A 72,089-nucleotide genomic window follows, 5' to 3' on the forward strand; every position below is an offset into this window, starting at 1 on the left:
CATGTAAGCGATATCACATTTGACCTTTTTGACAGCAAGTTTGCAGTCCTCCGACCATACAAACTACACACCCTTCTTGAGCAAAAGTCCACACTAGCAACATTGTTATGAATTTTGAGTAATACTCTGATAACCCAAGAAAAGATTTCACTTGATCTTTGTTAGTTGGAGCTGGAGCTTGAAATATAGCTTCAGCAAAATCTATCTTGGGGTTAATTCCTGCACAGGAAATGGAATGACCCAAATAGGAAACAGATTCAACTCTGAATTTACACTTTTCACTCTTTAAAGTGAGCTTGTGTTCTTGTAACCTGGACAGTACTTTGAACAATACTTCATCATGGCTGGCTCTGTCTTTACCATGCACAAGTATATCAGCTTGGTAAAATAAAACAGAATTTATGCCAGACAAAACTTCCTTCATCAACCTCTGGAAGCATGTAGCAGCAGATGCCAAACCAAAAGGCATTCTGATGAATCCGTAACCTCCTAGAGGGGTTACAAATGAAGTTCATGTTCTTGATTCCTCATGTAGCATGACTTGATGGTACGCATATGAGAAGTCCATTACGTTAAAAGCACGTGCACCACTTAATTTCCCCAAAGCTTCATTAATATTGGGTAAAGTTAGCCACTCGATCCAAATGCAATTGTTTAAACTTCTTAAGTCAACACACATTCTGATTTTGCTGCCTTTGTCTTTGGGCGTTAAAACGATCGGAGCCAACCATTCGGATGGATCTATCTCCTCAATGATCCCAATTTCAAGTAGTCTGTTGAGATCTTCCTGTAGGAGTCCTACCATGAGATTTGGCAACTTCCCAACCTTGTGGACCACGGGTTGTGCTTTCGCTTTATGGATTATTTTGTGTTTAAAACCACTAAGAAGTCCCAATTTGTCACTGAAAACGCCATGAAATTTTCAGTGATATTTCTGTATAATCCCAAGATGCGCGATTAGCATTACTTGCTCATGCGCATTGGGATTTAAGAATCCCCAAATCTCTTTGATGGCGCCAAATGCCTCTTTTGGCAACATACACTTTTACCACTGTCTCCCTTTAAATATAATGGTTTGGACACAGTAACCCACCAGATCAATGCTTTTTCCACCATAAGAAACAGGGTTGATATCTGGTGGTAACAGTTTCATGTTATCACCGCCAAATATGCTTTCCCAAAAGGTATCACTCAGAGTATAAGGCGAACCTGAGTCAGCTGCTGGAATAGCTGCTTTCAATGTAAACATCACATTTAGGCATAATAACATTACCATTGTCAACATCTTGCATATCATGTACAGCTCCACTTTCGATTGCAGTAATGTGATGAATAGATTGTTGTGCATACAATGTTTCATCTTCTACAAGGTTTACCTTTGCATTTCTGCACAAGCGTGCATAATGCCCCTTTTTCCCACAATTCCTACAGTACATACTTCTCGCAAAACAATTAGAAAAATTAGGCCCAGGGTTTTGACTACCACATCTAGGGCATCTCTGTTTAATATCCTTATTAAAACGATTATTTCCTTTTTGTTTGTCGTTCTTCCCTAGAGCTTTTTCATGTTTTCCTGCTATCTTACAAATTGTTAAAGATAAATCACCCAAATCAACACCCTCTGAATCACAACTCTTCAAACTAACCACATTCACATGAGGTAAGTCAGTGCTGTGCATTTCTTTAACTCAATAAGTAGTTTGTCAATGTTTTCTACAATGCTGATCGCTTCTTTCAAATTAGGATTTTTAGGCAATAGCTTCTCTTGAATCCTAGTGTAATTCGTACAACATACCAATTGATTGCGAATGAGCGAGTCTGTCAATTGTTCAAACTCACATGTTTGAGCTAATGAGCTAAGAACTTAAGGGCCGCCACATAATTGCTGACCTTTTCACCTTTGGCTTGTGTCCACATGAAAAACGTACGTCTCTCCATAACTACATTTAGGCGTGGTCTGAAAAGAGTTTGAAGAAGCAGGACACTCATTTCGTATAGGTCACCAAGCTCCCCAGCACCTCTCCCAATTGGTATTGGTTCTAAGCTGTCATAAATGTTTATACCTTCAATACCAAGATTGTGAAGTAAAACAGCTTGTTTCCTTGCATCTGAGAACTTTTCACTCACTGTGGCTATAAGATACTTGTCAAATAAAGGTTTCCATTTTTTCCATGGGGGAAGTGGTGTGTCACGTTCCGCAGGAAATTGAGGCGGTGGACTCATTCCACTGGACGCCAACATGCTTAAAAGCAAACTCAAACAACAAACTAACACAAGTAGAAATAAAAAAATCCAAAAATGTATCTAAAGTAATAATCTAACACAATAATTTAAAATAATGAACTAACAAAAAAAAATGATCGATGCACCGGATTATTTCTTGTCAACCTGAGTAAATCCAACTAGAATCAATTCCTTCCTGTATGTTGTACTAAGTAATGAGGAGTCTATACTTGTAATAGTCTTGATGACAACTCCTCTCCCTTTATGTATTTTTCTTCTCAGTTAAAAAACAAGTTGTGCCAGAAAAAACAAATAAATTGAACCTGTAATAGTACCGCCAGTCACTGTAAAGGAGTTCATTTGCCAGTTAACATCAATTCTTGCGTATCAGACCAGCACCGGTCACTTCTCCCTCCTGCTGTCTAATGCACTCTTCGCCCTAGTTCTTTTCCTATTGATGACATCAAAGCGTCACACTGTGGTTCGTCTACATATGATGATCAGCCACGCTCTGCGAGTCTGCTTGCGCTTAGAACACCTCCGATTCTCTTCGCGCTTGGTTCTAACGCCGCTCAATACTTGAACAATGCTGGCCCCACGCGACAACACGTCAGGACAAACTGCCATAAAAAAAACAGGTACAATCATACTTTGCTTTTTCCTTTGATGGCTGACAAGAACGTGAATATAAATTCCTATAACTCTCCCCACATTAATACGGTTTGGAAATCAATACTGTAGCTATCCGCGCATCCAGAGTTTCGTTTTATGAAATTGCTGCAACACTGACCTTTCACCGTGTAGTGATCTTTCACCACTTCTGCACTCTGGGTACTAGGGTGGGTGCCTTCATTCGTCACTAGTATTGTAAGGAATGACGACACGTGAGGTAGGCTAAACACATGAATTTATTAACACCCAGTGGAGGAGAGACCAACAGCCAGCATCCTTTCACATCGTTCTCCACAAGCCTCTCTTCCAAAGTTCTGGTGATGCACCCAACATTCTACAAGAGCATCACCAGTTAAAGGAGAAACTACAACAAACTGTAACTCTGGTTCCCCAGATGATCCCTGCCCGCCTCAGTTTCTTAAAATGATTGCTCTCAGTGTAAACCCTATCCTGATTTGGAACGCCTCTCTGAAATCTGGCATATTACCCGCCATATGGAAACAGGCGAACCTACTGCCGCTGCTCAAGAATCCCAACGCGGACCAGGAGGTGCTTTGCAATTTTAGACCCATCTCATAACCATGAGCACCCGCGAAAATCTTAGAAAAGATGGATCATAGCCAACTATTGTCCAATGCAGAAGCTAATGGTTTGCTGCACAACACTTGGTCTGGCTTCCATGCAGGTTATAGCATGGAGACCGCTGTACTGGAATTGTATGAAATGGTTAGAAAGACGCTGGATGGCGGTGCCTCCACTACGGTAGTGATGCTTGATCTTTCATCAACATTCGACACAGTAGCTCACTCGGCCTTGTTGAATAGACTGAGCCATTTTGACTGCAGGGAACGGTGTTATCTTGGCTACGATCTTTTTTGGAAAATCGATTCCAGCGGGTCTTCCTTCGTCCTTTTTCATCTTCACCCAAACCGTTGGTTTATGAGGTGCCACAGGGTTCAGTTCTCAGCCTGCTGCTTTTCAATCTATACATGACCCCTTTGGCCACCCGCATTGAATCCTGGGGAGTCAACGTTGTCTCATATGCGGATGACACGCAGCTTGTGTTTTCATTTAGAGAGCATTCAGAAGCAGCTTTTCTTAATTTCAAAGAGAATCTAAAAGATATCTCAAAATGGATGAACAGAAACTTTTTTAGTCAGTTGCGTCTACTCCTTCCAGTCTTTGGTGGCCCACTGAATTGAATCCTCCACCAATTGCGTCTTCTTCAGCTAGAAAGCTACTAATTATGTTTGATTCCGATCTCTCTTTTGAGGTTCAAATATAGAATATTTCTTCATCTTGTTTTGTTAAGCTAAAATCGGTCAAAAAGCTATTGGGTTTTCTTCCAGGAGACCCGAAAGATCCTAATCCATCCGTTGGTGACTTCGCATTTGGATTACGCAAATAGCTTATATCTAGGGCTTCCAGCTTCTCTGATACATAGACCACAAATAATAAAGAATGCAGCAGCCAGGCTCTTCCGACAGGTCCCACTTCGTCATCACATCTGTCCTCATTTGAGGCAACTCCATTGGCTTGCGGTTTTTAAGATGGTCTAGTTAAAAGCTTTGACATTTGCTCTTAGAGCCTTAAGTGGCAGAGGACCAAAATATCTCAGGAATAGGCTTAGCCTGTACCATCAGGAGAGAGCCCCGAGTTCTAACCACCTGCGTCTCCTTCACATGACAAAGTTCGACGTGGTGGCAGGTAATTTTCGGAACAGATGGCCAAGCTTTGGAACTAACTATCTTCACATGGCTGAGTCTGAACAGGGCTTCAGGAAAGATCTTAAAACGTGGTTCTTCAATCAAGTTTAGATAGGGTTGGCCGGGTCTATTCCACGTGGAGAGGTGTGGTGCAGTGGCCAGGGCAGCTGCCTTCGGAGCGAAGGGTTCACGGTTCGATCCCCGGCTCCGGCGGCAGCTCAGCTCAGCACCATGTGACTCTGGGCAATAGCTTACTTGATTTCCATGACAGCCCCCAGCACCTTGAGACCCGTAAGGGTGAGTAGTTCGCGCTATACAAATACGGATTTACATTACTCAGCCTGCTTTGAGAACCGAGACGCCTCAGTCGAGGTAGCTGCGCGCTGTACAAATGTGTCTGATTATTTGAGCCTTCCGGCCTCGCCTCTGGAGAACGTTCGGGGATGACAAATCTTTTGTCTTTAGATTATACTTGCTTTGTAACGGTTGTGGGTTTTTCTATGTACAGCGCTCCGATACCCTTGGGTCATGTTACCCTCTTTATAAAACTATTTAAATAGAATACATAAAAAAGACAATGAAGTTGTATATTATGCAAAATACCTTTATAACTACTCCTAGCAGCTTCAATGATATACATGAGAAAACCTATTGTGTCCTCACCCACAGAGCATGTGAGAGCCAATGGGAAGTGAGAGAGCCTCTCTTCGTCACTCCTGTTAATCACATAAGTCTTGCTCTTTTTACTTTCCCTTGAGTATATTTCCTCCCCCTTTTTAGCACGTCTTCAGAGTACACCCTTTAGTTCACACATGCCTTAACCCTTTCTTCACAGTCGCTGTTAAGCAGTGGCATAACAAAAGCCCATCAGCCTCTCGGGTGCGGTGGAGCCTGGAGCTCTAGGGGCCTCCTCTGGCACTGGCAGGTCCTTCGCCTGAGAGCTCCAGACTGGGTCTGGAAAGCAAGAATCCCCCTCAAGTTTTGTTACGCCACTGTGTTAAAGTACTTTCTGCAAGGCTTCTTAGGCTTTGATATTGGATTATTCATTCTTCCCTCGTGCTCCAGTGACTCCCCCCTCCACCTATTTCCCTTTCTCTTCTGTTTCTGCTTTTATATTAAAAATATTTCCTTTCCTGGAGATTGAGTCACTCTTGAACCAGTTTCCATGATGGTGACGGTTTCTATGTTTGTTACCACCTCATTCAATAATGCACAAAGTTCTAGCCCATGCGCAGGCCATGGTAGTAGGCATGTCCTTCCTTCAGACTGGCCTAGACGTAGCTTTTTGCTGCTTTCTCCTAAGCAGGTCACCGCACACAAACCTCCCTCGGCTATCGGGAGACCCTCCTCCAGTCTTTCACAACCTAGTGGAGCACATATTCCTCCTATGCCACCGCCTACTTCAACTTACCCTGCCCCATAATGCCTAATTATCTGTAGGTCATGACGCTGGTGGAATGGCAGCTATTGGCGGTCTCTTGTCTGACCCTATAATTAGAGGACAGCTCCCAAGGGAACTGGATCTGAAGGAAAGAATCACGAGGCGCCTCTGTAAAAAATAGCATATGGAACAGGTACTCTAGGCTGGTAAACACAGGCTGAACAACCTTCAAAAGAGGTATTGACCCTTTATCGCAAAACAACATGAATAACTTGCTTCCATTCAGGAAGATAAATCTGTCCCCATCCTTTCATGATGCTTTGTAATTTGGGGTTATCAAGTTGCATTAAACAAAAAGTGGAAGCACAGGGATGTCATCAATTTCATCAGTGAGAGTATTAGTGCACTACCCAAGCCACAAGTCTGATTTTTGAAGAATCTGTACCATATTGTTACTCAGATGTGCAGGCTACGCACATGTGGACAATACAGAGGTAAAACTTGCATCACTCATAAAAATAAAAAGGAAACAGTCAGACAGGTCAGGAAATCACACTTTATAGTTGTACATATTTCGGCCGAGCTCACCATCCGCCTTCTCAAAGTTCCTACTGCAAACTGAGTGCATGGAGTAGGCAATCAAGCAAGATGCAACAACCACCTATCCTCTCAGATCCACCACTTTCCTTTAACCTTGAGGTCCACTCGAGTGGTTGCAAAGTCTGTGTGCGTCTAAAACTGCACCTCTGACACTTGAAGCCTACAACCGGATAACGCACACCCTATTTCCAGAGAGTTTGACACCCTCCGGACCTTAAGGATTCAAGGGTCAGGATAATAAGGTCACTAAACATAAATTCTCATCAACCATGAGCGCCAAGATCAAGCTTCACCACCAGAAATGGTGCGCACTACTCGTCCAGCACCACGTGCAGATCACTGGAATGCTATTGTATAAGTTCTAATGCCCTATGTCTCACCCAGAGGCCCTTTATCACTTCATCGTGGATCTACAGTAAAGCCTGGGATTAAAAATGTCTGTTTCTCACTGGTAAGCATGTGTAGAAACGTGTTGACACCGTACCACCATTCTCTCACTAGAACATTCTAGCACTGATTCTTGCTAGCAATTTGAAGTCTAGGGTACAGCTCTTTCTTGGGAAAAAGTTCCAGCTGTCAATGACCAATGTGTTTTTTGCTGAAACATGTACTGGAATAAAAAGAAATCTATATTAATTTCATCCACCTTCTGGATTACTGAACACTCCCAATTAAGAAGTCCCTGCCTCCCCACCCAAATCAACTTGAAGCGTCTGTAGCTTCTTTCGCCGTGTGCACATCAGAAGAACTAGGACCATCTCAACAGAATGCTTTGATGTAGCCATCACACTCTGTTCTCCAAGACCATCATCCAAGGTCAATGTGCTGCACTGAGTCAAATAAAGATTGATTTGGGGACACTGGAAAAATTCCTAGAAGTCTGTCCAAGCAGTAAACCAAATTATAACACTGTCATCCACGAGAATTACGTCCCCCAGTCTTACAAGGACTAGTTTTGATCCTGCCCAGTGATGGAGGTCATCCAGATCAGTGACTGTGCCTGCAGAATGAGCTGCAGTGTCTGTTGCCTCTCCAGGTAGCAGAGCCAGGGTCTTGTCCAGTGAGTACTGGGACTGCAGTCTAGGTGTTCTCTCCAGGCAGCAGAGCTATGGTTTCACTTCTTCACCTTCACCACCAGTTTGAGACGAATATCACACAGGAAGATGTTCATAAGCTCATCACCAGCTTCCTGTGCTATCTTGCTGATTAGCTGACCTCCTTGACCAATCAGCATCTTCTGTTGACAACATAAAACAAAGATACTTACATACTAGCATAAACTACATTAAGCAACAAAATGGTTGCATGCTGCAATACTGGAAGGGCCTATAAAGCCATACTACTGAAGAGCAGAGTTTGCTGCCTGTCAATACACTGCCAAGAAGCGGAAGTACTGTGAAACGTTCAGTGAACAGAATGGAACCCACATGGCTCTTTAACTAAGGTGAGCTCTGCTTGAATGAGTGAGTAGCACATAATACAGACATACAAGGGAGAGATCTGCTCTGCGGAATGAGAAAAATCGATGCAGAAGGTAGAAATCTGCTTGGTGTGAGCAATGGTGTGAAACGTGCAGTTGCAATATTAGGGCAGCTGGCATCTCAGTCAGTGAGTGTAGTATTGGAAAAAGCGCAGGTTTAGTGATAGGAAAGCTCATCTTGATAGCCTGTTGTGTATGTGACAATGAGGCGCTAACACCATTAGGAGCTCACTAATACTGCGGCTTTAGACCTTAGGCTGTGGCCCTAGAAAGAAGGAGCTGTGTGTTGTTGAGCGTGGTTCCAATAAGGAGTTAATACTGGAAAGAGCAAGGCATAGTATTGATAGATTTAGTACCAACGATGAGGTAGTGACAGAGATAATGAAGTTTTGTGTCACGGAGTACGAGACTTACTACGATACATTCATAGAAAGAGTTCAGCACAGTGTTGGTGAATATAGCATTCATGTAGCTGTCACACTAGAGAGCACTCAACAGGGTTCTACTGAGAATGGGGTCCAATAGCTTTGGTGCACTGGGAAGAGCTCTGTTTAGTGTAGGTAAGTTTAGAAACCAAGATACTGTATCACTGGATAGTTCGGCTTGTTTGTGATGTATGGGTGGGCTCATGTACCAGTGTTAAGAGCTCGCCTTTGTATCGGAGTGCGAGACCACAAATTCTGAGGTCCCATTTACAAAATGATGATGTGATGCCATTTCTGTGAGAATAAAGATTTCACTACTTGTTTTTTGTTGACCCATTAAGCTGTCATGTCTGAATTAAAAGACCTGTCAACAGGTACACTCACCGCATGGCTATCTTTTTGTACCAAAAGCTTCTGCAAGATAACCAACTCCCCTCCTGCACCTTCTTCCCAGAGTTCAATAGACTACAAGAAAATGAAAGAAAAACGGTGGCTATGTAAAGTTAGAAAGTTCCATTTCACAGCACCTTTAAAAACAGTCACAGGCCAACTCTGCCTCTCCAGTTCATCAGACCTTTTGACATGCTTCCTCTGGATAAACATCAATATATTTTTAAACTTGTCCAAAGGGGTTTAGGCCACACCCTGGGCATTTCTGAGTACACATATGCTTGCTCTGTGAAAAGCATGAACAGGCTTGCCTCATCGCTTTAAATATTTCTCAACTTATTTGGACATCTGCACTCACCTTACTTGCTCTCACAGTTTTTTTTCCTACGGTGCATGTATTCAGTGATGGCCATTATGGCTCGTGGGTGGTGTGGCGGGGGCAGGTTGTCGCGGGGATGGGGTGCTTCAGTGAGCACAATTAAAAAAAATAAAAAAACTTACCTGGCACCGGTCCTGCGTCTCTGCTCCTGCTCTCCTCTGAATAGGAAGCGCAGCCAAGCCCCTCTGACCTATCACAACGCTGCAATGTAGTGTTGATTGGTTTGAGCGGCGCTCAGCCAGGAGCTGGAGGGGTGGACATGTTCTCTATGCAGGCTGTAATGCAGCCTGCATGGAGAAGGGTAAAGTGCGCATGACTGGTTTGGGCATCCTGGGAGGAGCGAACCGTTCGTCATTGCGCAATTAGGAGTGGGCAAGACACTCCTCCTCTGCTCTGCTCCCAGAGCACAGCAGCCCCGCCCGCAAAGCAGCAAGAAGAATAAAATGATAATAACGCACATTTATTAACATTTTATGTTTTGTGCTTTGCACTGCTCAAAAGCAGAGGGTCGATTCTCCTTCGCCCTAGTGGAGGAGCCACCACTGCATATATTACTTTTTATGTCTGTTTTTCCTTCTCCAAATCTTCCTCACCTTGTAAAGAAAGACCATACCATGTTCCGATTATTTTTTTCCTACCCACTGACACTATGATCATACTTGCTTTATATACACTTTTGCACCTGATATCATTGCTCATATATGTAGGAGTGCAAATCCCAGGACAGCTTTATATAACTGCAAATGAAAACATCTACTCTCTAGGTAATTTTAACTTTACTTATACAAGCGTTATCTGTTCTCTCTGGGCAGTTGCAAGATTCCTAGTACAGGCCTCGTTTGCGCTTTCGAGGTGTTTCTGAAATCACCTGTACATGCCCTGCCTGCGATCTCTGGGTTTTCAAAATTCTCAATACAATCACTGGAACCACTGTTTCTCAACCTGCCTGTAAAGGACCTCCCAAATCTTTTGTAACTTTCCCATCTTTGGTGCGCTACTTACCTGAGCATTCCAAACTCACATGTACTGGCCCTGCTTATTCTCTAATGCATTTCTAAGCTCACTAGCACGGTCTTTGGCTGCTCTCTCTGTACTTTTGAGTTCACATGCATAGCATTTAGCTGTTCACTTTGGATATTTCTGAACTAGCTTGCTCATGCTATGCCCAACCTCTGTTTTTTTAAGCTAACCTGTAATGGCCATTTTCACCCTGTAGCCCTGTTAATGCTTACTAGTTCTGTCTTTGCTTACTCGCATTGTTTAAAGCAGGCTCACACAAAATGGTTGTCTCTGCTCTCAGCTATATGTTTCTGAGCTCATCTGTATAGAAACACCTTCGGCCCTTAATTCTTGAGATCATCAGTTCAGGTCTTACCTGCTCGCACTTGTCCTTTCTTGCATCACAGGCCTTCCCCAATCTCCCTCTGAGTTTGCAAGCTCACTTACAATAATACTAACAATACATCATTTTTGTAAGGTATTGCTCCATTTCAAATACCACAAATTTATTACACAATTAAAACTTTACTTCCTATTGTCTGCTTCTATAATATTAATTAAAAGATACATTTACATTGGCGACTGGGGAGACCTTCCGTTATCTGCAAGTCTGTCATGCACTCCAGGCGACCATTCCTAGGGGAGAGGTACTTCCAGAGTCTTCGCCATTGGAAGACAGATTGTTAGACGAGCATATGAGCTGAGAGGAAATCTACCTTACCTATAAAAATTAATAAACAACTCCCCATACACGCTCTTCCACTTGTGCCACTGCTGGGAAGTGGCCTAGGCGATATGGCAGATGAAGACTGGCCAGAGGCTATGGCCTCCCCAGGGAAGTAGCAATCAAAGCAATGTATTGATTGGTGCAGTTAAAATACTCCATATATCCCATTTGTCCTGCACCACCATGGTAAAGATGGGCAGAGCAATTGAATCAATTTGATATACTTTTTCTATGACATCTGGGAATGCCCAGTGGTTCAAAACTACTAGAAGTCTGTGATAACGTGTATGAGCCGAGTATGTGGGAGCACTTTTACACCTTCAGCAAAGTGATGTCTTCTCAACATCTGGGATGCCACAGATATGAATCGTATGGCACAAACCTGGGTGACCCTGGGCATGATAATGGCCAAACGAAATATAGCCCATCAATGGGGGGCAGAAACTGTGCAACGCCTCAGAGACTGGAAGAGAGACATGGAATGGTGCACAATTACAGAAAGGGTGGTGTATGAAAGTAGAGGCTGCCCAAAAAGGTGGGAAAAGATTTGGGGCAAACTGAATGTTTATAGAGGTAGTCCATGTGCCGCCCACATGGGGCTATCCTCCAGGTTTGGAAATGTTGTTAATACAACGTCTGACTTCCACCAGATTAGGAGTATATTGTAGTACAAGCAGAGGACCAGTCCACAATGGAAGAGTACGGTTTACACTTATTGTATCTATACATGCCTATTGTGGTATGCAACTTTGCGTTCCTTTCTCAAGTGCCCAATAAAAAGAGGTTTAAACAAAAAATACATTTAGATTTATCGCCTATTGACTGTACGATATTTTCTGAGTTTAAATCACATGGGGAGAGCAAGAGCATATGCACCTGAGCTATTATTATGTTTAAGTAACATTCAATTTTGCTGGTAACTATTGACGCCATGCCGTGCACCTGAAAAAAAAAATAGTGGTGCAGATATTTTTATGTTGCTTCTTATGCAAATATTATACCACATCTTTCAAACTTTTACTCAACTGAACGAGCTCACTTGTTTTGTGCTTACAGGTATTTGGGCCTTTCCAAGCTTGCTTACAGTTTAAAGGAGATCTGCCTTAAGGTATGATCTTCTATGCATCATTATCTAAAAGCATGGTTGTCAGAGAGCTAACTTTATGAAGATTAGTTTCAGATTAAATGGAGTTTACTAGTTTTGGTCAGTCATGTGTAAGTCAGAACTTGGTCACTTTGGGCTTACCTGGTTGACATTGTACGGAACTTCCTGGGGCAGATATTCCAATAACTTTGAGCGGACAACATTATTGCAAATCTCTTGGGGACACTGGGTGGTCACAACGCCGCTGTGAAACTCCCATGGACTAGGCTTGGCTAGTGATATTAGGTACCTCTGGAAGACAATGAGAAAAGCCAATGTGAAATTAATCAACCATATCTACGTTATTGTCATTTTCTACCCTTCCAAGGTCACCTCATGCACTTGCATACTCAAGTAACAGGCATTGGCAAAGTCAACAGGTCTAGCCTATGCAAGACCAATGCCAATGTGTTTTAACCATGTTGTGCATCGGCAAGGCTAACAGTTAGTGCCATAGAGAAGAGTGGTATGGAGTGTTGTAGAGTGGAATGGCAAAGAGTAGTGTCAATGAGTAAAGTGGCATTTATTGTAGTCATGTAGAGTGAAGTACAGTGGAGTGGCGTAGAGTAGAGTGGACTGTCGTAAAGTTGTAGATTGCAGTTGCATAGAGTGCAGCCACCCAGAATTCAGTGCCATACAATGCAGCGTTGTAGATCAGAGTGTTGCATAATAGAATGCAGTGGTGAAGAGTGGAATGGTGAAGAGTGGAGTAGTGTGGCATATAGTGGCAAAGTGCATTGATGCAAAGTAGAGTGGCACAGAGTGCAGTGTTGTCGAATGGTGTAGATTATAGTGTAGTGGCACAGAGGGCAGTGGCAAAGTGGAGTGCTGTAGAGTGGAGTGATGCAGAGTAGAGTGGCATACAGTGCAGTGGGGTACAGTGCACTGCCATAGAATGCAGTAGTGCAGAGTTGAGTGGGGTAGAGCTCAGTGGCGTAGAGAGCAGTGTGTCAGAGTAGAGTGTCAGAATAGTGGCCTAGAGTGCAGTGATACAACGTAGAGTGGCATAGAGTGATGTAGAGTACACTGGTGCAGAGTACAGTATAGTGCAGTGGAGTGCAGTGGCAGAGTGCAATAGCATGGAGTGCTACAGAATGCAGAGGGGTGATGCAGAGTGCAGTGGCATAGAGTGCAGTAGCGTGGAGTGAAGCAGAGTGCAGTGGCATAGACTTGAGTGATGCAGAGTACAGTGGCTAAGAGTGCAGTGGCATAGAGTGCATTGGGGTAGAATGCAGTAGTGCGGAGTACAGTGGGGTAGAGTTCAGGTACATAGAGTGAAGTATTGCAGAGTGGAGTGGCGTAGAGTGCATGGGCCTAGAATGTTGCAGAGAATAGTGGCGTGGAGTGCAGCAGCACAGAATTCAGCGGCGTGCAATTCAAAGTCGAATAATTAAGTGGCGTAGAGTAGAGTGGTGCATAGTAGAGTGCAGTGGCGTTCAATACAGTGGCAAATAGTGCAGAGTAGAGTGTTGTAGGGTGGCATTGAGTGCAGTGGCGAATAGTGGTGCAGAGTAGAGTGGCACAGCGTGCAGTGTTGTAGAGTATAGTGGCGTACAGTGCAATGGAATAAAGTGGAGTGCTGTAAAATAATAATAATAATAATAGGGGCATTTGTAAAGCGCTGAGTTACGCACACCGGCGTGTCCCCGCGCTGTAGAGTGCAGTAGAGTAGAGTGGCACAGAGTGTAGTGGCGTGCAGTGTTGCAGAGTAGAGTGTTGTAGAATGCAGTGGCGTACAGTGCCTAGGCATAGAGAGCATTGGGACAGAGTAGAGTGGCATAGAGTAGAGTGGCATAGAGTATATTAGTGCAGTGCATAGAGTGCCAATGCGTAGAGTTGACTGCTTCAGAGTAGAGAAGTGGCGATGAGTGGTGCAGGGTAGAGTGGCGTAGAGTTCAGTAGCAGAGAGTGCAGTGTTGCAGAGAAGAGTGTCATAGAGAGCAGTGGCATAGCGTGCACTAGCAAAGAGTGCAGTGGCGTAGAGAGCAGTGGAGCAGAGTGCACCGGCGTAGAGTGCAGCGGTTTAGATTAGAGTAGCGCAGAGTGCAGTGGAGTAGAGTAGATTATTTGAGAGCAGAGTGAAGTGGCATAGAGTGGTGCAGGGTAGACTGTAGTGGTGTAGAATAATGGCATAAAGTGGTCTAGCGCAATGGCATAAAGTGGTTAGGGTGTAGTGGCATATTGCAGTGGTGCACAGTAGATTAGAGTGGCGACATTGGATTGGCATAGAGTGCATGGGTGTGGAGTGTTGCAGAGTAGAGTGCACTGGGGTAGAGTGGTGCAGTAGAGTGCACTGGAATAGAGTGGTAGAGAGTAGAGTGGAGTGGCATAGAGTGGAGCGGCGCAGAGTGGAGCGGCGCAGAGTGGAGCGGCGCAGAGTGGAGCGGCGCAGAGTGGAGCGGCGCAGAGTGGAGCGGCGCAGAGTGGAGCGGCGCAGAGTGGCGCAGAGTGGAGTGGCGCAGAGTGGAGTTTGGAGTGGCGTAGAGAGATTTGGCATGGAGTAAACTGGTGCAATGTAGAGAGGCATAGAGTGAGGTGGAGCAGAGTACAGTGGCGAAGTGGCATGGTGTAAGGTATAGGAGAGTGCAGTGACGTGAAGTGGAGCAGAGTAGAATGGAGAGGCATAGAGTGGAGAATGCATGGTGTGGTAGCACACTGCCATTACAGACAACACATTTTCAATTGAAATGACCATTACATTTGCACAGATATACAGTTTTATTTATAAAACTAGAGAGTGCACAAACAATGTGTGGACATGGCATCATCTAGTGTATTGATTTGCTTTGATCATGTTAAAGAATCTGTTTCCAACACACTACAGAATTAACAAACAAATGTGCTTCATTTGTGCTTTTCTAATTCTGGCATATTCTAAAAATTCTTGCACAGTTAGTTTACATGTGTGCTAGGAAAAAGCCTTTTCTCTACTCCTAGTATCCAGCAAGATTGTCACCTAAATCCTCTTACTTTGAAATCAGAGAAAGTAAACACCAAGCTCCCTCAAAAGAAAGAACCTGACATTTGAGCTCTGTCTTTGAATACACAGCAAATGAGAAAAGACTAGAACAAGATTTACATGCTGGTTTACAGAAAGGAGCACTCGTAGAAGTATACAAGGAGAGGTAGTGTAAAAAGGCGTTGCTCCTTGGGAACGACTTATTGAACCTGGCAAGCCTAAAACAAATAAAGCCAGAAAACAAACATAGCCAATGGTGTGCAACGAGTGGAATGTATCCCCAGTGAAGATTTTTGAAGGTTCCCAAAATGTCTTGAGCAAACCAGACAGCTGGGCTGTCAGGTAGGTTTCAACCTAAAAATGCCAATTTAATCATTATGTAATTGTAATTGAGTTTATATAGCGCATAAATCACCCGAAGGTCTCAGAGTGCTTGCAGATGCATGAAGGAGTTACCGGAAATCCGATAGCTAGAAGAGCCACGTTTTTAGGACTCTGCGGAATCTCATGTGGTTGGGTTCGGTTCCGATGTTTAGGGGAAGGGCATTCCAGGCATCCGGGGCTAGCTTAGAGAAGGATCTGTCACCATTCCTGACAGTGCGAACTTTGGGAATGGTTATCAGAAACTTGTTGGCGGACCGAAGAGTTCTGACCGGACAGTAGTTGACAAGCTTCTTCTCTAAGTATTTGGGGCCTTGTCCATTGATGGTTTTATGGACTAGGCAGCAAATTTTGAAGTTTATGCGCTTCCTAACAGGAAGCCAGTGAAGGGTTCTAAGATTAGGCATAGATGGGGAGCGGGGGGGGGGTAGATCAAGGACCATCCTGGCTACCGTATTCTGTAGAACCTAGAGTTTGGCCAGGAGGCTCTCATTGATGGAGGCCAGTAGAGAGTTGCCATAATCCATCCGGCTGATGATAAGGCATTGGATAGGGGCATGCGCAAGGAGAGGGGAATCCATTTAAAATTTTTCCTGAGGTTGCGCATCAGCCGGAAACTTGTGTGCACTATTTTGTTGACATGGCTGGCCATGGACAGCTTGTCGTCAATTGTCACCCCAAGGTTTCGGACCGCAGACTTGGAAGGGGGACAGGGCCCTAGTAATGGTCAGCTTCACACAACAAGCTGAAGGGTGGAAGCCCTGTAGAGCAACCATTAATAGAGAATTATAGACATGTGAGGTTGGAATGATCAGTTGTAGTGGTGGTGGGGTGCAGAGGGTGTTAGTGAGGAGAGGAGGCAAGGGACGCAAAGCACTGAATGGTTGAGAACCTTCAGGTTGTATTCAGCTGCATGAAACAGCCTGTAATCAAAGAATCTCTCATATATTTACCTTCAGAGTCTCTACCTCCTCACCGCTCACTGCAGACAGCATGAAGACTTCCTGAAAATGAGGCCAGCCTTTCTGAGTCTTTAGATCCATTACCATCTGATTCTCCTCTGCAGCTGAAGTAACACAATCTGTATCAAAATCCTCCAAGTTATCCAACTTTCTTCTGTGTCCATCTTTTCCAGAGTCCATGCTGTGATCGGAATCTGCATGGATATCACAGCTTGTTTCTGTGTGCCTACCTCCTAGATATTCCTCAAGCTGCAATTTGTCGTTTTTTTCTGCCTCACCAAGATCCACCTCCCTAGTTGCTGCTGGTGATTGCAAAGTTTCCTTCTGTGAGGAACCGGAGAAGGGCTTGATCAAAGATTTCACTCGCAGCTTCTTTCCATCCACAAATCCCTCTGTCAGCCCCTCCACCAAGTCCAAAAGAACTCCTTTCTTCTTCACGAGGTCCACCTAGAGAAATAAGAAGTAATAAAACATGATGATGAGAAGAATCTGGAAGAAAACCAACTCTAGGAACGCAAGAAAAAGGACTTTTGATTTGTGGGCATTCTGCTCAGATTAGGAATGTGATACTTCATGATTGATACCCATGGGGAAGGACGAGGTCACATATGGTCACAACACCACATGGGAGGGTCATTTTAGGCGCCACTAAGGTTAATCTTTGATAATCAATGATATTTTTAACGTAGGTCTTTCTTACAAATCTGGAAAACCATGATTGTGGCACCAAATACACACATAGGTTGAAGGTCAGGATCTATAAAGGGTCTCATCTAACTCGACAATCTGCTAACAGTGTAAGCGTGTTAGAGAGGGAAAAGAAAATAAGAAGAGTTAGGCTTACAGAGAAGGTAGAAAAGGTCACCAAAGTAATATCTACATTCTTCACTAGTCTATTAATATCTAAAAAAAAAAAAGAAAAATTCCAACCTTGTGCTTTGAGTGGGCCAACATGTGTGTTTGGGAGGGTTTTTCCACTCATCACCAGAGCTGAAGATACAATTATAAGGAAACGGGCATGAACTGTATCATGGAAATAATTAGAAGAATCCTATTAATGTATATGTGTTCTAGAAGCCCTACCGCCATTGCTTGTTAGAGAAAAAATATTAATAGCAGCTTGTGGCATTGAAAGGAAGAGCCTGGAAGCAATGTGGACAAGTCACCATGCTCTTAACACCATGGCTACTAAGGGTTTTCCCTCCCGGTGCTGGGATCTCAGATTTACCATTGTTCATGACGAGCTCAGCTCGTCATGAGTGTATGGAGGTGTACATCATGACGAGCTGAGCTCGTCATGAGCGTCCAAGGGGTTAAAGAAGAACAATGCAGAGAAAGGAACAATATGTTTGAGACTCCAGATTCCTTTCTGTCATTGGACCTTTAAGCCAACTAAGAATGGTTTTTAATAGCTAATTTGTGAAACTGAAAAGGTTGTGCACACCGATATACTGGTGACTGCATGCACAATGTTTTGAGGCACAATTACACCCAGGTAAAGAGACTGGGGTAAGAGATGTAAATGTAATATTCTTGTGATATTTTGATGCAAATAGCCTCTTAACATATTTATACTGCACTAGGCAGCATAAGAACATGACATGCCGGCCCGTGCGTTATGCATTACTCTCTCACACACAGCCTTGTCAGATTCCTCCACATCTAATGGTCCCAGTTCCTTTCAGCTAAGCAGACTGGTCTAAAGAGCAGATCTATCAGTATGCTGATATAATACTTGGCAATTTTAGGGGTCATCCTGATCACCTCTAAACAGACGGTTCGAAACTACAGCACAGGAAAAAAGATTAGTATGAGCGTAGTCCCCAACATTGGTAACATTTACCCCCAAAAGGCTGTATTTGTGCAATGAGCAGGCTTCAGAGCAGGGTATTTGCACTCAAGAGTACCTGGAGATCGAAGCTCACCCTCATCTAAAGGCGTCCCTAGTCCATGCAGCTCAACTGCAGCTCATGGTAATGTGAGGTCTTTTCTGTCCACCTGGAGGGATTTATGGTCCACTAATGAAAATCGTAATCCAGCGTGTACCAACTGACGTATGATGGTACACACACACACATATCTATATATATATATATCATGTGATCAAGGCTCGAAGAACCCGAAACGTTATGGCGGCAGTTCGCAACAAATAAAGAAACTTGCACTTATCTCTGGTCCTTATCTGCGTTGCTGCGGTGGAGACAGGATTGCCTTCGCCGAAGCTGTGGATTGTGTGATATATATATACATATGTAATCACTGCCGTTCGCCAAGGTAGTTATGGTTAGAACCTAGTTTCCATAGGATAAGCGTTTTTTGTTTTGCCAAGAACTTTGGCGCAGTTTGACGAATCTTCAAAATAAAATTCAAAACTAATATATATATATTAGACAATTGGGAACAATTTGTTAAAGCTCATGGGCACATTAACCGTGGTGGCTACACCCACTATTATGCAACCATCCTATGGGAGGGGGCATAGACTTAGCCCTGATTGAAGGGGTCCCCCCCCCACACCACATATGTTTACTGAATTTTCCCACCAGTTTACCCGCCAAAAAGGAGGGTGTAAACCAGGGGCCTGTCATCTGCTGCTATCAGCAGAGGCTGGGGTTGGTTGCATTACAAAGGCGGAAGACTTTGAAGCTTCCCTCTTAGAGCATTGTAAAATCCTGGGGGAGTAGGCAGGACACCTCTGCCCAGGATGTGCATTGTTTCTGATCCTAGAGAGCATGGGCTCTCCATCCAGGAGTCCAGAAATATGTCTGGTGGTGGGTGGCTGCTTACAGCCGGTGAGACACCACACCAGGGTTGGTAGGGATTGAGGGGGCATTTCTGGAGGTGCTCTCTGGGTACTTGGTACATTACATCCCACACTGGCAGTGTGATTTATTCAAAGGAGTAGTTTGGTAGCAAACACTCCTACATTTAATAAAGCCATCATGGTGCTGTGGAACTCGAATTGTTGAGTTCCCAGCCCATGTACTCTTTATGGCTTCACTGACACTTGGGAAATGGTGCCAATATTGTAGGGGCATATCTGCTCAGACAGATATGTCCCATCCTGTAGTATAATGCACCCTGCCTTAGGGCTGTGAGGGCTGCTAGAGGGGTGACTTACTTATGCTGCCAGGTAGTGTCAGTTAGCATGGCACCAAGACACTGTTGCCATGTCGACTTTATAGTTTTCTCCCTCACAGGGGCACGCAGGCTGCAAGGGCAGTGGATTTGGCCAAGTGAGAGGGGTCCCAAGGGACCCTCTTCAGCTCTTAGGCCCCAGGTACCCAGGGTACCAGGTACTGGGGTCTTACAGGGGGCAAATGTACCAATTGTTAGTTTGTTTTTAGGGAAGGAGCACTGGCACAGGGCACCTGGTTGGTAGGGACCCTGTGCATTACATTTGAAACCCCATCAAAACGAGACAAAATGTGGGGGCTAACAATGCAAAAAGAAGCATTTTCTCACAGCTCTCAAATGAGGAGGAAGGGCATCCTCCTGAAAATCGACCCTTAACGGTTTGAGTTGGAGAGCAAGGAAGGGAGCCCTGCCTCCCAGGGGCTCCTCTTAGGTGACAATTTCATAAGGGACATAGCCAAGTATGTGGGAGTGTTTAGCTCCATCCAGAAGTCCCAAAAGGACATCAAGAGGGTTTTCCTGGGTAAGGTTTTTAGCAAGGCCCTCAGAATGAGAGGTCGGTTCCTTGGCCATGGCCAAGCTTCAACAAGACCCTTCCTTGGCACAAGGTTCTCACAGTAAAGCTTCGGCACCCACCAAAGCTTACATTCCCAGATGCAGAGATTTCATTAAAGATTCTGCAGAAGTGATCGAAAGCAGAGAGTTTGCTCTGCAGGTAAGGGTTTTGAAAGACCTTTCAGGTACCACTATAAAGGTGGGAGACAGACAGGCCCAATTTTATGGGAATTGGAATTTAGTGACTGCAGACTCTTGGGTTCTGGACACGGGCATGGAGGTACAAGATCGTGTTTGTAGACACCCCGGTCCAAGTGAAGATACCTCGGGAAATAGTGTTCTCGAAGGCTGACATAAGCCTAGTGTCACAGGAGGTAGAAAATATGCTGGCTAAAGGGGCAATTTGAGAGGGAACAGGGTCAGGTTTTGTCAGCAATACCTTCCTAGTAGAGAAGGACAAAGATTTGAGGCTGGTGATAAGTTTGAAAGATCTAAACGAGTGGGTGATTTACCATCATTTCAAAATGGAAGGGGTTCACCTTTTAAGGGATGTGCTGAGGAAAGGGGACTGGCTGACAAGGCTGGATCTCAAGGATGCATACCGGACTGTTCAAATTTGTACTCTGCGTCAGGAATTTCCATGGTTTCTCTGCTGTCCAGCAGGGGCCTGATGTCATCTGTGGCGGCGATGAGGGCGGTTTCAGTGCAGTGGTTGCTGCTGAACCCGGACTGGGATAGGTCCAGGATGCTGTTCTCCTTGAGGTAGCGGGTCAGTTGTCTGTTGACGGTCTTCTCGATGACCATCGCCGGTGAACGGGAGCAGGGAGATGGGTCGGAAGTTCTTGAGGTCCTTAGGATCAGCCTTGGGTTTTTTGAGTAAGGTGTTGATCTCAGCGTGCTACCAGCTCTCCTGGAAGGTCGCTGTCTCGAAGGAGATGTTGATGGCTTTGCAGAGATGGGGTGCGATGGTGGTGCTGGCTTTGTTGAAGATTTGGTGTGGGCATGGGTCTGATGGTGTTCATGATTTTGATGGTGTCGTCGTCCTTTATGTTGGTCCAGGTGAGCAGCGGATTGGTGCGGATGGTGGCCGTGGGGTCGGAGGTCCAGTGGCTGTCGGGGCGGTCATGGTGTTGAAGCTGTCGTGGATGTCTGCGATATTGCGATGGAAGAAGGTGGCAAGGGAGTCGCACAAGTCTTGCGAAGGTGGTATGTTGTTGGTGTTGCATCTGGGGTTGGAGAGTTCCTTCACGATGTTGAAGAGCTCTTTGCTGTTGTCTTCGTTGTTGTCTAGGCGGTCTTTGAAGGAGGCTCTTTTGGCGGATCTGATGAGGTGATGGTGTCTGCGGGTGGCGTACTTGTTCGCTGCGTAAGTGTCTGGTGTCTGTTCACGGTGCCATTTCTTCTCTAGTTTTCTGCAGATTTGCTTGGAGGCCTGGTGGTCATCAGTGAACCAGATGGCTTTCTTGGTGTGTCTGTCGGAGGGCTTCTTGATCAGGGGCGAGAGTGTTGGCGCACTCATCGATCTACTGTCTGAGGTTGCGGGCGGTGGTGTCGGGGTCGGCGGGTGGGCTCCGGGCGAGAGTGGTGGTTAGCTGGTCTGCGGTGACCTTGCTTCAGCAGCGGCAAGGGATCTGTTGGGTGGGGTGGTGCGTGGTGGGTTTCCAGAAGGTGAATTGGATGCAGCGATGGTCGGTCCAATGGAGTTCAGTGGTGTGGCTGAAGGAGAAGTGAGGGCTTGTGGAGAAGATGGGGTCAAGCCTATGGCCAGCAAAGTGGGTGGGTGTTGTGACAAGATGCCAGAGTCCAAGGTTGGTGAGGTTGTCAATCAAGGTGGTGGAGTTGTTGTTCTCGAGGTGGGAGTTCAGGTCCCCGAAGAGGATGTAGTCTGTGGAGGTGAGGGCGTGTGTACTGACGAAGTCGGAGATGGAGTCACTGAACTGTGGCCAGGGCCCGGGGGGTCTGTAGACGAGGGTTCCTCTGAGGGTGGTGTTGAGATCGGTGTGGATCTGGAAGTGCAGGTGTTCGGCGGCGCTGAGGGTGTCATCGGTGCTTGTCGAGACTCTGAGAGTGCTCCTGTGGACGATGGCGATTCCTCCTCCTGTTCCGTTGGTGCATAGGAATAGCATCTCCATTCTGTTATGTCTAGACCGTGACTAACAAAGTAATATTTCTAACACATGGCTGCATCGCCTACGTTTTTACTATGCTTTTGACCCACAAAGCTGAATGCTTCTAGTTTGATTTCCATTTGATTGCTTATTACATTATTCAGCTCTAGACATAACAGAATGGAGATGCTATTCCTATGCACAGCTGACTTTCTGAGTTCAAATTATTATTGTGTAAACTACAGGTGCACATTTGAACCTTATTTTAGTATTGATGTAAAGCAACTTGGCGATACCTCAAAACAACACATTTTTCCTCTAGATGATGATGAGAGGACTCATCTTCTTGCGTACTGGCTGAATCATATCTAATGATCAATGTAATGTTGTCTGATGTGTAAACTTAGAAATGTCAAGGAAGCTGAAACTAGGATAAGGGTTATATTTTTAAAGAAGGATAGAGTAATCAAAATTGAAATTGGGCTATGAAGTCACCCGATAAAACAGTTTAAAAATATAGCATAGGATTAACCCTAAAGTATCAATCAGTTATTAATACAAAAGTAATATTAAAGTGGGAGCCAAAATTAACCTCAAAGTAACTAGTGGCGGGTATTTAAAAACATGGAACATGTAAAACAGATCATTCTGCATTGCACTCCCTACAAAGTAACTTTACTTTTCCAACAGCCTGATTCCATAGGCACCATTTATCGCCATGTATTCATGTCTTTAACCTGAAAGCCTTGCTCATCTTCAACAAGAAAATCATCTAGGTACATTGACCTGGCTAGAAGGTTTGCTCCACACCTCCCTAATAAATTCCAAGCCACACTAAAGCCAGTCCAGATCACTAAAATTCTTTGTACAACGGCTTCAACTACTCAAGATTCAAGCTCCAACTTACCTAAAACAAGCCGATCAAATTCATTTTTGATCTACTTCCCCAAGACCTCACCATATCAACCTTAAGTGACTGAAACCAGAAACTAAAGACTCACTATATCTTGCACTCATACAAAATAAGAGTCTAGCATATCTACAAGCTAACAGACATGTTGCAACTCTTAATCTCATATGTTGAAATGCACATTCTTCACCAAGAGCCTTCAAAATGACTGTCTCAAAGATTTGCTATCCAAGCACCCAAGCCCTCAAGCACTCTTCTGTTATGAGTAAGAAAAGAGCAGGACTAGAAACTGAAAAAGTATCTGTTCAGCTTCCCCTTAAAACTCTTTTGGCTCCCTGTAACGTTAGCTGCCTTCTCCTACAGTATCTTCCCTATAACCTTCTACCGCCCTATGCTCTGAAGCAGTCTCAGCTATAGAAGCAGGTCAGAAAGAATCAATAAATAACAAAACCCATTGTCCCACGGGCCAGGGGGAATGGGGGTGGGAGTGAGAGACTATAAAGTATTCCTTGTACTCGGCCAGGCCCAGGAGAGCAGAGACCACTCTAAACTGCAGTAGGACATTATTCTTCACATTAATTCTTTTTAAAAATGGTAACCACTTAGTAGATCACGACTATTTCTGGGATAGGGACTGTACTGGTCTTACATATTTGAAAACATGAGTAATTCTATTCATACTAGGAACATTCTGAGATTAATTTTCTATTTACTGCTTGGTTTTGTTGTAAATGGTATGATTTTGAATTTCTTTGACTAACTAAGCAATAAAGAATGATAAAATAAACAAAATAACAATAATATAATAAAAATAAATAAATCAAATAATAATGAATAAATCCATGCTTTCACTTGGCTTCTCCTTTCTTTTTTAATCAGGATCTTTGATATATTTTCTGTACGGACAGAAACGACAAGCCGTCAACACGTATTCGTGTGTTGGGCATTCTCTGAAGAGACAGGGTGACATTATTCAGGTCAAAAGAAGTTTTTGTAGGACACAGTTTCTAAAGGTATATGCTTCAAAATTGTACAGGGTTGGACCGCATTCACCCTTTTGCTCACCCCACCTCCCTAGAGAAGCAGTGCTTCCTGATCACTCTTACCTTGTTCATCACTAGAATGCTTGGCACCTCTGGGAACTTGGAGAGGCACTTTAACACCTCCGGGTGCAGCCTGTGTCGTGTCCAGGAATCTGCAATGTCTACCAGCACCAAAACTAAAAAAAGAAGGGGAAATAGCCTTACACCACTTCCCAACATGGCATCACTGTGAAAGCCATAAACCAATCACATGGCACATTTATAGGACAAAACCATGCTATCAAAGCATTCCTATTTTATTTCAAATTCACCCCTTCTAACCAGTGACATTCTACTACACACAGATCTCTTCAGCAACAGCAAAACACAATTGATCTATCTTAGAGACTAGATACCCAAATGTTTGCTATCTACCCTTGTTTGTTCAGATACATCCAAGGACCAGTTGTACAAGTGTCTTATATTCGCACGGTTTCGATACCGGCACAGCACCCTCCATCTGCTACTCATGCTAACTTGAACAATGTAAATGAAACTAACATCTGGATAGTCTCTCACTTTTTGGGACAGAAAGGAGATCGAGTGCCTGGGTACTCGTACGACGTAGGGACAACAGTGAAATGAACTCAATACGGACTGTCCTGCAACAGAGCGTAAAGACAGCCATTCCTCTTGCAACCCCTTACTTGTTCTACTCAACCACACTTCAGCTTGCTTTTACAAGGAATAGAAGGGGTATAACTACATTGATCAGCTGTGATGGCAAGTTTAAGGAACCATAGACCCTGTATTGCTTGGCGAACTTACAACATTAAATGCTGACGAGTCGTAGAGGTCTAATAGCACCCAATATTCTTTTGTGTCTGAAAGAATTAAAGAATGTTTTGTTAGACTGGTCCCAATGAACAGTTTATTGTGCCTTGCTTATGCTCTATATAAGAATTTGCTTACAGGAAGTACATAAAGGGGTTAAGTTCCAAAGTCCTCTGCCCCCCATCTTTCTCCTCCAGATTCTCAGCTTCTTAAAATAAAATACATCACCTCCAATGGTACTCTACCCCTTGAATTAATGAAAGGAGTTAGAGAACCCCCCCTGAAATTACTGTTCCCTGCCTGCTGCCCTGCTTATTCCACTATGGTTATTCACTGTAGCAATAAACTGCAGAACAAGAGAAGGGCTGATTTCAACAGGGACTATCAGTGTAAGTGCGAATGAACTAATCAGTTTTGAAGCCTTTTTTCAGAAGCAATCTCTTTTGTTTTGTTCCAGCCTCAAAAAGATAGGGCTACCACAAAAAGAACTACATGGTTGTCACTAGTTTTCCGAAAAAGTCGATGAAATACTTCTCTGTTAACGTGCCCTGTATGAATGCCTAATTCACTGCTGTGATCTAAGACGTGCTACGAAGACCTCCTCTCACCGATTCACCTGTAAACCTTTTCCTCTGATGCCAACAGGGTGCTCCTTTCTCCCCTCCCAGCACTCTTAAAGCTTCTTCTGGAGTAATTAGGCTGATAATTTGTGGGAAGCTTGCTTTGGAGTCGCACGGACCTGATAAAGTACAAGTAGCATTTCAAGCATCCCCAAAGACACATGCCACTTCCTGCTGAAGAAGGGCTATCACCAAGCGCACACATGTCCAGAAAATCCGAGAAATACCAGCACTGCATATACCAGATCACATTGGGAAACTTTTGTTGAGATGCCAGCAGTGAGCCCCTTCATCCCACTTCCCCCTCCGCATTGTTAAAGCTCCTTCGGGAATGATTAGGCTGACAAACATTGGAATGCACCTGTGTGCTTCAGAGTGGTATTGACCACATGAAATACAAACAATTTCAATCTAACACTCCCACTTAAAAACAGAGACCTGCTACTACCTACTGAAGAAGGGTAAACACAATGGCATGAGTGTCCAGAAATGCTTAGAAATATCAAAACTGAATAGACCAATAAACTGTGAACATTTATTTACTTGTGATTTACTGCAATGACCATGAACTGCATTTACCAGAATTCAATGGGGACATTTTGACGAGATGCCAGCAGTGTGCTCCCTAGCCTGGAAACCAGTTCATCCCAGCTTATGGACTTTCATTAGGCATGTAATATGTAATATGAAAAGTAAACACATAGAAGAGTGGGGAGAAATAAACCTAATACAGACGAAGACTAAGGCTGTGGAAAATGTAGATTCTTTTGAAAAACTGCCCTCACTCACACACAAATGTGTGTGACATGCTTCATCATCGGGTCTGCTTACAAAACGCCCCCGCGTAGCCACGCAGGGGGCGGAGCATAGGGAGGGGGGTAAACAAAACACAAAAAGAACAGAGATCAACACAAATGTGACAGTCAGTGATCACAACAATAAGTGTTGCCCTTAAGGACTGGGTGAGTGATAGAGTGATAAACAAAAAGTGCAGCTTGCCACAAAAAAGTTAAACATACTAACCTACATTTGCAGCTTTCATAGAATCCCATGGATCCTGATACAGCGATTTCTCCAGGTTATGTCTGGAAAAGAAGCATAAGCAAACAACAGATCATCACCTCTGTTTGTCTAGAAAAAAGTCGATGTCAAGAAATTAAATCATAAACCTTCTAACTGTCAAATATCACTTTCAAGTAGTAAGTGGGAGCTTTCGGTTAAATACAAAAGTGGTTCTTGGGTGTGTCAAATTGCTTTAACGTTGCTAATTAATGTAAAACAAACCATTAAAAACTCTCTGAAACACATGTGCAATGAGGCAATAAATACTCAAGCAATCTAATATTAAACTTCATGTAACCACTGAGTGATTTTGATACGAATGTATGTAGACTTCAATCTTATTACATTATGAATTGATTCATTCAATAATGACCGTCAAACAAGGGTGAGAATTGTGTGACAATTAGTGACAAGTGCTTGGTGTATGAAACAGTATACAGTGGAATCAAAAATATATATATATATACAATTATGTACAGGGGTTTACATCCAAGGCATCCTAGCATTCAATTCACGGATCCTGGAGTTTCTGGACCATAGGTAAGCGTCGACGTTTCGACCCTAATGCGCCCCGATTGGTGGTCGCGTCAGGTCTTTATCAAGACAGAAGGGGTGGGGGTGGACAGTCTGAAAAGGACAAGGATAAGTGTTTCAGAGAGGTTATAGCCCAGTGCGCAGAAGGCTGCACTTGAATTAAAATTAAGTAGGTGGAGGTTACTCACATTGCAGTCAGGAGGAGGGATCTCTGCTTGAACAGCAACCAAACGGTCAGATCTAAATGAGGAAATGGGATATCATGTAATGGATACAGTCCCTGGGGCGCCTGATAAAGGTACAGGAATTCAGGAACTTGGCACTGTTCTACATAAATCCTAACCGTGGGCTCATGCTGTGGTGACTCGGTGTGGAGACAGTGGCCGCACGTCGTGTGGGTATGTGTCACTTAGTGTATCTAAATAACGTCCTAATAGTGCGATTAGTGAGTTACGCCCATGTCTAGGCACCGTGCTCCGGTTGCGCTTAAAATGTGCTGTCTACTTGAGCGCATAGGGTGAGATTGAAGCTATCATGCAGGCGATCTTCAAAATGATCCGAGCGTGGCGGTACCAGTGCGTGGATGTACGGGTGAGCAGGGCGTGATCTGATTCACGGTCGGCGTCTACGGTGATCGCAATGATACAATGGTGACTACACCTGATGCTATATGCCCCCCCCGAGGTGAAGAACTTCGAAACTATGCTAAAGAAGGGAAGGCTCTAATCCGCTAGTGGTGAGATCAACCAATACGGCGTTTACGCGTAGGTTATAGGGGCCAGTGGGAGCGTAAACGTACGAGTAGGGTAATTAAAGTAAACGACCACGAGTAAATCCATTGTTTATGGAGATGACACCGCATCGGGGAAATCAGCCGTAAAAAGGCATTTAAGCGGCCAGTGGGTTGAATTGGAATCACACAGGTGAAAAGTGAGAGTGGATAGCTTGTGAGTGGGTTGAAATGGAATCGCACGGGTGAAAGTGAAAAGTGCGAGTGGATAGCTTGTGAGTGATCATTACCGCGCGTAGGATTAAAAGGCAGAGGAGAGGCATTACTAACGCATCTAAGCCTCAGTGACAAATAGTGAATAATCGCGGCTAGTGAAAAGGTCGAGGCAGTGTGCCGGATCAAGCGGCCAAAAACAGGCATAAGTGGTGCATGTGAGCCTGAGTGGCAAAGGTGGAATAACTTACACGGCGGAACAGCAAGTAATCCCTAAGGGCTGCAGTACGGGGTGGGAGCTTACCCGGTCAAAAATAACAGAGTTCAAAATATGTATCCATTTGCACCACAGCACCGAGACCGCCCTCATCGCCGCCACCGATGACATCCGAGCCCTGATGGACAACGGAGAAACAGCGGCCCTCATCCTCCTAGACCTCTCCGCGGCATTCGACACGGTCTGCCACCGCACCCTAGTACGGCGCCTCAGCAACGTCGGAATCCAGGACAAGGCGCTGGAATGGATCATCTCCTTCCTCGACGGAAGAACACAGAGAGTCCGCCTACCACCGTACAAGTCAGAGGCCACCGAAGTCATCTGCGGCGTCCCCCAAGGATCATCTCTGAGCCCCACCCTCTTCAACGTCTACATGAGCCCCCTCGCGGCCATCGTACGCAAACACAACCTCAGCATAATCTCCTACGCCGACGACACCCAGCTGATCCTCTCCCTGACCAACGACCCCGCCGCCGCCAGAGCCAACCTGCACGAAGGGATGAAAGAGGTAGCCGAGTGGATGACGACCAGCCGCCTGAAACTGAACTCGGACAAGACGGAGGTCCTCATCCTGGGCTCCTCTCCCTCCGCCTGGGACGACTCCTGGTGGCCTCCCGCCCTGGGCACCGCACCCAAACCGACAGACCATGCACGCAACCTGGGCTTCATCCTGGACTCCTCCCTCTCCATGACCAGGCAAGTCAACAACGTCTCCTCGGCATGCTTCAACATCCTACGCATGCTACGGAAGATCTTCTGGTGGATCCCCACCGAGACCAGGAAGACCGTCACCCAGGCCCTCGTCACCAGCCGACTGGACTACGGCAACGCCCTCTACGCCGGTACCACCGCCAAGCTCCAGAAGAGACTCCAGCGGATCCAGAACGCCTCAGCCAGACTCATCCTCGACATCCCACGAACCAGCCACATCTCCGGACATCTGAGAGACCTTCACTGGCTCCCCGTCAACAAAAGAATCACCTTCCGCCTCCTCACCCACGCACACAAAGCCCTACACGACCAAGGCCCGAGCTACCTCAACAGCCGAGTCAACTTCTACGCTCCCAAATGCCACCTCCGATCAGCCAACCACGCCCTCGCCGCCGTCCCCCGCATCCGAAGAGCGACTACAGGAGGAAGGTCCTTCTCCTACCTGGCCGCCAAGACCTGGAACTCCCTCCCTCCCGACCTGCGCCTGACCCAAGACCACCTCTCCTTCAGGAAGAAGCTGAAGACCTGGCTGTTCGAGCAGTAGCGGCTCCCCCCCCCCCTCCCCCCCCAGTGCCTTGAGACCCTACGGGTATGTAGCGCGCTTTATAAGTGTCACTAATTGATTGATTGATTGCATTCTTTTCTGTTTAGTGCAGATATCATGGAACCACCACGGGGTTGGTGTTGATTTTTTCAAGTACTCTCCAGCGGATACTTTCGGGACAGTGGTCTTGGTTCATAAAGTGGTCCACTAAAGGTGCTCCCTGCACCTTGCAGCGGATTTTGCTCATGTGCTGTAGAATTCTCATCTTTACCTTTTGCGTGGTTTGTCCCACACATTGTCACAGGGACACAAGATCACGTAAATCACAATAGTAGTGTTACAGTTCGTGAGTGAGGGTAGTCTGTATGATCTGTTCTCAAGGATCAACGCTGGTCCTTCAATACTCAATGAGCAGGCTTTGCATGTGCTGCATTTAAAATGACCCACCACGAGTGGCAGACCAAGGTGATGTCTGAGGTCGGGTGGTTTAGTAGGCTCCAGAAATGCTTTGACTACATTGTCCTTCACATTACCTCCTCTCTTGAATGCAAAGAGCGGGCTCTCTTCCATCTGAAGTTCTGAAGCCACAAGGTTCCAGTATTTCTTCACAATCTTCTTTGCCATGTTGCTCTTAGAGTGGAAGGTGGTGACACATACCATCTTGTTTGTCATTTGCTTTTTTTCTTCCAGGATTAGATGTTCCTCTCGAGGGCAGTACCAGGCCCTCTTCTTCGCACTTTTGAGTAGGCCCAATGGATACCCCCATTCTTGAAGTCGTTTGGTGAGTGTCTCACTCTCTTTGAAGAAATCCTCCCTTTTGGTACAATTATGCCTCATTCGCAGATATTGGCCGAAGGGTAGGTTGTCTCGGAGGTTCCGGGGATGATGCGAGTCATATTTTAGCAATATGTTTCTTTCTCTGGGTTTTCTGTATAGATCACAGTAGAATAATCCGTCTTCTACCTGGAAGGTGAGATCCAGGAAAGCAATGTTCGACCGATCATAGTTGATGGTGAACTGGATGTCGTTGCACCTTTTATTCAGCCATTCAAAAATGTTTTAAATGTCAGATTCTGTTCCTGACCAAATCATGATGACGTCGTCAATATATCTTTTTCATATTGAAATTGAGTTGATGTATTCGTTTTCCTCAGTATATAAATACTGCTCTTCGTAGTCGTCCATGTACAAATTCGCCAGGCTAGGTGCATAGGTAGCACCCATGGCTACTCCTTTACGCTGGAAATAGAATTGTTGTTGAAAGACAAAGTAGTTCTTCTTCATGGCAATCTCGAGGAGGTTGATTATGAAGTTTGTGGGTATCCAGTGTGGCGCTGGGCGTTTCTCAAGTAGTGCTTGAATGACTCGGATGGCTTTGTCCTGGGGTATCGAGGTATAAAGTGAAGCGACATCCAGTGTGACCATGTACTGGGTGTCTTTATCGTATGGTTGGTTTTCAAATAACTGGATAATGTGCATTGAGTCCCGGACATATGATTTGGTTTCCGCCACCATCGGCTGGAGAAAATGATCTATGAATTGGTTCACAGGTTCCAAAACTGAACCACACCCAGAAATGATCGGTCTTCCGGGTGGATTAGCCAAGCTCTTATGTACTTTGGGCAGCTTATAGATGGTGGGCATGCGGGGCTCTTTCTTGAGTAAGAATTCTTATGCCGGTGGACTTAGAAAGCCTTTGCGAATCCCATCCTCTGCTAGTATTTCAATGAGGGTCTTGATGTTAGACGTGGGGTCCCTGGGTGTCGGTTGGTAACTGTCCCTGACACCTAACTGATTGCGAATTTCAGAGATGTAGTCGCTCGTATTTTGCAGCACTACCACCCCGCCCTTGTCTGCTGCCTTTACAATGGAACTGTTCTTGCTTAGGTCTTTGAGTGCCATGTTCTCCTCCTTTGAGATATTGTATTTAATGTATTGTCTTTCATCCAGACCCATCATGACCTCTTGCATCACTATCTGCTCAAATGCTAGAGAGCGCTGGCTCATGCAGTAGGATCCGGCCGTGAATGTAGAGGCAGGTTTGAATGGTGTAGCTGTCATCCTTGGCGTATATTCAGTTCTGCCATAGTGGTATTTGAGTCTTATTTTCCGAAATACTTTTTGCAATTCCAATTTGGTAGTGAATGAGTCCGGTCTGCTTGTGGGGACGTATGAAAGTCCTTTGCTCAGAATGTTTCTTTCAACTGTGGTTATTTCATGATCAGATAGATTGATGATAGGATCCAATATAGGTGAGGTGTTGTGATCACTGACAGGTAACTCATGTTCCAAGGTGGTCTGGATGAGTGCCACGTTGGCTGATGGGGTCACATCAGCTTCACCTGTTAGTTAGCTGGGCGATCTCTTCTGTCATAACCATGGTGGCTTCCTCAGTGATAGATGGTGAGGTGTTGCGATCCAGGGATAGTAAGGTGGTATGGGTAGGTGTCATTTTGGATGATTGGGTCACATCAACTTCTCCCGTTTTCACAGTGATGCTGACTCCCTCCGTGGTTGTGGTTTCTTTTGCTACTATCTGTAGGTCTGTTTGCGTGTGGAAATCTCTCTGTACCCATCGGATCAATTATCTGTTCCTTTAGATGTAGTTGCGGGAGAATCTTCCGAAGTGACAACTAGAAGAGCAGCACGTTTAAAACAAATTTCACGCAGATTGCAAGATTTTGTTTTGATGTAGCAATGCACTTTTTATTCTCATTTGTACGGTAATGTTTTAATCCTTGTTTTTGTTTCACTTAATTTGTTGCCCTTCAAAGAGGGGAAGATGTTGTATTATTACAATAGTGTTTTTATTATGTTTGGGCAGGAGTCGTGTCCTACCGCGTGACTTCTCGTTCTATGTTCCATGTTCCATCCGGCTGATAGAACCTCACTCGCGTGTTCACACTTGGTGCCCCTCTTCCTTTGTTCCATTGTCTTCGTGGAGCCCAACCTTGTTCAGCACGCCCAACTAGGTTGGGTTGGCGGTAGCCTTGATCTAAAAAATGTTGCGGTTGTGGGGCTTAAAGGAGCTGTCTGCTGGTTGATGGTCCTTCTTGTTCAGATTCAGTGCCACTACCCACTGATGAGTCAGAGAAGGTGGTAAAACGTCTAGGGCCCTGCCTGCCTCTGTTGGTGAAGAAGCCTTGCTGGTCTTGTTGGTAGTATTCGTCTGCTACGTATGGGTATGTGTATTTCTTATCGTAGTTGCGAATATCTTTAGCAAGCTTGTCCAATTTTCTATTCAAGGTCACTGTGTTGAATTCAGCAAGCATTTTTTCTGCCCTTTCTAGGGCTTCTTTTGCATTTGCGAGTGCACAGTCTTCTAGTATTTCTTTCTTCAGGTCGGCTATTTCTTCTGTTAGTCTTTTTACATATTCTATGGCCGTCTCCACCCCTAGCACCATCCAGTGCCTGGAGCAGTTATTCGCCACAAAGCATAAGCACACAACAGATCATTATCTCTGTTCGTCTAGAAAAAAGTCGATGTCAAGAAATTAAATCATAAACCTTCTGTCAAAGATCACTTTCAAGTAGCAAGTGGGAGCTTTCACCAAATTATAATTCAGAAGTGTGCTTCACCTCCCGATTCCTGTTCGCACCCTCACCTCCACTAATTTATAATAAAATGAATCCTCAACTTGGTATGATCCTATTAAAAAGGACATAAAACGATCAGCAGGTCTTTAAGTTGATTTATTCAAGATTAGAACATTGGAATGTTGGGAGCTCCATTGAAAACAATGGAGTGCTCTGGGCTTATAATGGCTGGTATAAGCCTGGAGCTCCAACATTCCAATGTTTCTATGTTCACAGCTCTGGCTGTGAACAAAGACTTCAGGGAACCTGAGGGGATTCCAATCCCCTCACGCTCCCAAAAGGCTTTGTTTTTTTTGTTGGAACATTCTGTCCTCTAGTGACAGAATGTTCTAATAGCTTTATAGCCCTTCGTAGATGGGCAATACCGCTATTAAAGTCCCTCTCCCTTGTTAAAGGCCCTCGCCTTCGGCTCGGGGCCTTTAACGCTGGAGAGGGCCTTTAATAGCTGGTATAGCCCTCTACGGCGGGCTATAAGGCTATAGTATATGTACAGACAACCAGCCCAGGCAGCAGCTACCATCCAACTGCCAAAGGTGAGCCTGGGGAAGGCAGGGCATTGTGTTGTCATGGATGACACATGGAATGCAGAGACGCTGCCCAGCAACAAGAGTAGAAGGCAAGGAAAGAACATAACTAAATAGGTATATAACTAAAGACGAGGCGAGTACAGAGACCACAGCAAGTGTGGCAACTAAAACCCACAGCACATCTCCCTCCCACACAAATGAACAAAAGAAAATATTCACAGATAAAATGTGGGAATGCAAAAGCAATTGGAGAAAAACATTAAAAAAGATACAATGTGAAAATGCAAAAGCAACAGAAAACAAGGGCCTAAATCAGCCAAAGAAAACTAGGACATTTCATAGTCTTGATGCCAAGTCGGTCTGAAACTCAACCTCCTGGAACTGCAAGAAACAGGCACAGCAGAACCAGGAACATCACAAGGACCAGACCGCTCAGACACACCAAAAGTACCATGACCACAATCACGATCAGACACACTGGAACAACCATTCCACTTAACCAACCTGGATATGCTCCACACCTCACCAGAGTTCAACACAACAGCATTCTTCCTTGATGACAAAAAGTCCCATAAACTTGGAACGACCCTTTTTCAAAAGCCTAGGATTCTTGATAAACACTTCAACACCAACACTCCAAACTCTGCACAGGGCAGAATTCCTTCGATCAAACCTGCTCTTATACTTTTCTTGGTGAAATCTCGGTTTAGATACAGACTGTTCATCCCTTTTCACACTCAATCTCAACGACGTAGGACTCAACTTAACATGAGGCTTTGTTGATTAATAACCTTCGGAAACTCGAACTGGGTTGTAGCGTAGGTTTTATTTCTGAGAAGTAATACACCCACAACCAGAGCCGTTCAGTCGTGAAGATCCAATGTCCAGAATGACGTTCCAAGGAATCTTCACGACTGAAGAGCAGCAAGAAAGAACATGGAACATAGAACGAGAAGTCACGCGGTAGGACACGACTCCTGCCCAAACATAATAAAAACACTATTGTAATAATACAACATCTTCCCCTCTTTGAAGGGCAACAAATTAAGTGAAACAAAAACAAGGATTAAAACATTACCGTACAAATGAGAATAAAAAGTGCATTGCTACATCAAAACAAAATCTTGCAATCTGCGTGAAATTTGTTTTAAACGTGCTGCTCTTCTAGTTGTCACTTCGGAAGATTCTCCCGCAACTACATCTAAAGGAACAGATAATTGATCCGAGACAAAAAACTGTGTAATTTGAAGCTCTGGTGTCTGTGAAAAACAACTAAAGGAAGATTGATCTGAAGCTGGTGTTTGCGGAACACAACTAGAAGAAGATTGACCTGAAGCAAGACATTGTGTGCCTTCAGATGTCCCCAGAGCTCGACTAGCAGGTTGAATGGAAGGAACCAAATCAAACCAGTCGCAATGCTCTGAATCTGAAATAGCATGCTCTCTGATAACATTGGCTTGACGTGGAGAAATCTTGACAAGAACCCTTGTTTCACCAGCCATTATTGTCAGAAAGAGCAGAACATCTACTAACATGTGTGACTAAAGTTGGAGAAGAGAAATGCGATTGCCCCTTCGGAACCCTTTTTGGATTTTTAATGAGTATCCAATCCCCTTTTTGTAAAGGCTGATCAAAAGAATGTTTACCTGCGTCAAAACGTGATTTCATAGAAAATTGCTTAGCATTAACACGTTCTTGAAAAGAATTTAACTTAGCAGACACATTTCTATCACCATGCAATCAGCTGGGATTGAGCAGAGAATGCACACTCCTTTTCCTAAGTAAAGTAAATGGTGCGACACCGGTGGTGGAGTGTGGTGTGGTGTTATATTCCCAAACCTTGTCATGTACAAAAGATAAAGGATCCAACCTAGCAGAGATTGCAGTTTGTATACCTTCCTTGATTATTCGATTACTCCTTTCCACCAATCCATTCGAAGAGGGAGAATACAATGCAACCTTGTAATGTGAAATATCATGTGTTTTAAGAAAAGAGCACATCTTTTGGGACACAAAATGTGTCCCATTGTCAGTAACTGTAGTCTTGGGAAAACCTTCAACATCAAAAACAGATTGCAAAAATTTAACAGCATTGTCAGTTGGAATAGTACAACCATTTAGTATGGTAATCAACCAAAACAATCAGATATTTGTTCTCAATTGGTAAAACATCATAAGGACAAAAAAAGTCCAAACCTACTTTGTCCCATGGACCCACAGGAAGAGTCTTCCAATGTTTGTCAGAAAGAAGGCATTGTGTACAACTATCAATCATTCTCCTGATATGTGCATCCATTGAAGGCCACCAATAAAATTGCTTAACACGTTGACAGGTTTTAACAACACCAAGATGACCTTGATGAGCTGAGCGAATAATTAAATTACGTAAAGATTCAGGAGGAACAAATAAATCATTGCGCATAACCATATTGTTAACTAAAGAAAGTTCTTTTGAAACATTTGCAAAAGCCTTCAAATCAGAAGACAGAGTTCTACGCTCAGGCCATTTGTTAACAATAAAATCCTTGATCTTTGAAAGTGTGACATCATCATTGTATGCCAAATGCCATTGAGCCTCAGAAATGTGCTGACATTCTGCATTAGCATCAACTGTAGCAACAACACACTCAATATCATCATCAACCACTGAATTATCATTCAAAGACATTCTAGAAAGACAGCCCGCTCTGAAAATTTTGCCCCCTGAAATATGTTTGATAACAAAGTGAAACTCATGAAGTTTTGATAAAAGACAAACAAGTCTGGCAGAAGCCCTGTAAGAAGCGCTATCAGAAAGCATGTGCATAAGAGGTTTGTGATAGGTGTAAACCTCAAACTCGCGACCCCAAATATAAGATTTACATTTCTGTATAGTCCAAACGCAAGCCAAGGCCTCTCTTTCTATTGTGCTGTACCGAGTTTCAGCTGGAAGAAGTGTTCTGGATCCAAAGGCAACCGTTTGTTCTTTGCCTTCCACCCAATGTCCCAAAACGGCCCCCAAACCAGTGAGACTGGCGTCAACAGTGATAAAACACTTCGAACCATCCAAATGGTGAATCCTCAATAAGCTTTTTAACATGCTCATAAACTTTCTGTAAGTCATCCGACCAGGAGAACTTCACCCCTTTCCTCAAGAGCGCTCTCAACAGCTCAACAATTTGGGCATAGTCATGAACAAATCTAGCGTAATATTCTGCTAAGCCAAGGAATGAGCGAAGGGCATCTCTATCTTTAGGAGGTATGGCATCTCTAATGGCTTTTATTAAAGAAAACTTAGGTTTGATGCCCTTGGGTGAAAGTGAATGGCCCAAATAATCCAATTCTTGAACCCCAAATTTGCATTTATCATGCCAGACAGTCATACCAGCTTTCTCTAACACTCCCAAAAGCTTATCAAGAGTTTGATCATGTTGAAAAATGTTGTTGGCAAAAATCAATATATCATCCTGGTAGGCTTGCACCCCAGGAATATTCTGCAATAAGTTATCCATTAGTTTTTGAAAGATACTAGCTGCCGAAGCTAGACCAAATGGGAGTCTTAGGTATTTGAAAGCGCCATATGGCGGAATGAAAGTTGTTAATTCTTGAGACTTACGAGACAAAGGAATTTGAAGATAAGCGGACCTCAGGTCCAAGAGGGAGAAGTATTTAGCCCCATCCAAATTAGCCAGTAAATCATAAATGTTGCGCAACAGATGAGAGTCCACGATGATATTGTTATTTAAGGAGCGTAAATCCGCACATAATCTCACCTCGCCTGATTTTTTATGCACTAAAACTATGGGGGAAACCCATTCCGACGAATCACAGGGTGCGATGATTCCCTCATCACATAAGTTTTTCAAAACCTTCTTCAATTCATCTCTTGCGCTCAATGGAAGGGAGCGAACTTTGTGAATAACAGGTTGAGCATTGGGTTTAAGACTAATTTCATGCTTGAAACCCAATAACGAAGTCACGCAGTAGCACGCGACTCCTGCCCAAACAGAATAAAAACACTATTGTAATTATACAACAGGTTTCCTACCTCTCAAGATAGAAAAGGGAGAAACCAAAGTCAAACAGTTGGATGGACTGTGGTGAGCCTACCGTGTTTCTCTGAGCAGCATTTTAAGTGAGGACCTAGTCTGCAAAGTCATCTGAACACAACTTTTTACCAATTTATTCATTCTCTCTGTCAAACCTTTGGCTTGAGGTGAATAGAACGCCGTCTTGAAATGTGTGGAGGACAGCTCTTTTAGGAACAAACTCATCTCACGTGAAACAAACTGGGCACCCTTATCAGTAATGAGATGTTTAGGAATGCCTTCCATTGAAAACTCCTCAGAAAGAAATTCAATAACAGCTTTGGTGTTGACAGTTGGTGACAACCCACTTGGAAGTGTAGTCCACCCACAGCAAAACATAACGCTCATCACGAGCAAACATTCAAAAGGACCAGCAATGTCCAATCCCAACTTTGACCAAGGCTCAGAGGGAATCTGTACAGGGGATAGAAATGCAGTGCCTGTCTTTTAGGTCTTATCACTATTGGCACACTCCCAACAGTCCTTCACAACATCTGCAATCTGCCGATCCATGGTCGGCCACCAATATCACTCAAAAAACCTAGCTTTGGTCAGGTTCCTCCCTAGATGCGCTTCATGTGCCAAATTAATGACCTTGCACCTAAGATCATTAGGGGGTATTACCCGATTACCCCTCAACAACTTATCTTCAAAAACACACAATTGATCCTTGACATTGAGAAAACATTTCAAGGACTCAGGCACATCCTTGTCCGCTGGCTAACTGTTGTATCGTAGGTATGTAGTTCCAATAGACGTGGTTAGGTTACTGATGAATACGTTTATTGTTCTGAGATGTTAAGTAGGTTTTCCAGTAAGGCCCACCAGGAGCTGCCTCTCTGCTGCTCAGCTCAGGATCCAACTGACACTCCAACTCACAGCAATCCACACACTCCAATGACATCACCATCCACGCCAACATTCTACCCAACACATTCACACTGGCTGAGCAGCAGAGAAAAAGGGAAGATGCATAGTAGAAAACCTTAGATATAAAACCAATCCTTCACAGAATACTCCTTATCCATCTCCAAATCCTTGTCACAACAAGAAGCATGAGACCACTCTTCCAAATTAACAACAGATTCATGCACCCGCGCCACGAGGGAATTCTCAACCTTCAAACCTGATTGATCCAAAGGCATTCTAGACAGGCAATCAGCAACAGCATTCTTTGAGCCAGGCACATACTCAACCGTGAAATTAAACTCAGTCAACCCTTCCATCCAACGTCTGATTCTCTGAGAAAGATTATCGACCTCCCTGCAAGTGAAAATTTTACACAAAGGACGATGATCAGTCCTGACAACCACAGGTAAACACCAAAGATAAAATTTGAAATGACGAATAGCCCAGAAAACTGCCAATGCCTCCAGCTCAATCATGGAGTATCGCTCCCCTGCACCCCTGAGTGAACGAGAAACAAAAGCAACAATACTGGTTCGCCATTCACAAACTGTGAGAAAACCGCCCCCAAATCAAGCATGCTGGCATTAGTGGACAATATAGTTTTTTTGCAAGCATCAAAATGTCCCAAAGTAGGCATTCAACCCAAAGTAGGCATTCAACCAATGACATCCTTGATAGTATTGAAGGCAAGAGTACAATCATCAGAACATGAAAATCTGGCACCCTTCTTGAGCAATAACCTCAATGGAGAAGTTACACAAGCATAGTTAGGAACAAACTTACAACAAAATTCAGCCAAACCCAAGAATGATCGAACTTGGTAACTGTTGACAGGCACAGGTGCCTTTACAATGCTCTCAGCAAGATCTAACTTGGGACTGATCCCTTCACCAGAAATTGTGTGGCCCAAATAACTCACAGATGACACCTGGAATTTACATTTTTCTAACTTAATGACAAGACCAACATCCTATGGTCACTGTAGAACCTCCCACAACTGATTGTCATGTTTATGTTGATCCTTCCCATAAAGAAGAATGTCATCTTGAAAAATTAGGACTTTAGATAACCCTACCAGGACTCTATTCATGACTCTCTGGAAGCAGGCGGCAGCGGATGTCAGACCAAAAGGCATGCAGATGAATTGGAAGGCACCCAAAGGAGTCACAAATGATGTCAAATGTATGGAATCTGGATGGAGCAAAACCTGGTAGTAAGCGGAAAATAAGTCCATAATACGAAAACATTTAGCATCCTTAATAAGAGCAAGAGTCTCGGAGATGTTCGGCAAGGGCCGCCTGTCGACCCAAATTTGCTTGTTCAGGCCTCGCAAGTCCACACACGTGGATCCCTTTGTCCCCATCCTTAGATGCTAAAACAATCATGGCCACACACTCAATCTCCTCTATAACGCCACCAGCTAATAACCTTGACCTAAAGGATCCATCATAATATGAAGTACCTTCATCACCTTGCTGACAAACGGCTGGGTATTCTGCTTAAAAACAATCTTGTGCTAAAACATTCTTGCGCAAACCCAGACCATCACTGAAAACTTCAGGAAACTGTGAACTCACATCCTCAGACAATTGACCAGAAGACAGGAGCAAAACTTTTTTAGGTGAGTAGGGATTTAAAGTGATCCCCCGTCTCTCTGGTGTCTCACTCCAAGAAGATTATCACCCCTTTTAGCCATGTACACTTTCCCAACAGTTTCCCCGTCTCTGAACTGAATTACTGAATTCTTCTGACCACATAATCCAAAATATCAATTCTGACGCCACCATAGCTTACCGGGTTGATGTTCGGTGGAGACAGTTCAACCTTGTTGTGACCAAACACAACATCCCAATTGGCATCACCAACCATGGTATAAGGTGAACCTGAGTCAGCCAGAACAGAAAACCGTTTACCATCAATAAAAACCTCACACTCAGGCATATCTAACTTGTCTCCATCCACAACACCATCATCTCCGACACTCAACATACATTTTTTCTTTTCCTCAACACAATGTACTGCTTGGTTCTTAGCACCACGACAAATGCGAGCGTAATGTCCCTTTTTACCACACCTATTACAGGTGACAGATCTCACCAAACAATTGGGACTGTTGGGCAAATGGCTTTCACTCCTACACCTAAAACATGTAAAACCAGGCTTGCTGTACCTGGAACAAGACTGGTGCGAATCAGGCGATTTTTTTTTATCTTTCTGACCATGATTTTTTTTTATAACTCAACCCCCTTGGCATCATCTTTCTTATCCTCATGAACCACTTTGTCCTCCAGGGAAATATCATTGCTTTTATCAACTCTCATTTCACGCACCCACATATTGGTGTTTTCCATACTCTCCACAATAGGTAAAGTCTCTTCAAGATCCAGATTTTTGGCAAGGAGTTTCTGTTGAAACTTCACATCTTTGGTGCACCTGACAATTTGGTCCCTAACAAGAGAATCAGTAAGCTGTTGGAACTACAAGTGCGAGCCAACATTTTCAAAGTAACCACACAGTTACTAATTTTTTCTTGCTTGCCTTGAACTCTTCAAAAAACTTGTGACGCTCTAAGACTACGTTAATTTTAGACCCAAAAGTTTCTCAAAGATCATAACAGACATGTCAAAAACATGTCAAGTTCACCCTCTCCACACCCCAAAACAATTTCATCTAAACTATCATATACATGTCTGCCCTCAACCCCCAGATTGTGTAACAATACAGCTTGTTTTTATTAAGGCAGAGAATTTCTCACCCCCAATGGCCAATAGATAAGAAACAAACAGGGGCTTCCACCTTTTCCAAGGTAGAGTTGGGTCACCTTTGTCAGAAAGAAATTGTGGAGGTTGAGACATGCTGGATGAGGCCATTGTGAAGAGAAGAGAGAAACCAAAAGGAAGAAGAAAAAACAAATGAACGTTGTACCAACTAGTCATAACCTTACAAAAAAAATGATCACAGTACTTGGCATAGCAATTGTTAAACAAAAAGGTAAAGCACAATGCAATCTAAAATAATTGCAGAAGTTAAAACAATGTGCCATACAGAAATGTAGCAGAAATCAAAATAATGTGCCATACAGGAATGTCCCAACATGTGATAAAGGTGTGCGCATCACCGCGCACTTAATACGATTAAAATCAAACCCCAAAAGAAGTGAGCATGTCACTGACATGCTAGAGAAAGACAGGACCTCATAGAAATGGTGTGCACTTCACTGTGCATATTCCACTGAATAAAGATGTAACTTAGTGCCAGAAAAAAACTAGAATGCGCATGCTCCAAATTTCCAAGAAGGTGTGCGCATCACCGTGCATGCTAATAGCTCAGAGAGAGGTGTGCACATCACAGCGCATGGTTACAACACAAGTGGAAGTGTGCACACAACCGCGCACGTTCACTGCAGGATGAGAGTACACTGAACATGCACCACGCACGTCAGGCAGGAGCGGGTGTACACTGCGCATGCACTGCACACGTAGACAGGAACGCCTGTGCAAGCTTGCCGAGCGGGGAATCCAGTGGAATCTTAAGTACCAAAAGGAGACCCACGACAATGAGTAGCAGCTCAACGACTCAGCGCGCCGCCATGAAGAAATCTGTCATCCAGGACAATGGAAGAGCACAGTGCGCGTACCACTCAGTTGCCAGGGAAACAGCACAGCATACGGAGAGGCCTCGGGGAAGCGACGTCACAAGGCCACTCTGCCTGGTAGTTTGAGTAGAAACTACTGTTACTTCCGGCCTTCAGATTTTCAAAGTCCAAATGCTAGGCCACGAAAAAATAGAATAGTTCCCCCAAACCTAGCCAAAACCAGGAAGAAAAATAGTTCAAACCCAACATACAGAGTACCTGAATCTCCACAGTCCAAGGAGATATCAAACTATGGCCAAGTTAGCGCTGCAGATCACAAATGGGTTTGATGGGGAAGCTGATGATCTAGGAATCCCTGTCCCCACGCAGGTATAATGCAGTAAATCAGGCAGCGGGAAACAGCAGGTAAGTAGATAAGTTCTTTATTCCATTAAGCGGGAAGGGACAAGAGCGGGCTCTTCCTCACAGAGGCTACAAGCAACTGCAGTGGAATAGAACCCACCATGAGAACCCAGATATAACAGAGCATTCTAGACTTAAGTACTCCACATAATATGTCGCCAGTGTTAAAAAGTCCATAAAATGATCAGCAGGTCTTTAAGTAGATTAATTCAAGAGTACATGTACAGACCACCAGCCCAGGCAGCGGCTAACATCAAACTGCCAAAGGTGAGGCTGGGGAAGGCAGAGCATTGTGCTGTCATGGATGACACAGGGAATGCAGAGACGCCACCCTGCCTCAAGAACAGAAGGCAAGGAAATAACATAACGGTTGTAATAAAAGTAATGTCCATTCCAGATGGTATCTTCATGTTTCTTTACTCAGGCAAGAACTTACTCAGAGAGCCCCACCAGGAACAGCCTCACTGCTGCTCAGCCCATCTCCAACTGACATTCACACACACGAACATACCCTTCACCAACATTCTCTCACACAGACACTCATGCTGAGCAGCAGCAGTATAACAATAACTAAATAGGTATATAACTAATGAGGAGATGAGTACAAAGACCACAATAAGTGTAGCAACTAAAACCCACATCACATCCATTGCATGCTCTTAGCCACTGGGGAGACCTTGGGTCCTGGGTGTCCTCCTTGAGTAGTACTCAGGCCTCTGCTTCCCCCGGAGGACTCCTTGAACCTTTTCTTTGGATTAGTTTCAACCTTTGCCCTCCTTGCTAGGCCATTTCAATGGGCCACCATTTGCACCTCAGGCTCAAGTTCTCCCTACAGCCTATTACGTGGTCCATGATCACTCATGGTACCTTCTGCTAGGGTGCTGCCCATATGCTAATACTTTCCCCTGCAATTCATATTCAGCCTTGCGTTCGCCACCTTAGTGCCTGCTTATGCTCTGCCCTATATCCTCCTACTTGTGCCCTGTCCACATTATTCAGGCTTCTTCCATCAAACTTGACACATCAGGAGCACCACCATCTTGTGCTCTCCCAATTCTCCACCGTGGACCAATTCTCCACCTTGTACGCTGCTACACACTTGAATTCAGGCATGTGCCTTCTCTACATTCATGTCCTCTGAAGTTAATAAATAGCATACAACAACCTTCACAGCTGTATCTTGTAGGCTTTTGATACCTCACCCCAAAGAACTACTTAACATCTGCATACCGTTTCATCTTTGACTTGCTGGTGAGGCCTGGCGTGTCTAGGAGGATCTAAAAGATGAAGTGAAAAATCAACTGTGATTATGAGAAACTCATTTTTCCAGAGCACAGCAGTCTCTGCGATTGGCACAATCTGCAAACAAGCAAACAATCTGCAAACAAGCATTTAATCCCTGCATGTGCGCTACCCAACCAATGTCAGTGAGTTGAAAGGACTTTGGCGGACAAAATCAGACACGTTCAGTTAAAAGTTCCCTGCCCTGCATGAACTGATTTATGCAGCCATTGATATATGGTTAGGTAGACTGGCTGAATGTCTGAAAAACTCTGTGCTCCCTTAAACTTTAGCCATCTTTTCGCTGATGAAAGAGACAGTCCAGCAGGTTTTTCTGAAGGACAACCCAGGTAAAGAAATATTATAGGTACACAAAAAAACTTGCGTTTCTGTTCAAGCAAAACTTACCTTTCCTAACAAAGTTCAAATACCATCAACTAAGATTAAACACAGACTCCTCTTCTCAACTCACCATCTGTGTGTCAGCATCAGTGATAACTCCCAGGGCCTGGCAGCGTGTTGTATGCACCTTTTTGGACACAGGAAAGACCTGGATAGCAGAACAACAGTGTTAATGTTGGTCTTACTTCTGTGGTTTGCTAATTATTTATACCCCTAGAGGAGGTAGAGGTCACCTTTCTGCCAAGAAGCTCATTAGAGAGGGTGGATTTGCCAGCATTAGGTGCTCCAATGATGGCCACTCTCAGAACCTTGGGATTCTCCGGCTGGTCCGGGATATGCACCAACAGGCCGTCCTGCTCCTCTGCAGAAAGAATAAAATAAGGTTAAAGACCAGTCCAGAATGCTCAAATTAAAATATATCAAAACATGGCAGGAAGAAACCAAAAATATTTATTGTATGGAGCACAGGCAGCACTCAAAGTGCCATCAATGCTTCTATACTTCTTAGAACCAAAAAAGTGAGACATTTTATTATTAACCTCCGCCGCCCCAGGGATAACCGGGAAATCATCAAAATGACTTTATTCGATTAATACAAGTTAATCATAAAAGTAAGTATACATCACTGTTAAAAATGTTAAGAGAAGCAATTTATCAGTCAAAAAATGATTTCCTGGATTTAAGACACATACATAAAAAAGTAAAGTCAATTACTGTGTACCTCACCTGTTGCTGGAAATAAGCTTTCTGTGCATGGAGTGCCTTTTTTAATGCTAGAGGGTTGGTTGTCAATTATTCCTTTCTAATGTATTGAAGAAGCCAACTTGCACCAATTCCTTATCCTTCATTAGAAAGGGACAGCCCCGAATCAATAGATACACCCAAATTGTCAAGTGAAGGGGTGTTTTCCCACTTCCCAATTCCAGCTCATACTTCCAGGTGACATTTAAAAGCATTTCCTCCATGGCAAAAGAATCTTTTGATGCACTTGGTTTCTTGGAAACAAATGACACTAGCTCTGGATGAGAACTGAGCACACTGGATAACAGCTGGGCACACAAATGTCCCTTCACCATTTAATCCCTCATGTTCCACTGGAAATGTAAGAGATGCCCTATATTTGAGGTGACACAGGTGCCTCTTTGCCCATAATGTACAATGACTGTTAAAACATAAAAAGTTATTTTATATTAGAAGTGTGCAAAACAAATGACATGAAGAGACAAGCGCATCATGAAATTACCTTTAATGCAGGACACAGGTGGTGGGTGTTGACCTAGTGCAGCAAAGGATTCCTGCTCTTTAACAACTCCAAGGAGGTGGCCCAGTGCAGACTTTTTTCCGTAACAAGCAGCAGGAACAATGATCGCTTGAGTCCTTTTCTTCAAATATCCCCCAACAAAGACTGCATGAGATGACGAGAAGCAGAAAATCATGAGTATTGCAGGTCAAATACACACACTCTGCAGGTCAATAGTAGTAACATAAACTCCCAAACACCTCTCTTCAGTAACGTCAGGTCATACTTTTAACCTGGAACTGACAACCTCTGCCATTATGTTTCCCTCTTTAAAATACTTTCTGCCCAATTATGCAAGACTCAAGTCATAGCTTTTACCTGTGAGTTCTGCCCCACTAGGAAAGATGGGCTCAAGACATGTACAACATAGGAAGAGCACCATGAAGCCGCCAAAGCAGGTGATATACTTCATACGCTGTAGGTGTTTGCCGTTATATAGTGCGAACATGATCAAAGGGCTTCATAGAGCTTAAAATGTTCAACGTTGAATTACAATGGAGTAGTTAAGTACTATGTCAATGATACGTTTTAGATCAAGCTACAAGGAAAGGGACATTAACAGAATACTCACAAATCAAAATAGGAGAGGGTACAAAAGAAGGTAAAAATTTACAAAATATACTTAAGAACAAGTTCTCACTATGAACTACAGTCGACAATTAGTGAGTGAAGGGTACAACAGGAAAGAGCGACGAAAAGGAAAGTTTATATCAAAGAAGATAGGGGGAAAGGGAAGCCCCCAGAATAGCACTGGCCAAATTGCAGCGAGGGGTGTAATAGAATTGGTCAAATTGCAGCGAGGGGTATAGGACGGGAGGCTGGCAGTCATGGATATTCTGAATTATTATTGGGCTTCACAGTTACTGGTTGTGAATGACTGGGTATCTGTCGATCATCAAGACACGGCATACAGGGTAGACTGAGCATTCATGGACTGGGGGGGGGGGCTATGAGAGACTTCTCTATGGGGCGGCTGGAGCAGTCGCCGGCCAAGACACACACAGGTAGTAGTTGATGTATGGAAGGAGGCCACCGGGTTTCTAGGCTGGAAGGGGAAACATACTGGTTTGACAGCGCTTTGGTGTAGAGCATACTTGTCAGAGGTAGGAGGCTTGAATGGATTCCGAAAATGGGAGCTCATTGGTGTAGAGAACATTAGAGAGAAGTCTGGAGGAACCAGTCTTACATAACATTTGTAGACCTGCAGGGGGAGTTGGAACTGGCAGAGTATGAACACTTCTGGCATATACATTTAGAACACGCTTTGCAACGTCATTTGCCGGAAAGTGAGCAATTGCCAGACTCCTAGCCACTGGAGGACCGAGTACTGACCAATGCTCTGATGCACAACGGCGTGTCACTGATCTACAAGAAACGAATGAATACTTCTCCTGATCTATTGGGTCTCTTGAGGACGGCATGGGAAGGGTCCTGGTGATGCTTGAGGCCGATGGGAAGGGTAGGCCCAGACGTGAGACCCGTGCTCACTACACCACTGGATTCAAGCTAGCCTGGCTGATGAAGGGTGATGCCCTAAAACCAGTCCCAGGATGCTTGTTTCCGGTCCAGGGAGGACATGGCTTGGCAGTTCGGGCTGGACTGTTCCCACAAGGAACAGGGTCAAGATTGATTTGCATATGGCTGGGTCCAAACTGGGGTAGTGTGGTGAGCAAAAGAATGATGGATTAGACCCAGATCCTTGTGACCGAGGGTGAATGTTTGCATTGTCCAGTATTCCGTCCATCAATCATTTCTTTTGCATATGTCGCCCTAAGTGGGAAGGGTATGCCCAGACTTGGATCCCGTGCCGATTACACCACTGGATTCAAGCTAGCCTGGCTGATGAAGGGTGATGCTCTGAAACCGGTTCCAGGATGCTTGTTTCCGATCTAGGTAGGACATGGCTTGACAGTTCGGGCTGGACTGTTCCCACAAGGAACAGGGTCAAGACTGATTTGCATATGGCTGGGTCCAAACTGGGGTGGAGTGGTGAGCAAAAGAATGATGGATTAAACCCAGATCCTTGTGACTGGGGGTGAATGTTTGCATTGTCCAGCATTCCGTCCATCAATCGTTTCTTTTGCAAATGAGGACGATGACTGGGCGGAGGCCCTCAAGGATATAGTTATTAGGATGTGGTTCAGACTGGTGCAGTTTAAAGTACTCCACAGGTTCCATTATGCACAGATGCTCCTGTACAAAATAGGTAGGGTGGAATACCCACTGAGCGAGGGCCCTTTTTTCATATCCTCTGGGACTGCCAGCTCGTGCGGGGCTACTGGGCTCAGGTGACAGCAATAATGGCAAGGGCGGTGGAGATGGAGCTCCCCCTCGAAGTCAAATGGTTACACCTGGGGATAAAAAGGAAGCTGGATTGGCCCAGCTATAAGGAAATATGGCTGAGACTGGTGGCCAGAGTGGCTAAGCAAAACATAACAAGAGCATGGGGGGCCACTGCTATGGCCGTAGACACTTACTGGGAAGTAATTGGTGCCAGAGGGCAGAACATGGTGTATATATACAGCGAGAGGCTGCCCCATGAAATGGGAGAAGGTGTTAGGGCATGGAAGGCATACAGGGCTGACTGGAGTCTGTGGGAAGGAAAGTTCAAACTGCTTTGTGTACACAAACCAAATAGTACCAAAGAGAGCTGGAACAAGAATGATGCCTGTTTGCGCCGTGTTTCTATATTTATTTTTAACTAGCAACATTTCATGTTCCGGGTTTGACGGCTTAGTAGATTGATGCGTCCACTGTAGGGGCCTTTGTGTGACCTCATAGTAAAAGGTTCGAATATCAGCATGTCCACTCAAACTTTCATCCTTCCGAAGTCGACAAAATGAGTACCACCGAGTAGGGTAACAATTAACATCTGTTATTCAACGCCAAGATATCCTTGGGTGAACGTGCGTTTTGCAAATACACGTTGTGTTCTGTAGACTTTATTGTCTAACAAGCCTACTCCTCCCTTTGTATGAAATGCATAATGGGGGAAATTTGGGGTTTATTAGATTAGTACATAATATTAAATAAGACATTTGCAACACAATGCTTGAATTTGTAGCTTTAGTTGGTGAATAGTCATAATCGCTAATAAATGCTTCTGCACTACTGGCACTCTTGTTGCAACAGTAAAAATGAAGGCATTGTTCAAAGGAGTTTCACCATTCGATCAAGTGAAGTCTGACAATTTTCTCCCTATTTCTCTTTTCCCTGCCTTCAGGCCCTCCTCGGCTTTCTATGCCTACATTTCTCCAGCTAGATGGTTACCTCAGACTGCTGAGTAAGAGAAACGGGATGGGGCAAGAGATAGGAAGAGGTAAAGAGAATAATTACAGAAGTAGAAGGAGATGAGAGGTAAGGAGATAGATTAGGTAGGAAGAGAAGGCAAAGAGAGAAAGGTGAGGCAGTCAAAAAATGAAACAGGCATTTGCAATGCAATAGGTCTTGCAGAGCTATTGGTGTTGCAAATGAGAATGTTTTTTAGTTAAAAAAATTGTTTGCAGTGAAGTGATTATTTGACCTTTTTCAAAAGATAGGAAGGAAAGAGAATGGAGAAAAAACAGTGGGAAAGTAGGGGGTGATAGGAGTGAAAGCTTATACCTTCTACAGAAGCAAAACCCTGAAAACACTTCTCTCATGTCAGAAGAGAGAAAATAATAGCAACAGTTTGCACCTAAACACCACAGCGAACACGTTCATATAATTACACCCCGTACCTACAAAAAGATGAGAGAGGAGTTTTAGTCAGAGGAAACATGGCTGCACAGACAGGACGGACACTGCGTGCAAATTTTGGAAATAAAATGTAATGCTTTACTATTAATGTTTTTGCATAAATGATGCTGTGCCCGTAAGAGTTGGGAGAAAATGTATATAGTGAGGCTTAAACCCTGTACAGAAGCTAAATTCTAAAAGCAGATCACTTGTGTCGGAAGTAACAATTTTGACTTTAAACGGTAGGGGAAAGGCATAGCCAATACATCTCGCCTTTGGGACATTGTAAGTGTTTAGCCATGCAGCACATTATCCTTGGGCTGTGCCACCAGAGATTGAACAGCTATACAATTACTACACACTAGGTCATGCAGTCCGTTTCTAGGTTTTCACAACAGACATAGTGCATAGAAACAGTAATTTAGGGGTGGGTGGGTTAGCCAAAAAGTTAGTTAGCATCTGCACCCATTGACTTGCATGTGTGTGGTGAGGGCAGAATCTTTAGAAATAAGGCATGCATGTTTGTGAGTGAGAAGTAGGGAGGGAAGGGGTGAATGGAGAGAAGATGTGAGAGCTCAGCAGCATGTGACCGTGAAGTATACAAGGCGTTTCTGCTCCGAAAGCACAGATTGGTAGTAAAAGGTTGCTGTAGGAGGAGTGGGACCTCACAAAGGATTGTCCTGAATCTCACGTTAGCAGCTTGATGGGGGAGAAGGGGTGCACCACTGGGAAGTGTGCACACAACACAACTTTTAAAATGCCCTTTGTATCTCTTTTGGTCGAGACACTGGTCTAAAAAAAAGTATGTCCCTAATACATTGCAAGCTCTGGCCGTTACGTTTCACCCGTGCCCCGTTTTTCCCCCAAAGGCATGTGCAGTGCACATATCCCATAATGTTCTCACTTAATAAAAAAGGACGCATTTTTCTTTCGAAAGCAAACTAACATAAGACAGAATCGGTCACTGAATATAGATATCTGGGTGTTATAATAGATGCTAGGGGCACGGGTAAAAACCAGTGTGCTGCACTACAGAGAAGAAACAACTCATTAATTGCTGCATTTTCCATACTTCAGAATAACTTAAAAGGGCTTCCCCTTAACCAACTATTACAAATGTCAGTTAAACATGTGCCAACTCTTGCATATGGTGTATAGACCTTAAGAGGTTGTGCTGACAACACCATAGAAAAACTAGTGACAGGGACCTACCGACGCCTCTTTAATCTTCTGCGACATTTTTCACCGGCACAAATCCGACTTGAGTTCGGAATTAAACGACAGAACCTAAATAGCTTAGAAGCTTATTTAAAATTCTGCCACAAAATTAGAAGGGATAATAATTCCACACTTATGACCGTGGTTTGGGAAACAATATGCGATAATAAACATAAGCAGTAACATGAATATTTCAAACTGGCGATAGATACGTTCAATGCGGAACAACTATGGACATTACCTCTTTCACAGGTGGCTTTTAATAAAGTTATAATGGGTGCAGCAAAAAATTGTCGTCTTTATGGGATAAAGCAGTACTGGCAAAGAGATCCCATGCATGGACAGTTATTGCTTCGTACGGTATGCTAAAACCCCAAAGATATTTAGGAGACTCAAATAGCCAAAGGGCAAAGCTGAAGCTGATGAATCACCGATTTGGAAATAGCCAATTTCTGCGAAGCCCCTACATGGAAATTGATGAGTAGTGAGAGGTTGTGTCGCCTCTGTTATTACAAGAGGGAAGACATTTGTCATATCATCTGTAGCTGCCCTGCACTAATAGAGGAACGTAGGAGGCTGCTGAGGTCGGACTTTAATGGTCAAATTATACGAACATGCCGACAAGCAGTCATAGCCAGTTTACAAGGAGAAAGCTTGCAATTTACGGGTAGACTTTTGAAGTTTATAGAAATAGTGGAGAAGAAATTGCTTAACTGTGGACAATGAGGATGGTTTTATTTATGTTTGGTTTTATACATTGATGAAGTTTCTTTTAATTATGTGGTCTTAATAATGTATGAAATGTAAGAAGAATTGTATAATGTTGTTTTAATTGTAAGTTTTTAGTAACTGAACAATACATTTTTCATTGGTCATTGGTTAACTAACATAAGACAACTTTTCATCTAAAAAGTCTCACTTCCTAGGACACAGGATGCATCTTCTCTCGTCAGGACCCACCGGGCTCCTATATTTAGGAATAGGAGGTCGACAGGATGGATAAAGGAACGGCCATATTGGAAAAGTGAAGTGTTGTAATTTATGATAAGGAAATGTACCTATAACACTTATAGTGAACACAAATGTAAAGAGAAGTGGATCACAATACCTATTTCTAAATTAAATTTTACACTCATTCTGAAAAAAACATAGTTTTCTTCCATTCTACTATGGCCACTGAAAACATACATGGATACGAAATACCAGGCTGGAAGGGAGGAAAAAATCAACACAGTCACTGTTGAGACCGAAATAATTTCTGCGACACCGTTAATAAATACAAATGAACTGCACCGCATGAGAGAAGCTAAAGCAACACAAACACTGACACTGTTGAACCCAAAATTATTGCAGTGCTCTAAATAAATAAATAGCGCAGGGAAGTACCACCAAAACAGTGATGCCCGCATAAACGCAAATGAACAGCATAGCATGAGGAAGGAAGGGAGGGGCTAAAGGCAACTCGGGACACCGGCGAGCCCATAATGATTGCCACGCCTTTAATAAAATAATAAAGGTGCACGCCCATGATGCGTAGGGAAGGGTCTGTAGAAATAATATTGCAAATACACAAGCCAGGGAAGGCAGCCATCAGCTGAATGCCAGTGCTGCTGAAGGACAGCTGAGCACCAGCGCTGCTCGTGTCCTCCCTACAACAGCTGGTAAGAGAAATTCCTTTAAGAAAACAGTGCCCACAGACTGTTAATGAAACCTGCAGAGTAACATCACAATAAATAGGGCCAGTCCTCATGGGAGGTTACAAAAGTAGAAAAGGCGGTACTAAGGAGGGGCTACTAAGCCTATTCACAAATCAAAAGCAACCAAATAGAAAGGACAGTAACAGGAGCCAATTGAAAGATGGGCAGAGCTACAAGTCCATACGTGAATACAGCATATCTCGAAGACACAGCGCAAGCGGTTCCTAGGCAAGACCTAAAAAGGAAGTAAAGACAGAAGTAAGTAGAGAAAAAGGAGGCAAGGTTTTAGAGCTACAGATATGGAGAGAGAAATGAAGAGCGAGGAAGACGGGTAGGGTTTACAATGGGATGAGAGAGAATTAATGTTGAAAGATGGAGTTTGAAAACAGGTAGAAGCGAGGGGTAGGGGGCTGAACGAGAGAGAGACTCGAGGTAGTGAGTAACAGAGAAGCACAATAGATAGGGAGCCGTAGGTTAGAGAGAGGGGAAATGAAAAGAGGTATAGACAGAATGCCCAGATAAAATGAGTAGTGAGTGTGCGACATGTAGAAAGAAGTGGGGTGCAGAGTGACAAGAGGTCAAGTAGAGAGACAGGTGAAGTAGGGAAAGAAGTGAGGTTGAAATAGAAATAAGATGAAGAGGATGAGTTAGAGAGTTGTAAGGTACAGACAGAGGGGAGATCATGTAGTGATGTACCAATAGAGGCAGAGAAATATGCGAGGAAGAGGTGGGGAGATAAAATGGAGGCAGTTTAGAGGAATATGTAAGAGACACAAAGAAGTTAATGATTCAAAGAGAAAGTAAGAGCAGGAGGAGGCATGGCAGCAAATGATTGGGGAAGCAAATTGAGAGGTTAGGTAGCGAGAAAGTGGTGGCAGAAATAACGATGAGTTAGTATGAGAGGTATGAACAAGAGAGAAAGACTTGAGGAAAGGACTGGTGAGGCAGAGAGCTCAAGGAAAGGTAGAGAGAAGGTACAGAGATGAAGAGAGGGAGCTATAGCGAGGTGGGAGAACAAGCAAGAGTAGCTTTTGAGAGAGAGATGAAGTAGATGGAGGAAAGATAAAAGGTGAGATGGAAACAGAACAATCAGCTAAGAAGGAATGGATGAGGTAGAAAGGGGTAAGAAAGGCACAGCGAGTGGTAGCTCAATAGGCAAAGCAATGAGAGAGTGGTAGAGAGAAGTGAAAATTAGAACTATACAGAGAGAGAGGTGAGGCTTACATCGGAATGGTAGAGAGTTTACACAGCAAGAGGTTGTAGGGAGGTAGAGATGTCGAGACTAGAAGACAGAGGGAAAGACAGAAGGGTGAGGTGAAATGTGGAGAAAGACATGACCCCAATTGTTTCAATCTAATTGTCATTTCCTGCCGGAGAATAGGAGTAAAAAGATTCGCCAGCGCAGGCACACACATTTAGCTTATGGTAAGAAAGCCTAACTGTCAAATAATTGTCAAAGAATCTGTTACTATGCTCCCTTTTTCATACCAGGACTTTTGACTGGCCCACTCACTTGACCAGAGTCGCCTTGGAATGGGTGGCCCGAGGAACTCACCACTCTGTCCATACCTTAAAAGGTTGCTAGACTTCTCCCCCCGACGATGCAGCACTCCTAACAGCTCCAAAACTCATTCACTGTAGTTGCAACGCCATAACTGGTCACACCACACTAAGAACACTCTCCTCACAAGAACCTTCGCATCAGCAATGTGAGATATCTAGTGTCTGATATAAAGGCATGGAATGGTAGTCTCCGAGTCCTAGGCCAGGGCTGGTGGTTTAGTAGCTGGGTCTGGTGCTTAGTGGACTAATACATCCACTGTAGGAGTCTGTGTTCGACCTCATAGTCACAGGCGGGTCCACTCAGCCTTTCATCTTTGAGGTCCACAAAATGAGTACCACTGAGTTGGGTAACAATAAACATCTGTTATTGAACGCCAAGATACCCTTTCTGGGTGAACATGCACTTTACAAATACACATGTTATGTTATGCACCACAAGTAGACTTTTCTTCCTATTTCCACTATCTGAAGTGACAAAAAACAAACTGGATTTGCTTCTTTAGGTACACACAAAGTAAATTGAGCACAGTTGTGTATTTCCTTCCGTATTTATTGTGCTCTTTTCAAGAGGTTAAACTTAATCCAGGAGCATGATACCTTCCCTGCTTAACTGCCCCTTCTATCTTATCACCCGCTATACTTTACAATATACAGAAACTGAAAAACATCAAATAATTCTACACCCTTTTATCATTCCGTAGACAGCAGAGACCTACTTTCTCCGTGCTGTGTACCAGGTGCAGATCATCACAAACAAATTTTACAAAGACCATAACTACCCTGACCAGATCACTAAACAAGAAAACGCGAGTCCATCAAGAGAATCAATCAGTTTCTTCCTTCAGTCTCTTGCTATTATAGAAATTTCACAGTTTTAACAAGGATCCCTTACAGAATGTGCCAACATTAGGTTTCCATGCTGCTGGAACCAAGCTGCACCCCACTGAACATGCCTAACTACATTTTTGGTTGCTTGTGTTCCGTTTCAGTGAGGATATGGCATGGCAGTTCAGGCTGGACAGTTTCAACTGGAGCAGGACCAAGGCTGATTTGCATGTGGCTGGTCAAATATGATAGTGGGCAAAAGATGGGTTGGAATGCTATTTCAGGCAATTGCCATGTTTTGGACTTGGCCCTTTCTGCAGGGTCATCCCCAAACTTTCTGCCTTCACCCTCCTATTTTCTGAACCCATTTCTGTTGGCTTTTAGGACTCTGTACACTTTACTGCTGCTAACCAGAGCTAAAGTGCTGGTGCTCTCGGCCTTTCATATGGTGAAATTGGCTTACACCCAATTGTCACATTTATTTAATTGCAAGTCCCTAGTAAAATGGTACTACATGATCGAAAGGGCCTGTATATTAAATACTATGAGTGGGCCTGCAGTACTGATTGTGTCACCCACTTAAGCAGCCTTTTAAACATGTCTCAGGCCAGCCACTGCAGCCTGTGTGTGCAGTTTTGAACTGCCAATGCGACCTGATAAAATAAAAAACTTTTTCCAGGACTAAATCATACTTTTTAATACATCTAAGTCACTCCTAGGGTAGACCCTAAACAGGACCTAGGGTAGGGTGCAGTGTATTTAAAAAGCTGTACATGTACTTTTAAGTTTTACATGTCCTGGTAATGAAAAACTCTTCACATTTTGTTTTTCACTACTGTAAGGACCACCGCTCCTGTAGGATAACATTGGGTTCCCTTGTTACGTTTAATAGGTGCCAATGTTCAATTGAGAGCAGATAAGAATGTTGAGTTTAGTGTCTAAAGAATTGTAACTTAAAACCCTCTTTAAATGAATGTAAAGTTGGATTTTAAGTCACAATTCTGAAAATGCCACTTTTTAGAAAGTTGACAGTTTCTCATCCTAACCATTTGGTGCCTGCAGCTTGTAGAGTGGGTATGATTAGGTGCAGAGGTGCAGCAAGCAATTTGGGCTTTGACAGCGAGACAAAGGCCGAATAGGAGTTCGCAGGAAGGCCCAACTCCGACTTGATGAGAGATAGGAGCGGTCATGTACCACACTTGCACATCACAAGGCATCAGCCTGAGCACACTCACAAAAGGGTTTGACACGTCAGTGTTGTATTCCGCGTTCTGTTTAATGGATGAAAATAAGGAAGATATACTTAGTATTCAAATCGAAAGACTTAACCCCTTGGACGCTCATGACGAGCTCAGCTCGTCATGATGTACACCTCCATACACTCATGACGAGCTGAGCTCGTCATGAACAATGGGAATCCAGAAAAGTCAGCATCCAGGAGAATTAGCTGTAGCATTCAAGGTGTTAAACATACCGCGTGTGGTACCAGTGCATCGTCGAATTTTGTGCAGACAGCAGGAGGCTTCAGGTTATCCTAAAACTAAATGCCAGGCAGGCATTAGTACTAAGCTACCGAGAGGACTTAGGATTTCTATTAACACCACTGAAGAAGCAATACCTTTATCCCAAAATTCATTGGGAACATTCTGTGAGAGAGTTTTATGTATAGTTTGTGAATTGTAAATAAACCATCAATATTGGAAAAATTGTCTTTGAAATTGATTTTTGTAAGACACAAAAATACGATATATGCTTGGAGAATAATCCGCAAAAAAGGCAATAAAAATTAGATAAATGATGTATTGATTCATGATTAGTATGTGTAAAACGTTCACAGTGACACAGTGGTATAATTTTGTAAGCACATATACATTTCTTCATTTGAAGCAATGCGGAATGGGTCAAGTGTAGTATCATACTTGCAAAATAACTAGTACGAACCGGACTCATTTGCCCTGGACCACATCTTCCACTAGATGTGGACAAGCTTCATTTGCCTCAACAGTGGTCAAAAATGCGCACGTGACTTGAGTAATATTACTACATGATAGCATATCACCACTAACGAAATGCTCTAGTCCTAAACTGCTCTTTTTTTCAGGTGCGCAATAGACAATAAAGGCGAACGACTACAAGAATACATGATTATATAAACTAAAAACCCAGGACTGGAAGACGGAGTAGCCAGTGATATGGAGTTATCTGGTAACATTATGCAACAGCAAAAGGTTGACGTTGTCATTTGGCAATTGTGAATCTAATCAGACTGCAGTAATGCGAATGTCAATTAGCTCGATAACCCATAACAGTAGGTTCAGGGAAGGCTCCCTAGTTAATCCTTTTAGTTTAGAAGGAAGCCTAACCTATAAACCTCGCAGGGTTACTACTCCAGAACGTCGCAAGCTTATTGTGTATCAAAACGGAAGGCAAAGTTTCCATCGCAGAATGTCACATCTGAAGGTATCTTACGTGAGTACGGACAGTCCGGAATTCTCAGTATGCGAAATGCATGTCGCAAGAATTATGCAAATGACGGGGCTGCGCCCGCATGACTTCTTGCCTTTTCACTGACCTCTGCTATGTTTTTGTAGGATCGCTGTCCAAAGCTGAGTCCCACGTACCAGGAGCCCCGCCATGCTCTCCTCTTGCACAGGTCCCCAAGTGAAGTACTCTGGGTGTTCTCAAAGAGGCTTAACGTGGAGCGACGAGCGAGGCGGCCATATTGGAATGGAGTCTGTCTGATTTACCGATTTGATATACGAATAGGTCACCGCGTTTTTTTCCCCTTTAAGAATGCACGGGAATTTTTTTTTTTATAGCATATGTGGACTCTTGCTAATTAAATTTTTTGGTCACAGATCATAGTTTACATTTATTATAATCTACAGCAAGATGTTTTGTTGATGTAAACGTTAAAATAAAACAAAAAGTTCATAAAAACGGATTAGCTCATTTGGTGGCGCAGCATACACAGTCAACAGGTTACAACTATGCTCAGGCATACAAGCCAATATTCTGTTACTTAAAAGAGGTACGCTTTTTAACAAGCATTGAAAATGCAATAGGTCTAGCCTTTGATTAAGTTAAAGCCATTTGCTTTGCTAATGGTATTGCATAGGAAAGGCTTTAACTTAATAAAAGGCAAGACTATTGCATTTTCAATGCTTGTTTCAGAATATTAGGAGTGAACTGAAAGTTTGTATTTTTCTCAAGCAAAGTGAAGAAGTGAAGGAAGAGAGCGGGGGAGACGGAAACAAGGTAGAGGGGGAGTGTGACACACGGGGGTGTTCGGCATCGAGCGAGAGAGAGAGGGGAGACAGAAACAAGGCAGAGTAAGAGAGTGACACACGTGGGTCAGGCGTCGAGGGAGGGGAAACGGAACCTAAAGGAGAGAGACGTACACACACAAAGAAGTGGAGTGGAATAGAGGGTGAAATGGAAACCAGGGCAGAGGGAGAGAGACACCGCTGGAGGTGAGAAGGAAAGCGAGAGAGAGGGGGAGAAGGATACAAGGGCAGAGAGAGACACACAAGGACTAGAAGGGGAGTGAGCGAGAGAGAGAAGGAAACAAGGGCCGCGAGAGAGAAACGCATGAAGTTCAGAAGGGGAGAGAGAGACAGGGGAGGTGGAAACAAGGGCAGAGAGAGACACACGGGATGTGGAGCGAGATAGTGAGTGGGAGGGGAACATGGCAGAGGGAGAGACACGCATGGAGGTCAGAAGGGGAGAGAGAGACAAGGCAGAGAGAGATACACAGGTGTTCAGAAGTGGGGTAAGAAAGCAAGGGGGAGTGTGAAATAAGAGCAGAGAGAGTGACACGTATGGGGGGTCGGGCGTGGAGTGAGAGCGAGGGGGAGACGGAATCTAGGGGAGGGAGACGTACACACACACACGGGGCCAGAAGTGGAGTGGAATAGAGGGTGAGATGGAAACCAGGGCAGCAGGAGAGAAATGTGTACACAGGGTCAGAAGTGGAACGAGATAGAGAGGAGTGAAGGAAGCAAGGGCAGAGGGGAGACAGATACACATACAGGAGGCTCAGAAGGGGAGCAAGAGAGGGGGGGGAACAAGGGCAGAGGAGCTCTTCAACATCGTGAAGGAACTCTCCAACGCCAACAACATCCTGCCGTCGCAAGACCTTTGCAACTCACCGTCTACCTTCTTCCACCCCAAGATCACCGACATCCACGACAGCTTCAATGCCACGACCACCCTGACGACCACCGCCCTCACCACCACCACATGCACCAACCAGCTACTCTCCTGGACAGGCGTCAGCGACAAGGACACCAGCGATATCATGAAGACCATCCACTCCGGCTCACCACTAGACCCATGCCCCACCACATCTTCAACAAAGCAAGCGCATCCATTGCACCCCATCTCAGCAAGGCCATCAACAACTCCTTCGAGACAGCAACCTTCCTGGAGAGCTGGAAACACGCCGAGATCAATGCCTTACTCAAGAAACCAAAGGCGGACCTCAAGAACTTCCAGCCCATCTCCCTGCTCTCATTTCTGGCTAAGGTCACCGAGAAAATTGTCAACAAGCAGCTGACCCGCTACCTCGAAGACAACAACATCCTTTGACCCATCCCAGTCTGGCTTCTGCAGCAATCACAGCACCAAAACTGCCCTCCTCGCCGCCACAGATGACATCAGGACCCTGCTAGACAACGGAGAAACAGCCGCCCTCATCCTCCTGGACCTGTCAGCTGCCTTTGACACAGTCTGCCACCGCACCCTACGCACACGCCTACACAACGCTGGAATCCAAGGGAAGGCCCTGGACTGGACCACTTCCTTCCTCTTCGAGATCATCTGCGGCGTACCCCAGGGCTCGTCCCTGAGCATGACGCTGTTAAACATCTACATGGCACTCCTCGCCCACGTCGCCTGTCAACACGACTTCAACATCATCTCCTACGCAGACGACACCCAGCTGATCATCTCCCTCACCAAAGACCCTCACACAGCCAAAACCAACCTCCACGAAGGAATGAAGAACGTTGCCGACTGGATGAGGATCAGCCGACTGAAGCTGAGCTCGGACAAGATAGAGGTCCTCATCCTTGAGTCCACCCCTTTGGCCTAGGACGACTCCTGGTGGCTGACCCCACTGGGAACCGCTCCGACCCCCACATACCATGCACGCAACCTGGGGGTCATCCTCGACTCCACTCTCACCAGTACTAAGCAGGTCAACGCCATCTCCTCCTCCTGCTTCAACACCCTCCGAATGCTACGCAGGATCTTCAAATGGATCCCCACTGAAACAAGAAGAACAGTCACCCAGTCCCTCGTCACCAGCAGGCTGGACTACAGTAACGCCCTCTACGCAGGAGCATCGGCCAAACTCCTAAGACGGCTGCAACACATCCACAATGCCTCGGCACGTCTGATCCTTGACACCCCCGCCGCAGCCACATCTCTCCCCACCTGAGAGACCTACACAGGCTCCCCGTTGACAAGGGGATAACCTTCAAGCTCCTCATCCAGGCACACAAAGCCCTCCACGACACCGGCCCAGCGTACCTCAACAGACGACTCAGCTTCTACACCCCCACCTGCAAGATCTGCTATGCCGACCTCGCCCTCGCCACTGTCCCCCGCATACGAAGAACGACAGCCGGAGGCAGATCCTTATCCCACCTCGCCACCAAGACCTGGAACACCCTCCCCACCACCTACGGCAGACCCAAGACCTACTGGCCTTCAGAAGACTACTCAAGACCTGGCTCTTCGATCAGTAGCAGCGTCCCCTCCTCCCCCAGTGCCTTGAGACCCTCACAGGTGTGTAGTGCACTTTATAAGTGTCCTGATTGATTGATTGATTGAAACCAGCAGGAAGGGCAGATGTAGCTAGCGATATGGGTGAGGAAGCGCAGGGGGTGCATGCTAATGGGAAAGTACACAGAAGGAGAGGTCGCGGCGGGTGACCTTTGCCACAGTGGCATCAATGTCATGGAAATCAGCTAAATTAAGCACTGAAAAGGCAACATCTGCCACACCAACTGTTGCACAAAACTCAACTTATATTTGTTATAAAAAAAGAAAAACAAAGCAATTAAACTGAAAGTTGTTACACAGAGACCACAACAAGCGTTTAGGATAACTAAGCGGATAGTGTATCTACTCCATAAATCTGCATTTAATGCCATGGCCACGGGTTCAAATCCTTATTAAACCACTCAGCCTTTCATCCTTCGAAGGTTGAAAAAATGAGAACCATTGACTTGCAAAACAATTAAAATCTGTTGTTTGTCAGTAGTACCAACAGAGCTACTCAGGGTGAATGTGCACTACTCAAATATGCCTGACATGTTTTTGTTAACACGCAACAAAACATGTCTTCCTTACCGATATGCTTCCTCCACTTATTGCTGCAGTAGCAAAAGTGCAAAGTCCATCTGCACAATACTTCCTTGGTAATTATACTTGGTCTCCTATGGGTGGACATTATCCAACTTTACATATGATCTCTTTTGAAGGAAAGGTTGATATTTAACTGCATTCACAATGGTGTCTATTCTCACCCTCTCCGCTACACCCTAAGCTTATGCGAAGCAACACTTTCCGCACCTTTCTTTCATCATTTGGTTCTAAATGCACAAACTTCACTCAAGATGTCCAGATATTTGACACTAAAACAACCTACAACTTTGGTGCATAAGCAAGCATTTCTGGAAGCATGGGAAATGGCTCGCACCTCTATTATTTAAACAGGAACGGTTTGATTGATTTCTGAAAATATCAGATACTTTTTTATTTATCTGAAGGAGAACTGAGGCTCATTCCAAAACGTAGGGTCCTTAAAGCGCATTAACCAACCTCCAGTGCAAGGTTTATTTTATCCGGGAACCAGAAGAAGAGAATTATCCAAGGTGACATACGCAAATTAGCCCCTCTTTTGTCCAGGTCCATGCTGCGTACGGTCGTATCCGCGACCATAATATCCAGGCTGGACTTCGGAAATGCACTGTACTTAGGCCTTCCGAAAAGTCTAACTAATAGATTGCAGGTGACTTTGAATGATGCGGCCCGCCTTATTTTCAGGCTACCAAGACGCTCACATGCCTCACCACTGCTACAGAGCCTCCATTGGCTGCCCATAAGGCAGCGGTCTGAATTCAAGAGCCTCTGTATAACCCATAAAGCGATCTATGGACAAGCTCCGTCATACATAAAAAAACGACTGGAGCTGTATAAGCCAGAACGGTGTCTTAGGTCCTCCGATGCACAACTGCTGGTCTGCCCCCATTATAGACTTGCTACAAAAGGTGGAAGATCCTTTTCGGTCTTGATTCCTAAAATATGGAACAAACTACCTGAGGCCCTCCGAAAAGAAGGAAACCTCCTTCGCTTCAGGAAGTCTCTGAAAACAATTCTGTTCAGAGAGGCTTTGAGTTTAGCCTAAGCACGCTCCCCCTCTGGTCATCCTGCTGAGTAAGATGTTGTGTCCTTTTGGTCAAAAGCGCCTTGAGACCTGCCGGTGAGTTGGCGCTATATAAACCGGAACTACAAATACAAAATACAAATACAAATACAAAAATGCATTTTATTGCAGCAGATTTTATGAGCAAGGCAGAATCTTAAACCTGATTATTTGGTCCAAGGACAGCCAGTGAAGTCGAAACTTCAAAATATCACATGATCATTTGTCGTTAGTTTACAGAGCAATCTTACCTTATACTTCTGGATATTCTGGTACCATGCAGGTTGTGGTGCCGGGAGGCCTTAATTCAGGGAATAAAGGTAACTGTTAGAACTGGCTATTTCTGGTTGGCTAAGGCTAACGCCAAAGCTAGGCAGAAACCACCATTCTAGTCAGGGCAAGGGAGTCACACACCAGGATAACCCCTGCTCATCCCCCTTGGTAGCTTGGCACGAGCAGACAGGCTTATACCGGAGGCAATGTGTAAAGCATTTGCACCAGCACACAACAGCAACAACATCCTAGGCACACCACAAAAGGAACTCCACACAAGGTTATATAAAAATAACTTCTGTATTGTCAAAACACATCAGATAGAATCACACATGTACATTGTGCCAACCGGCACAGCAATATTCACAAGGGATTATTTACACAGGACAGGGCCACGTGGGGACCTGTCAGAATTAGCACTTAGTAGAAAATAGAATATAGGATATAAAATCACTGTAGCACAAATTAGCAAATATAAATCTAAACCAGTAACTACTGGTAACAGGTAAGTACCACCTACTCAACCCTAAACACCTTAGGAGAATGTCACGCAGGGAACCAGGACCTCACTAGGACCACCTGTACTAGAAAGAACAACCACCTAAGTATCACAATACAATTAGGGGTATAAGCAAGAACACATTACACATGATGCATCACAACATTCAGAGGTGTAGGGAAGGAAAACACATGATGCATAAAACATACATTCAGCGGTGTAATAACAAGGCACATGATGCATCAAAAACACATTCACAGGTGCAGGGAAGGAAAAATACATGATGCATAAACCAACACATTCAGAGGTGTAAAATCCAGAAAGACACATGATGCATAAAAACATTCAGAGGTGCCAGAACACAACTCAGTAGCGCAAAAACACATGATGCCTAAAAACATTCAGAGGTGTAAGATCAAGGTTCGCAATCATATTAAATGCATTACATTTCCTAGCACCACATCACATTGCGCAAAACTCACATTAGGCAATTACCATCACATAGATAATCACATTGCGCCTAAATAAAATCACATACCAGCCCCCATTTAATAAAGGGACTAAAGAGCCCTGTGTCCAGAATGTCGGGGCGCGCTGCCAATGTAGCTCCAGTCAGGGGTGCGCCACCGGCGCAAAACCTAAACGTTGCAGGTGCCCACTACTTGCTGGGCACCTGGGAACATCCCAAGACCTAAACGGTGCAGCTGCCCACTAATTGCTGGGCAGCTGGGAATCAAAGACTGCGACAGGGTCCTCACTGACCCTAGAACAGAACTGCGCCCAAACGTTGGAGCCACACAGGCTCTGACACAACACTGCGCAAAACGTTGGAGCCACACAGGCTCTGAAAACACTAGTGTCCCTTGGAGCCCTCAGGCTCTGAAAACAATGGCACCTCGAGCCTCGCTTGGCTCGTAAATCAAATATGGGCAGGAGCCTCTCGGGGCTCGAACACAAAATGGCCCGCCGTTGGAGCCTTGCAGGGCTCAAAACAAACAATGCCCATGAGCCTCTCTGGCTCCTAAACAATGATGCCCAATCGTGGAGTCCCGCTCGGGGGACTCAAGAGATAATGGCCCCCAGAGCCCTCGGGGCTCTACCTACAATCTGGGCCCTGAGCCTCTCAGGGCTCGCAACCAATGCCTCACTAAGAGCCTCTCATGGGCTTGTAACTCAAGTGGGGCGCCTGGAGCCTTCTTGGGGCTCCGAATAATCAAAACTGGCCAAAAGAAATGCCCCCTAAAGCCCTCGTGGCTTCATACTAACAACAAGCGCGAGATCGCGCTAATGGGGGGGGCGGACACCAACAATGTGTCCCGGCGCCCCTCCCTTCTCCTCTGCCGCACTCACCGGGTCTCTGCTTCTCTCCTGGGCTGCGGGACTGGCAGCGCTCCACATTGGCAGACGCCGACATCCTCCCTCTCGCGGCCAGCATTTCCGATCTCCCTCTCCACACGGGAGACCAGCAACGAAGAAAAGGCAGGCTTCCCCCGGGCAGGGGGAAGCGGAAGTGACCGCCTCGAGGCCCCGCCCATGTCACACCACTGCTTGCCTGGCTTCCTGTGCTGAGGGCCGCCAATGGCAGCGTGGCCCTTGGCAGGGAGGCGGGTGCAGCGCCTCTGTATCGATCTCTGGGCCAGCGGCGGTGATTCAAAGGGGCACAACGAGGAGTGGGCACCCTCGGTTGCAAAATTAAAAGTAGAAACGGGGTGGGCACCCGGTAGACAAGTAAATAAATGGGGTGGCACCCATCAATAAAAATAATTAAATACAGGCACCGGGTGGGCACCGACACTCGCACATAAAGCGCTCTCAAGCGCTAAAGGCCAATCCACAGCGCTCCTAGCACTAGAACAGCAAACAAAGCGCTTCCAGGCGCTTTAGGTTATAATAAGCCCTGGCAAAAGCAAGAAAAAGTTCCCAGGAGTCTGCAAGCAGGGGACCACAGGCAAAGGTCCCTAGGGAAATTCCATCAGTCTCCAAGTCCCTTAGGTATCCAGGGGCTGGGCAGGGCCCAGGGAGGCAAGCCTTCCCCTGAGCCCAAGCAGCAGCACGCCCCTGGCAGGATTCAAGTCAGAAACAAGAACATTTTGGAAGGGGACACATCCCCTTTCTATACAGAGAAATCCTTTGTCTAGCAGGGTGCAGGCAGTGTGAGAACCAGCTAGAACTGGTTATAGGGAATTCCTTTCACTGGCCAGGCTAGGGACATCAGACGCAGCCCAGGGGGTGGAGCCAGCATTTTGTGGGGAAAACCCAGCCTCACTCAGGACCCTCAAACCAGATGGTCAATCCACAAGCAGGCCCAGGCTCACTCCTCCCCTCACATCAGCATGCTAAACACTCCAGTCACCACCGGGGCAGACCCTCCCAGACTCTTGGAGCCAGGCTCACCAGCCAGCCTCAGCCAATCACACGCCAGACACAAATTACACAAATATGCCAACTTCTAAAAGTGGCACTTCTACACTAGACACAAGCATACCGCATACATCATTACGCAGCATTCAATCTCACGAGTTCGCACATACCAAACTCGACCCTGCACTCCCCACACATCAGGAACTACCATGGGCATACATATTCCCCATTCATTCCTATGGGAGGGCAGGTCACTCACCACACATACACAGAGAGCTCACGCACTTTACACTGTACCACAGTGAAAAAGTGCGCAGAGGCCTAAAATCACCACCACCAGGTTCCAGAAACAGGCTAGGAAAAAGCAAAAAGTCTCGGGGTGAACCTGCCAAAAGGGCCAGGTCCAACAGTAACCAACCTCGCTGTAAAGCAGGAACATACCATAGCACAAGAATCACTTCGAAGGAATAGTAGAATTTTCCTATGTGTCTACAGTAACCCAAAGCAGGGGTTAACAACAAAGGAAATATAGGGGGCGAAGGACGGATTTTCATGAAGAATCACACTGATTTATTCGACCTTTGCCACAGGGATTGATGGGTCATCAGTGGAAGAAGGCAGTACACAGTTGCTCTGGCAAAGTTTCTCTATTGAGAAGTAAGAGCTCTGGCTTGTTGGTGTTGAGGTTTTGGAAGTCGTGGTCCAGCCATTGCTGGACAATGTCCAAACAGTCACTCAAGTTTGTTCAAAGAACTGGTGCTTTTTGTTTTTTCCTAAACCTGGTAGAATTGGTATTGGGAGATAATTTATTTTTACATCAGATATATCCAAATTGTTTTTTGTCATTATTATAGTGAATGCATCTTGCTTGTATGACAGTAGAACAATACCAGAAAGATTTCCAGGAAAGTTCAGTGATCTTTCCTGCCCGTGCAAGGGCTCTGAGCACAGCAAGGGAACGGGGGGTTCATCAGGGGAACCCAAGTTAACAGAGGGTAAGAGTGGGCCACTTCTTGTGATCGCAACCTGAGGGTGGACAAATCTAAATGAGGGTCCTCCTGTAGTGCAGGGTACAGATGTTCGACTACTGCATGAATCTTTCACCTTGTAGAAAAAACCTGTTTAAATACACTCATAGTTGCATCAGTAAAACATGTGTAAACATTTCAAAGAGTTAAGTTGTAGATGAGTTATTGTTCAGGCACTGGAGCAGATAGTCTCACAGCCACTTGTTTATATTTTGCAGCTGACACTATTCATGGGTATGTTGCAAGCTCGAGTATCTATTCATTGGTCTGGGGAAATGATATATACTCACACCTTGTGCTCGGTTTCTATGCTTTGTGTGTTTTACAACCACCAGCTTTACAAACGGGGATTTAATCTAGGGTTTTTGGTGGTCCTAAGCATATCATAATCAAGAATATGTGATGTTAACTAGAACTTTGGGTAACCACGTAGTACCAGGATGTATCTTTTATGCATGGGTTTGAGAGCCTGGTGATGAGGCACCTTGTTCCTGTTGGCAAAACAATTATCTTATGTACTAACATCTCATCCTACGAACACTGTAAATTTATTGTATGCTTATAAATAGTGTATGAATAGAAAATAACAAAGAAAAGTGCTTAAACTACACCACTGTCTTCTACTTTTAAAAAACATCCCGTGTGGACAGGCAGAGGGAGCCTAATTGTCTCAAATAACTTGAAAAACATTGTTAGCCCTGTTCAACTACCCTCAATGTGATTGTAAAACACATTTTTCTAGTGATTACCCCAGAAGCTGAAGCACAAATTTCAGCATCAAACTGAGTATTAAAATCACACATTTAACAGTGGAAAGAGACCCTAGCAGTAATTATGACTCCGTCTTTGATGATGGTTCTGCCCCAACCCCTCAAACATTAAACCCCCTCCCCCCCAAAGCTTGGGTCTTGTTGCGCTCATGATGCCAACCCTCCCAATTCAGGCGGGAGCCTAACAATTTCAAGGCTAGTGTCCCGCTTCCCACCTCCTGATTCCTGCATGCAAAAACCCGATTACTCGACAGTCTTCTGCTGACAGGGACTGGTCTTGTGTGACTCGGAGTATGCACTGCCTGTAACCTGTTCCTGCAGGCAGACTGTGCACAACATTTTTGTCATGCTGTCCTTGCCTGCCACAGTGCTTTCTCAGTGGTCTCGACAGGTAAGGAAAATACCCATATTTGCATTTCTTTTTATTTCAAAATATTTTATTGAAAATAAATTTTACATATACAAGAAAAAAACAAGCAGTTGTTTTCCTTTCTTTGGGCTGGTCTTGCACTGTGTCCTTCTGGCCTAGTGGTGCCAGAGAGAGAGAAGAGAAAGAGAAAAAGGGAAAAGAGAGAGAGGGGGGGGGGGTTGCGGTTCATTTCCTTAGATAAGCGTCGAGGGCTTCCCACATGTCCTCTTTAGCTGTGTGGTTTGCCGCCTTGTGTTTGGCGGTGATGTTATCTGCCCCCCGGAGGAATGTTACCCAGTTGAACCAGCATTTGAAGGTGGCTTTGCTGGTGTTTTTCCAGTTTCCCAGGATGGTTTTCACCGCAGATGTCAGCAGTACGTCAACTAGGTCGCGTTCTTCTTTGGAGTGGAGCTGTGTTTCTAAGAAGGCGGTGGCAATCCCTGCTAGGCCTCGTTGTGTCTGGCACCCCATGATATTGTCTATGAGGTCGTATACTTTGCTCCAGAATGCTTTAACTTTGGGGCATTCGTACATCATGTGGGCTAGATCTCCCCTTGCTTTGTGGCAGTTCCAGCAGGTGCTACTACTGCTTGCCCCCACAGTTTCTAGTCTTGCTGGTGTCCAGTGTAATCTGTGTAGTATCCAGTATTTTGTTTGTGCCAACTGCGGTGTGATTTTGTTTTTGGATGATATGCAATCCTCCAGCAGCACATTGGCAATCCCAAAGACCTGATTTAGGTCACAATAGAAGTCAAAGAGAGGAATACATTCTCCTGATTATTTGTTTTTAAATCTCCCACTTTCTTCCTCTAAAATGTTGGCATTTATGGTACAGTGTCCCTTCAAATGGGACAAATGCAGAGGAATGAGGGCTGGAGGATAAGCTAAAAGCGGAAGCTGTGGTTTTCCTGTGCAGCACGTGTCAGTGAGAGAGGGTGTTGGCTATTATATTTGCATGTGAGGATTTTATCATTGGTCACCCATACAGAGTTAAGTAGAAATGGCGACCATTTCAGAATTAGTGTCATCATCTAAAATGAATGACAGGATCGCCTCCCACGCTCTTGCATACTCTAATTAACCTAATCTCTTTTTGCGTCACATAAGAGTAAAGTAATTTAATGAGATCGGATTACCAAGGTAGAAAGCTGGGACCTGTTACTGTCTTCCATTTCATTGATATGTGTATTTATTTTTGGCTGGTATGACGGCCAGATCTATGAATGTAATTGTGACGGGGATGCATTCCAAGGAGCAAACTTCTATTGTAGGTGACAAGTTCCTCTCCATAGCTTCATTTAGAAAGGACATAATATAAGGCCAGAATGTGACCAGTATGGAGCAGGTCAAGAACATATGATGTAAATCTGCCCAGGGCTCCTGGCATCATGGCCAACTCGATTGCGCATTTGGAAAGTATTTGTTAACTTTGGCTGGAGTAATATATGCCCTGTAAATTATGAAAACATGAATCAATTGAAAGCGGACATTAAGGGATATTCTGGTAGCCCATTTTTTTTTTGTCCCAATCCAAGCCAATTATCAGCTTTTGGATATCACCTTTCCTGGCTTTCCATTTATCTTTGAAGAGGTTTAGTGGGGTTGTCATATTGGCTCATGACAGACAACATAATAGTGTTATAGCTGTACTAGTGTCTGAGCTGGTGAGCAGTCCCTGGTGTTTATAGGGTTCGCTGGCACCTAGTTTCTTAGTGGTTTTGGTTACTGCTATATGGATATCCTCTGAGTAAAGAACAGCGATTCTCATTTTCAGCAGGCTTCTGGCCAAGCAATATTGGTCTGTTTACCCTAAACATTCTTCTGTTTATTTCTAGGTCTTAGCAGTAATTGCACAAGCAAGCGTAACCGTGTGCCACAGTAGTTCATTACTCTTGTCATCCATTGCAGTTGGACTACCACATAATATCTTCGAGTTAGGAGCTGCCAACCCACCATCTTTTGTGGATAGCTGCAGTTTGGCCACCCTGTGCATGCCAGAGAGAGTAGTAAAGTAGTGTACGAATCTTGGTAAGGCAATCATTTTGGCGATTGCCACTCATTCAGCGACTGACACCGCCAAGGTTTGCCTGAAGGCCAACTTCAGACCTATAAATCTGAACCCCAGATATTTTATCGTGGTGTGCGCCTCCTCAAGACCTGCGTCTGACTGATCCGCAACCACCCCAGTTAGAGACTGATGTATCATAAATACAGCAGGTTTTTGCCATCTAATACTTAGTCCATACAGATCTCCAAATTAATTTAGAAGCTAGATCGCCCTATCCATGTCTACTAGTCTGTTATGGAGGAATAGTAGCATATCATCAGCATATAATGATAGATGGTGTGCTATACCCCCAGATGATTTTATTTTATGTATATCTCCCTGTCTTGTTCTACAAGCTAGTGGTTCAAGCGCTATGGCAAATAGCAAGAGAGGCAAAGGGCAGATTTGTCTCTTGCCTTGGTCCACGGCATATAATTCACATATGATACAGCCTGTTTTGACTCGAGTTGTAAGAGATGTGTATAAGAGTTTTGCCCTGCCACTAAAGCCTTGGCCCATACCTATGCACAACGGTATTAAATACTGCCATTCTGACGTATTCAATGTTTTTTCAAAGTCAATGGCCAGCGCCATTGCTTCTGCAGGGATGTTTGCAGCATCTCCTAGCACAGCCGCAAGCCTTCGGATGTTTATTGCTGTATTCCGTCCAAGAATAAACCCAGTTGGCTCTGGGTCAATTTAAAGTGCACATGTGAGGTAACAGCCTTGCGGAGGAAGACTCTTATAATCTACTTTTACAATAGACGAAGGTCTATATGCTGTTGCAACTACTGGGTCTCTGCCTGGTTTATCTAATGGGACCACTAGAGCTTCACTAGTCGACTGATGGGGAGACCAATCTCTTCTCTAGTAGTTTTATATAGTGCTTCTGGTTTCAGTGCTATATATGCTGCATACAATTCCACAGGTCGGTAATCCGCTTCCAGAACTTTCCCATGGGTCATGGTTTTCACCGCTGCTATCGTTTTCTCTATTCTGATATCTTTACCTAGTTGATCAGCTACTTCCTGGGCAAGTTGCAGCAAGAATATCCGTGCTAAGAAATCTTCTAATCTACTGCTAGTTCCGTTTCTCTGCTAGTGTTCAGCTGCTGATAGTAATGTCTGAATGTGCCATTGATGTCCATTTGCAAATTTGTCTCAGTGCCTAGTTGTAATCATCACTAGGTTTTGCGTACCATGTTTGTGTGGGTTTGCTAACAAGGCCAGCAACTTTCTGTTCTTTTCTCTTTCCCAATGAGCACGTGTCGTATATTCGTTATAGTGAAAGCAGCACAGTTTCAATATGTGCGCTGCCAATTCTATCTTTTCAGTCAGTAACTGTGGCTGAAGCTTGGGGTTTTACAGCCTCTGTATATCTCTAAAGACCCGTTCCTTAGCTATCACCTCTCATCAGTGTGTTGCATGGATTCCTACATTCTACACTGTGCATCTACCCCGAATGACTGTTTTAAGAGATTCTCACTCCACCAGTACAGAGGAGGCAGCCCCCTCATTGCTGGTCAAATAGTCTCAAATTGTGTCCCGAATAGACAGTTTAAATATAGGGTCTTCTAATGAATCGAAATGTAATCTCCGGCTTCGTATTCGTATAGTAGTACATCATCAGTTCCTTGCTAAGGACAGAAGGAGGGGATTGTGGTCAGACATGATACTAGTTATGTGTTACTTCTGTGAATATATTAGGAGTGCACAGAAATGTATTCAGTCGAACATGCTGTTCGTGTAAGCTATAAAAATATGGATAATCGGGGGAGGAGCCAAGATGGCGGACGGGATAGACGCTTGAACTCCCGGCTCCGCAAGCCGTCCGGCTTTCTCTGACTATCCTGACCCTTTATCCTGCCCGGCGCCGTCCCAATACCGTGGAATGCGGACGCTGAACTGACTGGGATCCTTCTGGTACCTTTGCCGGCGGAATCGGTAGCGGACTCGAGGTGTTTTGACCTCCGGCGCTTCCCCCCTGTACCCTGCGCAGTTGGCCGCTGCTGGACGCCGATGGATCAGACGGGGAGACGAGCTGGTGAGACGCTGCGGACCACGGGGGCTTAGAGCGTTGCTCTGCCGGTAGGAGTCGGACCCTTCCGCCTGGGTCGGACTCTATTTCGCACAACTTGATGTACGGACGACGCTGGAGCCCCCTTTCATGGTTAGCTTCCCCCCCTGCCACCCCTTAGAGGCAGGGGCGGACTCCATCTTGGAGCGTCTCCCCGCAGTGGACGACTGCTAACCCCGGGGAAACGTGGAGGACTCCTATCCTGTGCTGCCTTCACTTTGCTTCCTGAGTTTCCCCGGCGGCTACACTGCTGCAATTCCAGCGGCCGCTCTCTCCCCTGGTGTCGCCACTCACTGTGCGCAGCGGGCAAGGACATGGTTTCCACCGCCGGAGCGCTAGCTGCTGCTGGACCCGTAATTGCTGGAGACCCACGCGCCCCGTGGCCGGTGGTCGCGTCGCGTGTGTGGG

The 72,089-nt window shown here is 44.7% G+C and overlaps 1 protein-coding gene across 1 annotated transcript; it reads right to left on the bottom strand.

Annotated features, from left to right (window-relative positions):
* Positions 1-6,526: 6,526 nt before the first annotated feature.
* On the bottom strand, positions 6,527-57,507 carry ERAL1 (Era like 12S mitochondrial rRNA chaperone 1). The gene is made up of 11 exons (XM_086955140.1): positions 57,356-57,507; positions 45,707-45,868; positions 44,697-44,824; positions 44,534-44,611; positions 44,011-44,057; positions 26,636-26,697; positions 24,243-24,355; positions 16,420-16,875; positions 12,229-12,378; positions 8,872-8,952; positions 6,527-7,819 (listed from the first exon to the last, which is right to left on the bottom strand). The coding sequence occupies exons 1-11, from the start codon at positions 57,417-57,419 to the stop codon at positions 7,697-7,699; spliced, it is 1,464 nt and encodes a 487-aa protein (XP_086811266.1). The 5' UTR covers positions 57,420-57,507; the 3' UTR covers positions 6,527-7,696.
* Positions 57,508-72,089: the final 14,582 nt, after the last annotated feature.

Source organism: Lissotriton vulgaris, chromosome 2_1, assembly GCF_964263255.1.
Source record: "Lissotriton vulgaris chromosome 2_1, aLisVul1.2, whole genome shotgun sequence".
NCBI lineage: Eukaryota > Metazoa > Chordata > Amphibia > Caudata > Salamandridae > Lissotriton > Lissotriton vulgaris.

Excerpts from the sequence above, each read along its gene's own strand:
- ERAL1 (XM_086955140.1), bottom strand. The coding sequence starts at position 57,419 with ATGGCGGGGCTCCTGGTACGTGGGACTCAGCTTTGGACAGCGATCCTA. Across the intron at positions 45,869-57,355 it reads CCTACAAAAACATAGCAGAG|TCTTTGTTGGGGGATATTTG; the intron begins GTCAGTGAAAAG and ends CATCTCATGCAG. Across the intron at positions 44,612-44,696 it reads ATGAGCTTCTTGGCAGAAAG|GTCTTTCCTGTGTCCAAAAA; the intron begins GTGACCTCTACC and ends TCTGCTATCCAG.